This window comes from Rattus norvegicus, chromosome 5 (assembly GCF_021556685.1).
Source record: "Rattus norvegicus strain SHRSP/BbbUtx chromosome 5, alternate assembly SHRSP_T2T, whole genome shotgun sequence".
NCBI lineage: Eukaryota > Metazoa > Chordata > Mammalia > Rodentia > Muridae > Rattus > Rattus norvegicus.
Window position 1 is genome coordinate 138560256 of NC_141538.1, and position 72089 is coordinate 138632344.

At 44.3% G+C, this 72089-nt stretch overlaps 1 protein-coding gene, 1 non-coding gene and 1 pseudogene across 2 annotated transcripts; 2 read left to right on the plus strand and 1 right to left on the minus strand.

The window, feature by feature from the left end:
• Positions 15493 to 16430, minus strand: Or10ak7g-ps1 (olfactory receptor family 10 subfamily AK member 7G, pseudogene 1; annotated as a pseudogene).
• Positions 41317 to 51205, plus strand: Lao1 (L-amino acid oxidase 1). The gene is given in 7 exon segments (NM_001106682.1): positions 41317 to 41360; positions 42965 to 43179; positions 43526 to 43638; positions 47590 to 47791; positions 49415 to 49471; positions 49698 to 49834; positions 50089 to 51205. Coding segments are annotated over 7 exon segments (1560 nt in total). The 5' UTR covers positions 41317 to 41329; the 3' UTR covers positions 50894 to 51205.
• A 7857-nt stretch (positions 51206 to 59062) lies between these two features.
• LOC120103309 (small nucleolar RNA SNORA17) lies at positions 59063 to 59196 on the plus strand. The gene has a single exon (XR_015621595.1). It is a non-coding gene; the product is annotated as a small nucleolar RNA SNORA17 (small nucleolar RNA).

Sequence of the window (72089 nt, forward strand, 5' to 3'; positions counted from 1 at the left end):
TTCCAGGTGGAAACAAGCTACATGGTAAAAATCGTATTGAAAAAAAAGCACAACCAGGTGTCTTGGCTCCAACCCGTGATTCTAGAGCCTAGAAAGCTGAGGGTCAGGCAGGGTTTCACTAGGTAACTTGGGGTGTCCTGGAACTCACTATATAGACCAGGCTGACTTCTAATTTACAGAGATCCACGAGTGTCTGCATCCCAAACGCTGAGTTAAAGGTGTACAACCCGTCCCATGACAGAGGTTCAGGATTTTAAGAACAGACTCGGCTGCACACCTTGCTCTTAGAGAGATGAGTCCACAGCAGACTCTGTCTCACAAAACCAAAGAGTAAAGCTGCTATGACTCTGTCCCCTAAGAACCATGACAAGCTGCCTCTCTGTGATGGAGAAAAGTTCCCATCAACATTGGCCAGCACTGCTCTCTCGAGGATGCAGTCTTGCAGGTTGAGACTTTGAGCTCAGGGTGTTGTACTGTTCGTTCTCAATACCAATGAAGAATGTGGCTTGAAGCAGTAAGTTCTCCTAACAGAAGGAAGGCAAAGAGCCAGGAATAAAGGGAACACAACTGAGATAGGAAGCAGGTAATTTGGAGAAGCTTCACAAAGATCTGGAACACATACACGGAAGGGCTACATACAACTGGTCTGGCTTCTTCTGATTTCTAGCCCCACACATGCCTGGACCCCACACAAGCCCAGCACCATTGGACATCTTACCACCCATGGATCCAACCAGCTGTCAGTGAGTGGCTGTTTCTTGCTCTTGTGGGAAAGATATTAACCAGGAAGTTCCTAGGACAACACAGTGAGGGAACCCAGATTCTAGGCAGCCCAGTTTCCAGAAAATAATGAAGGTTTTTAGACCTTAATGGGAACTGAGTGTTTTGCCTTCTCCACACAGAGCAGAACAGCTCCTGACAATGTTGCCTATAAGATCCTGAGACACCAAGGGAGCTTCCCCATCTTACCCTCTTCCCAGTGGAATGAGCTGCTGGGTAAAACTGCTGCCTTCTCTCTTGGCCCCCAGGAGAGCTGGGAAAGGGCTATTTCTGTTCCCAGTGGGGATCCCCTAATGCTCTCAACAAGAGCATGCCAAGGAAGAGACTCTTGGGGAACACACTACAAGGATATGACTCCATGTGGAGAAGTAATGACCTCTTTGCTTTAACAGACTGAAGAATAGGAGCAGTCAGAACATTGACTGTGAATCGGTCAACACCTGAACATAGACCATGAGTCAGTCAAGACCTAAAATCCATTTACTGCCCAGACCCTGAGCCCTGAATTCCAATGAGACCACATTTGAGTCAGGTCTCTATCCCTTCCTGAACTATCTGAGATCTACTATCACAGGGGGATATAACACCCCACCATGACTTGTGGTCATTGGAGGTCAGCAGGGTCTACTGTGAGACCAAAGCAGAAACAACAGACCTAGAAGGTTCAGGGTTTTGTTTGAAGCTGGTTAAGAATAACTTCCTGTTTGTCCCATGCTCATTAAGGTTTCTGTTTGTAGTTAAGAAATAAGTTCAAAAAAAAGAAATAAGTTCTACTTTGATAGGTGTCAAGTCCTTGCAGGTTAAGGTATCCATTTGTAATTAAGAATAAGTTCTTGGGGCTGGAGAGATGGCTCAGTGATTAAAAGCACTGACTGCTCTTCCAGAGGTCCTGAGTTCAATTCCCAGCACCCACATGGTGGCTCACAACCATCTGTAATGAGATCTGATGCCCTTTTCTGGTGTGTCTGAAGACAACAACAGTGTCTTCACACTTCACACAGTGCCAACAGTAACCTCTTCTTGTCTAGGGTTGTGTGTGACTGTGAATTAAGTGTGATTATACTGAGCATCTGGTACAAGAACTGGCTAATGCTCCATGACCATGAATGGCCATCCCTGCCTTCTGCCTGTGCCTCGGCTTCCTAAATATTGCAGAGCTGAAGATTGGTCTGACATATCTAATTGTATTTTTTATTTACATTTTAAATGTTATCCCATTTCCCTGTTTCCCTTCCAGAAACCCACTATGCAACCACCACCACCCTTCTTCTATGAGGGTGCTCCCTCACCCACCCACCCACTTCCTACCCACCCTGGCATTCTCCTACACTCGGGCATTGAGCCTTCTCAGGACCAGGGCCTCCTCTTCCATTGATGCTTGACAAGGCCATCCTCTGTTACATATGTGGATGGAGCCATACTTCGATTCCTGTGTTCTCTTGGGATAGTGGTTTAGCCCCTGGGAGCTCTGGAGAAGGGGGGTCTGTTAGGTTGATAGTGTCTTCTTATGCAGTTGAAACACCCTTCAGCTCCTTCAGGCCTTTTTCTAATTCATCCCCGGAGGACCCTGTTCTCAATTCAGTGGTTGGCTGAAAGCATCTGCCTCTGTATTTGTCAGGCTCTGGTAGAGCATATTAGCAGACAGCTATATCAGGCTCCTGTCAGCATGTACTGCTTGGCATCTGCAATATTGTCTGGGTTTGGTGGTTTTACATGGAATATATCTCCATGGGGGCAGTCTCTGGATGACCTTTCAATCTCTGCTCCATGCTTTGTCTCCATATTTCCTCCTGTAAGTAATTTTGTTCCCCCTTCTAAGAAGATCTGAAGCATCCATACTTTGGTCATCCTTCTTCTTGAGCTTCACGTAGTCTGTGGATTGTATCTTGGGTAATTCGAGCTTTTGGGCTAATATCCGCTTACCAGTGAGTTCATACCATGTGAGTTCTTTTGTGATTGGGTTATGTCACTCAGGATGTTATTTTCAAGTTCATGAAGTCATTGTTTTTGATAGCTGAGTAGTATTCCATTGTGTATATGTACCATATTTTCTTTATCCATTCTCTGTCAAAGGGCATCTGGGTTCTTTCCAGCTTCTGGCTATTATTAATAAGGCTGCTATGAACATAGTGGAGCAAGTGTCCTTATTATATGTTGGCACATCTTTTGGGTGTATACCCAGGAGGGGTATAGCTGTGTCCTCAGTTAGTACTATGCCCAATTTTCTGAGGAACCAACAGACTGAAATTCCAGAGTAGTTGTAACCATTCTGACAGGGGTGAGGTGGAATCTCAGGGGGTTTTTTGATTTGCATTTCCCTGATGACTAAGGATGTTGACCATTTCTTTAGGTGCTTCTCAACCATTCGATATTCCTCAGTTAAGAATTCTTGGTTTAGCTTTGTACCCCATTTTTAAAGGGTTCTTTGATTCTCTAGAGACTAACTTCTTGAATTCTTTGAATATATTGGATATGAGCCCTCTATTGGATGTAGGATTGGTAAAGATATTTTTCCAATTTGTTGGTTGTCGTCTTGTACTATTGACAGTGTCCTTTGTCTTACAGAAGCTTTGCAATTTTTTTTTCGGAGCTGGGGACCGAACCCACGGCCTTGCGCTTGCTAGGCAAGTGCTCTACCACTGAGCTAAATCCCCAACCCCGAAGCTTTGCAATTTTATGAGGTCCCATTTGTCAATTCTTTTTTTATTGGATACTTTTTATTTACATTTCAAGTATATCCCTTTTCCAGGTATCCCATACATAAACTCCCTATTGCATTCTCCATGCCCCTTCTTCTATGAGCGTGCTTCCCCACTCATCCACCCACCTTTTCCCACCTCCCCACCATGACATCCCCCTACATTAGGGGGTCTAGCCTTTGCAAGACCAAGGGCTTCTCCTTCCATTGGTGTCCAACAAGGCCATCCTCTGCTACATATGCAGCTGGACCCATGGGTCTGTTCATGTGTACACTTTGGATGGTATTTTAGTCCAATGGTAGCTCTGGTTGGTTGGTATTGTTGTTCTTCTGGGTTTGCAAAACCCTTTAGCTCCCTCAATCCTTTCTCCTCCAGTGGGGACCCCATTCTCAGTTCAATGATTGGCTTCCAGAATCCGCCTATATATTTGTCATGCTCTGGGAGAGACTCTCAGGAGACAGCTATATGAGGATCCTATCAGTATGCGTGTCTTGGCATCCCCAGTAGTGACTTGGTTTGGTAAATGTATGTATATGGGCTGGATCCCAAGGTGGGGCAGTCTCTGAATGGCCATTCCTTCAGACTCTACTCGAAACTTTGTCTCTATATCTCCTCCTATTAATATTTTTGTTCCCCCTTCTAAGAAGAGCCAAACAGTCCACATGTTGGTCATCCTTCTTCTTGAGGTTCATGGGGTCTGTGGATTGTATCTAGGGTAATCCGAGATTTTGGGAGAATATCCATTTATCAGTGAGTGCATACCATGTGTGGTTTTTTGTGATTGGGTTACCTCACTCAGGATGATATTTTCTAGTTCCATCCAATTGCCTATGAATTTCATGAGTCATTATTTTTAATAGCTGAGTAGTATTTCATTGTGTAAATGTACCATATTTTCTATATCCATTCCTCTGTTGAGGGACAACTGGGTTCTTTCCAGCTTCTGGCTATTTTAAGTAAGGCTGCTATGAACATAATGGAGCATGTGTCTTTGTTATTATGTTGAAGCACCTTTGGGTATATGCCCAGGAGTGGTATAGCTGGGTCCTCAGGTAGTGGAATGTCCAATTTTGTGAGGAACCACCAGACTGATTTCCAGAATGGTTGTGCCAGCTTGCAATCCTACCAACAATGGAGGAGTATTCCTCTTTCTCCACATCCTCACCAGCATCTGTTGTTACCTGAGTTTTTGATCTTAGCCATTCTCATGGTGTGAGGTGGAATCTCAGGGTTGTTTGATTTGTACTTCCCTGATGACTAAAGATGGTGATCATTTCTTTAGGTGTTTCTCAGCCATTCTATATCCCTCACATGAGAATTCTTTGTTTAGCTCTGTACTCCATTTTTTAAAGGGTTATTTGAGTCTCTGGAGTCTAACTTCTTGAGTTCTTTGTATATATTGGATATTAGCTCTCTATAGGATGTAGGATTGGTAAAGACATTTTCCCCAATCTGTGGGTTATAGTTTAATCCTAATGACAGTGTCTTTTGCCTTACAGAAGCTTTGCAATGTTATGGAGTCCCATTTTTCGAGAGCATAAGTCATTGGTATTTTGTTCAGGAAATTTTCCCTATGCCCATGTGTTGGAGCCTCTTGCCCACTTTCACTTCTATTAGTTTCAGTGGAGGCCCAAGATCCACTTGGACTTGATCTTTGTACAAGGAAATAAGAATGGATTGGTTTTTATTCTTCTAAATGTTTACCTCCAGTTGAACCAGTATTATTTGTTGAAAATGCTGTCTTTTTTTCCACTGGGTGGTTTCAGCTCCTTTGTCTAAGATCAAGTGGCAAAGGTGTGTGGGTTCATTTCTGGGTCTTCAGTTCTATTCTACTGATCTACCTGCCTGTCTCTGTACCAATACCATGCAGTTTTTATCACTATTGCTCTGTTATACAGCCTGAGGTCAGGGATGGTGATTCCTCCACAAGTTCTTTTACTGTTTAGGAAAGTTTTGACTATCCTGGATTTTTTTTTTTTCGGAGCTGGGGACTGAACCCAGGGCCTTGTGCTTTCTAGGCAAGTGCTCTACCACTGAGCTAAATCCCCAACCCCTTGGATTTTTGTTATTCCAAATGAATTTGTAAATTGCTCTCTCTAACTCTGTCAGTACTTCAGTATTGACTTGCGATTTCGATGGGGATTGCAGTGGTGGTCATTTTTACTCTATGAATCCTGCCAATCCAGGAGCATTGGAGATCTTTCCATCTTCTGAGGTCTTCGTCAATTTTTTCTTCAGTGACATGAAGACCTTGTCATACAGACACATGCTTGGTTAGAATCACCCTGAGTTCCTTATATTATTTGTGACTATTGTAAAAGGTGTTGTTTCTCTAATTTCTATCTCAGCCTGTTTATTCTTTGAGTACAGTCAGGCTACTGATTTGAGTAAATTTTATATCCAGCCACTTTGCCAAAGTTGTATATCAGTTGTAGAAGTTCTTTGGTGGAATTTTCAGGATTACTTAAATATACTACTATGGCATCTGCAAAAAGTGATATTTTTGACTTCCTCTTTTACAGTTTCTCTTCCCTTGACCTTTTTGTTGTCTAATTGCTCTGGCTAGGACTTCAAGTACTATATTGGATAGGTAGAAAAAGAGGGGCAGCCTTGTCTAGTCCCTGATTTTAGTGGGATTGCTTCAAGTTTCTCTCCATTTAGTTTGGTATTGGCTACTGGTTTGCTGTATATGCCTTTTACTATGTTTAGGTATGAGCCTTGAATTCCTAATCTTTTCTAGACTTTTATCATGAAGGGATGCTGAATTTTGTCAAATGCTTTTCTCAGCATCTAATGAGATGATCATGTGGGTTTTTTCTTTGAATTTGTTTATATGGTGGATTACATTGATAGATTTCTATATATTGAACCATCCTTGCATTCTTGGGATGAAGACTACTTGATCATGATGAATGATCATTTTGATGTGTTCTTGGATTCAGTTTGTGAGAATCTTATTGAATATTTTGGCATCCATATTCGTAAGGGAAATTGGTCTAAAGTTCTCTTTCTTGGTTGGGTATTTGTGTAGCTTATGTGTAAGTGTAATCATAGCTTCACAGAATCAATTGGGTAGTGTTCCTTCTATTTCTATTTTGTGGAATAATTTGGACAGTATTGGTACTAAGTCTTCTATGAATGTCTGATAGAATTCAGCACTAAATCCATCTAGTCCTAGATTTTTTTTGAAAGACATTTAATGACTGCTTCTTTTTTTTTTTTTTTGGAGTTATGGAACTGTTTAGATGGGTTCTCTGATCCTGATTTAACTGTGGTTCCTGATATCTGTCTAGAAAACTGTCCATTTCATCCAGATTTTCCAGTTTTGTTCAGTATAGGCTTTTATAGTATGATCTGATGATTTTTTTATTTCCTCCAATTCTGTTGTTATGTCTCCCTTTTCATTTCTGATTTTGTTAATTTAGATGCTCTCTTTGTGCCCTTTGGTTAGTCTGGCTAAGGGTTTATCTATCTTGTTGATTTTCTCAAACAACCAGCTCCTGGTTTTGTTGATTCTTTGTATAGTTCTTTTTGTTTCTACTTGGTTGATTTCAGTCCTGAATTTGACTATTTCCTGCCCTCTACTCCTCTTGTATATATTTGCTTCTTTTTGTTCTAGAGCTTGCAGGTGTGCTGTCAAGCTGCCAGTGTATACTCTCTCCTGTTTCTTTTTGGAGGCACTCAGAGCTATGAGTTTTCCTCTTAGCACTGCTTTCATTGTGTCCCATAAGTATGGATATGCTGTGCCTTCATTTACATTAAATTTTAAAATGTCTTTAAGTTCTTTCTTTATTTCTTCCTTGACCAAGTTATCATTGAGCAGAGCATTGTTCAGCTTCCATGTGTATGTGAGCTTCCTGTCATTTTGTTGTTACTGAAGACCAGTTTGTGGAGATCCGATAGGATGCATGGGAATATTTCAGCCTTCTTGGATCTGTTGAGTCCTGTTTTATGGCCAATTTTGGAGAAGGTACCATAAGGTGTTGAGAAGAAGTTATATTCTTCTGCTTTTGGATGAAATGGTCAATAAATAACTGTTAAATCCATTTGGTTCATAACTTCTGTTAATTTCATTGTGTCTCTGCTTAATTTCTGTTTCTGTCCATTGATGGGAGTGTGGTGTTGAAGTCTCCCACTGTTATTCTGTGTGGTGAAATGTATGCTTTGAGCTTTACTAAAATTTCTTTTTTGATTGTTGGTGCTCTTGCATTTGGAGCATAGATATTCATAATTGAGAGTTCTTCTTGGTGGATTTTTCCTTTGATGAATATCCTTCCTTATTCTTTTTTATAACTTTTGGTTTAAAGTCGATTTTATTTGATATTGCAATGGCTACTCCAGCTTGTTTCTTGGGAAGAGTTGCTTGGAGAAATTTTTCGCAGCCCTTTACTCTGAGTAAGTGTCTATCTTTGTCACTCAGGTGCATTTCCAATACGCAGCAAAATGCTGGGTCCTGTTTATGCATCTAGGTTGTTAGTCTATGTCTTTTTTGGGGGGAATTTACTCCACTAATGTTGAGAGATAGTAGAGACCAATGAGTGTTGTTTCCTATCATTTTTGCTGTTGGAGGTGGAATTATGTTTGTGTGGCTATCTTCTTTTGGGTTACTTGAAAGAAGATTGTTTGCTTGCTTTTTCTAGACTGTAACTTGCTTGTTTTGGAGTTTTTCATTTATTATCCTTTGGATTTGTGGAAAAATATTGTGTAAATTTTGTTTTGTCATGGAATATCTTGGTTTCTCCACATATGGTCATGGAGAGTTTTGCTGAATATAGTAGCCTGGGCAGGCATTTGTTTTCTCTTAGGGTCTGTATGTCATCTGCCCAGGATCTTCTAGCTTTCGTAGTCTTTATTGAAATTCTGGTGTCATTCTGATAGGTCTGTCCTTATATGTTACTTGACCTTTTTCTTCTACTGCTTTTAATGTTCTTTCTTTGTTTTGTCCATTTGTGGTTTTGACTATTATGTGACAGGATGAATTTCTTTTCTGCTCCAATCTATTTGGAGTTCTGTAGGCTTCTAGTATGCTTATAGGCATCTTTCTTTAGGTTAGGGAAGTTTTCTTCTATAATTTTGTTGAAGATATTTACTGGCCCTTTAAGTTAGGAATCTTCACTCTCTTCTATACCTATCATCCTTAGATTTGATCTCATTATGCCATGGACTCCTGGATGGTTTAGATTAAGAGCTTTTTGCATTTTGCATTTTCTTTGACTGCTTATCAATCTTTTCTATGGTATCTTCTGCCCCTGAGATTCTCTCTTTTATCTCTTGTATTCTGTTGGTGGTACTTGAGTCTGTGACTCCTGATCTCTTTCCTAGGTTTTCTATATCCAGGGTTGTCTCCCTTTATGATTTCTTTATTGTCTCTATTTCTATTTTTAGATCCTGGATGGTTTTGTTCAATTCCTTTACCTATTTGGTTGTGTTTTCCTGTAATTCTTTAAGGGATTTTTGTGTTTCTTCATTAAGGGCTTCTAACTGTTTACCTGTGTTGTCCTATATTTGTTTAAAGGAGTTATTTATGTTCTTCTCAAATTCATCTATCATCATTATGAGGTGAGATTTTAACTCAGAATCTTGCTTTTCTGATGTGTTGAGGTGTCCCGGCCAGTTGTCCCGTCCTGCAGGACAGTCAACAAGGGTGCAGAGGGTACCTAGAAGAGAATGGGGGACAAGAGACATGAAAAAGGATGCCAAGACAAAAGTCTGATCAAGACAATAATTTTATTTTTTTCCCAAGGCTGAATGTATACCATAATAGGGGTAACAGAGGCAGGGAGGAAGTGTCAAACATTTACGCAGGCCAAGGACACAACTCTCTTGTGGTCAGCTGATGTCAATAGGATGTTGGTTTCTCAAAAAGGTTACATGTTTGTCATATCATTAGTCAGCAGGATGTTGGTTTCTCAGAAAGGTTACAAGTCAAATCATTGGGCATCCTGACATCAGATGTATTTCTTAGCAAGGTCACAACTTTGTCATATCATTATTCATCCTGACCACCAGATTTGTATTAGTCTTCTGCAGCTGGCTGGGGATTTCCCATGAACATACACATTCCCAGAGGTGGCTGCCTAAATAAGCAGGGTAACATGTAAGACCACAGCATAAACTCACACTCATTCATTCTGTCATCCCTGAGGCCTGACCACCACTCACGTACCAGAATGATGACAATAGCCCCAGTGCTCTGCTTACTGAAGGCGTCAGTCTCAGGCACAGCTGTCTCCACTCCAAAATCTCCATGCAAATGGAGTATTCTACACATCTCTGTCCCTCTTCCTCCTTAAGGCACTTGCCGAGCGTCACACCATGGAGAGGTGGACCAACACCCACACAGCGATGCCCACCTCTCACCCTAACCCAGGCAGGAGACATCCTATCCTTGGCTGGATACAATCTGAAGAATCCTAGAAAATTCTTTCCTCCATTTTAACTGAATTCCCAGAGAACTGGGAAAGGATGCTGGACAATAAGAGTATGGCTGAGGGGGGATTTGCCCACTCTGCTCTCCAGCAACAATAGCGAGTGATATTTAAAGGGTGATTGGTACGGGCCAGTAACTTTACTAACCTCAGCTCAACCAAAATCAAGTCACTGAAGGAGAGATTTTTTTTCTTGTGCCTGTCAGATGAAAATCTAGGACATAAGAAAGCTAAGTATTATGTTCAAGAATACAGCGACAAGTTTGAGTTTGTGTGGCAGAGTCTCAGAGCCTGGCTCTCAGTCCCTGCCTTCTCTGCTCTGGCTCACAGACTCTGGAGTGGGAGGTGAAGAACACAGCCTTCAGTGTCCTCTGTTGAGCTCATTGAGAGTCTGCACAGAGCAGAGATCCTAGGACAGAGTGGGATGGCTACCCACAGACTAGCTCTCATGGTGAGAATTCCCTCTTGTCTGAGTTGGGGAGGCTCGAGGAATTTATTGAAAGGTAAACAGAAACAACTGGAGAGGGTTTGGTATTTTATAAGTATTCTGGAACTAAGTACTTTGAGTGAAAGTCTCCACCTACCGTGTGTGTGTGTGTGTGTGTGTGTGTGTGTATGAGAGAGAGAGAAAGAGACAGAAAGAGACACAAAGAAAGAGAAAGAAAAACAGAGACAGAGACAAAGACAGAGACAGACAGATAAGCAGTGAGAGACACAGAAAGAGACAGAGAGAGTGATTGACTGAAGGAATAATTGAATGACTGACTGAGTGACTGAGTGACTGACTGACTGACTGACTGACTGACTGACTGACTGACTGAATGACAGAGATACAGAGCAGAGAATGACAAAGACAGAGAGAGAGAGAGAGAGAGAGAGAGAGAGAGAGAGAGAGAGGACAATGAATTAGTCAAGCAAAACCTTTGTTGACTTGCCTGCCCAGCAGTCTCTGTCTTCATTTATAACATCCTACTACTAAGTCTGGTTATCCACATCACAGTCCCAGAACTATCCAGGGAAAAACAGCCATTTTATGAGTTCTGGGCAAAAATGGACTACCTGGCAATATTGAAGTCTCAGGAGAAAAACATTAAAACACATTTAAAAACTTCTAATTCCAAATTCCAGGACCTAGAGTGTTGTAAATCAGAATCTGTGGCCTCGCCTATATAGTAAGACATTCAGGCTAGGCTACATGAGATCCATCTGTCCATGTCCTAAGAGCACATCCAGCTGTCCCCCTGCCTGGTGGAAGGCTGTTTCTAACAGAACATTGCTGTCTGTACTCATGGCTATGGCTTTCAGCCTCACTTAAGATCCTTGAACTCAGAATAACACTGCATCCTGTGTCTAGTACTGACCTAGAGCATGGCAGGACACAAACTGTCAGGAAACATTCAATGCATAAAGGAGGGAGGAGGGTGAAGAGGAAGGAATGAAGGGCACAAGGGTGAGGTAAACCAGGGTGAAGGAAGAAGAGCAGGCAATGAGGGGCTGGGTCGCAGGTCTATGGTGATGTGTACACAGTCGAAAGGGGCGGTCCCGCTACTTCTGATCTTCACCCCCTTGTGATGCCTGCACCCCCCCACAAGCTGAGACAAGGGACCACCTTACCACTCCTGGGTCCAAGAAGGTGCCACTGAATAGCTGCTTCTTGCTCTTGTGGCAGAGTCTAACCAGAAAAAAATCACTAAATAAATGGATCCAGAGAGTTCCCATTATATGTAGCACAATATACAACATATCCAAGGTTTCTAACAGTTCAAATAACTGAGTTTCCAGCCTTTTTCCCCCTCAGAGCAGACTGGGCTTGGCTTCTGAGGGTGGAGAACCTGCATAGCAAATTGAGTCTCCAATTGTCAAACTTCTACCATGGTACAAGCTGCTGTGACTTTGGGACCCTGCCTTCCCTCACAGCCTTCCCAACAGAGTTGCAGAAGAGCCATTTCTGTTGTGGGGGGGGGGGTTCCCTGAATGTTGTAAACAAACACATTACCTGGAACAGACTCTTGGGGAACAGGGCAGGGGAAACAGCTAGCAAATGAAGGAATCATGACCTCCATTTAAGGACAACTTGGGCAATATGAGCAGCTCAGAACAGAGGAGGTGACACTGTCACCTGACATAAAAGTCAAGGCCTTAAATTCCTCATTTAATGCCCAAACCCTTCCCTCACTCCCAATGAGACAACACCTGAGTCTATTCCTGCTTCACCTCTATATCCACTACCTGAGCCATCACTGCCCCAGCAGGTACTTAACAGTCAACTCTGGTATATCATCATAGGCAGGCAGCAGTGTCTTCTCCCTCCCTTGGAGTGCGGGAACTCGCCCATGGTTTCCAGATATATCATGTTCTAGAACATTCTCTCTAAAACTCACTGCGGCCCTGCCTCAGCTGTCTCCTCTGTAAATTGCCAAGAATAACTTCTTCCCATCTGCGGTTGCTGAGAGAACTAAGTATGATTATGGTGAGCACCTGGTACCAGAAGTGGCCGACTTTGCATAATCATGAATGTCCATCCCTGACTTCTTCTTGTGCCTTGGAGTCCTAAAGATTCCAAAGGTGAGAGTGGGCTGAGAGGTCTTGCCTGTCCTACCACAGGCCACCATAGCATTGACATGATTTTTAAAGTACTGTGAGCTGGTCCTGAAACACGTTCAACATGAAAAGTTAACTAAAACTACAATTATAGCTGGTTTGTAGTGTGCATGTCTTTAATCCCAGCACTCAAGAGGAAGAAGCAGGCCAAGCTCTGTGGGTTCAAGTCCAATCTAAAATACAGAGCTTTTTCCAGCGCATAACCAGGGCTTCACAGAGAAACCTTGTCGAAAGAAAGAAAGAAAGAAAGAAAGAAAGAAAGAAAGAAAGAAAGAAAGAAAGAGAGAGAGAGAGAGAGAGAGGAAGGAAGGGAGGGAGGGAGGGAGGAAGGAAGGAAGGAAGGAAGGAAGGAAGGAAGGAAGGAAGGACAAAAGAAAGGTAGGAAGGAAATAAAGAAAAGAAAAGAAAAAATAAGAATAAAAGAAGAAAACCCCTACTATCTTGGGTCACCTCCTTGAGCAATCTCATGTTCACGTAAGAGTTAACTGTATTTGCACACTGTCATTCTGTGGTACACACCTTCTGTGATAAATAACACCTAGCTCATCATGGTCAACGAGGACCTCTGATTACATAATGCCTTCTGGTTCCTATATTAGAAGACATTCTGTTGTTAAGAGGCCAATGCTTCCTAAATTGCTCTACATATTCAATGTATCTCTCTCATAGTCCTCACTCCCACATTCTTTAGAATTGCGAAATGGGTCCTAAAAGTCAGTGGAAATTGCAAGGGATTCAGAAAAGGCAAAAAGAATCTTAAGGGGTTGGGGATTTAGCTCAGTGGGGTTGGGGATTTAGCTCAGTGGTAGAGCGCTTGCCTAGGAAGCACAAGGCCCTGGGTTTGGTCCCCAGCTCCGAAAAAAAGAACCAAAAAAAAAAAAGAATCTTGAAAAAAAGAAGGTTGGAGGGCTCCTGATTTCCAATCTCACATCCATAGCAACCAGAAAAGAAAGATGGTGGCAAAAGATTCACATGAGATTGACTATTATAAGACTGACAGTCCAAACTTTGACACAAACACGATAGTTCTTGACAACCATGTTGGTTACACCAATTAAGATTTTTCAGTCCTTTTTATTGGTAGCTTTTATTGGTAGCTAGAACAGAGTAGGGTCAATCCTCTGAAGAACCTCTTGCTGCCCAATTTCTGGGATACCGATTTAAGAGCAAAAACTAATAAATTATAACAGTTACATTATGGTCAGAGGAACCTTGAATTGTTCACTCCTGAGATGGCATAATAGTTATTTTACACAAAACTTGACAATTATTTTGGTTAATACATCTGGACCATAGTTAAGGCCATGAAAAATCTCAACTATGTTGACAAGGCAGATTTGGCCTTTCTGGGGAGGGAGGAAGAAGGCAGAGAATTGTTTAGGCAAAGGCAAAGGGGGATCGAAAAAGATGACATTATCTCAATTAACTCAACAGAAGCACTAAAATGTACATCAACCAATAATAGTCAAGGATGTAAAGATCACTCAATGAGACAAGCACTGCTTTCAACAGACAACGGTGAGACAACGGATATCCACACACAAAAAAATGAAACTGGACCATGGTCACATACTGTAAACAAAATTACCACAAAATGGATCGAAATGTAAATGAAATGTTTAAAATCTAGGAGGATTTCTCAGTACCTTGCATTACGAAATTATACTTTGGATATATTCTAGGAGACAGAGATAAAAGTAATTGAGGTGGATTTTACCAAAGTGAGGCCCTTATGATACAAAAGACATCATCCAAAAACTGAAATATCAGCAGGTCTTGTGTCATAGACCCATAATCACAGTAATGGGAGGTGGAGACAGGAAGATCTGAAATTCAACATTGTTTCTAGATACATTGAAAAGTCCGAGCTGGCGTGGGGTTTATAAGGCCTTCTCTTAACACGAACCCACAAATAAATAATATATCCTATCAATGGATTATATTCAGGGCACACCCCACAAACATGGTTAAAGAGGAAAATCAGAAGGCAGACATCATTAGTGAAAGAATAGTTCGAGCCCTGAAGCACAGAGGAATTTGCTGATTGGCCAGACAAGAGCTACTCTGGAGCTGATGGGTAAAGGATACCCACCTCCTCAGTGTAGAAAAGGACCAGCGACAGCTGTCACAGGGGAGACGTGTCCTCAGATGCTTCATGCCACTTGCAGCAAGAGCTGGGACTTCTGCAAGGAAATCCAGCTCCCTCAACTTCCACTTGACCACACAAGGCGGACTTCATTATGTTTAACCAGAGACTACATTGAATTTAGGCAGGAAGCTTGGTGTCAACCTGTACTTACGTTCCACACTGCTTTAATGTTAATTATAAATGACAACCTGTGCTGTATCACTTAGCCTGCGGCACATCAGCCTCTACTGTTTCTATTACAATATCACTAACAACATGTGTCCTGCTGACTTACATGTATGCAGTGGGCTTCCAGGAAAATACAGCCCGCTATATAACTCCTAGTAATTATTCATTTCTCTATACTGGAACTATAAACACCAGACCACTGTCACATGACTTACATGGCTTCTCTGTGGAAGTAAAATATTTCCCAACCTCTTGCTGTCAGGCCGGATTTTGATGCTTTCACTGGCCAAAGAATGTCTGTCAAGGGAGGCTGATCGCTATTGAGAAGCTGACATGTTCTAGGTCTTATCCACTATTCCATTCCTTCTGTTCTTGAATGTATTGTATACCGGATGGCTCTTTCAGGACAGAACTGAGACTGACTACAAGAATGAATTCCCAACAAATTTTGAGCAAATGTGAGGAACGAGTGAGTCTCTCCACTTAGAGCCCCTAAGATATGGTGGTGTTTTCTGTAAGACTATACTTCATCAAGACAGCCCTCTCAGTTTCATAAATGTCCCCAATTCAAGTCACATGCACAATGTTGCTCACATACAGCAAAGACACTATGCCTTAAACACTGAACATTTTATGCAATGTTTATCTAAGGCTTTACCGTCCTGCTTCACAAGTCCACCCTAACACGTCCTATCATCTTGAGAAATGCTCTCTTGATGTCCTTGTTTCTCAGACTGTAGACCACAGGGTTGAGCAAGGCTGTGAAGGTATTGTAAAAGAGAGAGATCTGCTTGTCTCTCTCAGGAGAGTAGCTGGAGTTGGGCCTCATGTAGACATAAGAGGCTGGAGCATAGAAGAATGTGACCACAGTCAGGTGGGAGGCACAGGTAGAGAAAGCCTTGCAGCGGCCCTGAGTGGACTTGATCTTCAGAATTGCCTTGGCAATGCGAATGTAAGAGGCCACAATGAGGGAGATTGGAGTGATAATCATAAAAACACTCAGGACCAGGTCCACCATCTCAATGAGGTGGGTGTCCATGCAAGCCAGGCTCCGCACTGAAGGACCTTCACACAAGTAGTGGTTGACTTGGGCCCACAATAGGGCATACTCATGGTGAAGAAAGTATGCAGCAAAGAGGAAGAGAAACCACAGATCCATGACCCTGCTGCCATCCGTATGCACAGGCCCCAGCTGAGGATGACAGTATAGCGCAGTGGATAGCAAATGGCCACATACCGGTCATAAGCCATGACAACAAAGAAGGTGCACTCAGTTATACCCAGGGCCCCAAACACATACATCTGCACCCAGCAGCCAGCAAAGGAGATGGTCTGAGAGTGAGCAAGAAGATGCACCAACATCTGGGGCACAGTGGTGGTGACATAGCTCATATCCAACAGGGAGAGGGTACAGAGGAAGAAGTACATGGGAGTGTGCAGCTGTGTGTCCAGGCAGACCAGCATGATGATGAGCCCGTTGCCCAGGACTGAGCTCAGGTAGATGAGAAGGAAGACAAAGAAGAGGATGTTGTTGGTCGTGGGGTAACTGGAGAAGCCAATCAGGATGAAGTCAGAAACCCAACTTTGGTTCTGCCCTGGAATCATGTAAATCACCAAGCCTGTAAAAGAATCCCATTCAGCTGTGTGCATTCCACTGGGACACCTGATGCATGGTGGCCCAGCAAGATGGCACCTACAGAGGGAGGAAGACTGGTGCGTGGATTCTGAACACACTGCTCACTTTCTCCACTCTTCCCAAGTTAATTGACTACCCAGGCCTCAGTCCCTTCATCTATAAAATGAAGCTGATGACACTCATTTCCCTGGATTATGTTGAATAGCTAATTGTTAATTATTAGTAACTATTAATCTATTCAACCTCATAGATAGGTATCTCACATAACCTCTGGAAAAACAACAGAGCACATGACAGGTCAAATGCTGTCTCACATCCTCAGTAGAGCTCTGGGAAGGCAGAGACAGAGGATGCCCACAGCAAGAGGGTGAGTGACTCTCGCTGAAATGATGAGCACTGGGTTCAAGTGAGAGACTCCGCCCAGTGAATAAGGTGAGAGCAATTGAGGAAGAATTTCATGTCACTCACAGAACACACACACACACACACACACACACACACACACACACACACACACACACACACACACCACAGACATATGCAAAAAAGAGCGTAAACAGACAGATGAAGATGTTAGAACAAGCCAGACACAAGCCCCACACACGCATACACTGCCTTATGATTCATGACATAATTTTACAGTACGGTGCTCTAGGGACCTGACAGTCCTTCCAGGAAATGCAGATGACTGCCTATTCGTGCAGTAACCTCACTTTTATTTATCCCTATCTCTCTGTGCCCACACACACAAAAGTCAATTCCCAGTGTGCCATAAAGTCCTGAGTATCAAGCGATCAAATTTTTAGAATCAAACCAGATAAATACCTTTGTTGTTTTGGCGGAGTTAAAAAATTACTTTAAAAAATATATGAAGAGGTAAGCTCAAAGGTTAAAAGAACTAGACTGCTGATCTAGAGGTCCTGAGTTCAATTCCCAGCAACCACATAGAGGCTCACGATCAATTATAATGGAATCTGATGCCTTCTTCTGGTGTGTCTGAAAACAGTAAAAGAGTGCTTACACACATAAAACTAAATAGGTCTTTAACAATTTGGCGGTGAATGGGTTGTAAATTGAATAAGTATAAACAAATTAATTAAATTATTAAAATTTAATAAAAAAGAAAATGGAAGAATCTTTACCATAGAGAAAAGAATGGCAGACCCAAATGAACTAAAAAGAAGTACTGAAAAGATTTATGAAGAGAACTACTTATAAAATTGTACATACACACAAAGGCAACCTCTCCAACAGAATAATGGAAAACAAAGAGGTCGTTCTCAGAGGCGAGCATCACTCGAGCATGAACATGTGCAGCACAGTTACAGCGTAAACCCTACCTCCACTTGCTCAGTCTCTTAGGCTCCCATCACCTCAGGACTACCAGGATGGTTACGGTGAAGTATGCACCCTGGTGAGGAGAGCACAGGAGCCAATGGGAGAAGACCCAACTCAACTGTCCCTTCCAATATGGAAGGGCGCATATCTCCCTCAACTGAGCACAGAGTGCATTACCCAGCAATGAACTGCATTCCCACACACATGCTTATGCACATCCATACAGATGGTCAAGAAAAGACACATGACAGGGACTTCCAAACACTACTCAAATGGACTGCAATAGAGCATCAGTCAAGTGCCAATAACCAACACCATAAATACAGCAGGGGTAACCTTGGACTGAAGAACAATGAGACATCAAGTCCTCCTCAGTGCTCACTTTCCCTCCCCACCCCCATGGCTGGGCTATCACCATCCTTCACTTTCACCCCGGGTCAGAAGCCAATCACATAAACCTGCATTCAGGTCGGCATCCTCCCCCTTGCCCCAACCATGCTCTCCCTGCCTCTTAGCACATTTTTTTAATCTTTATTAACTTGAGTATTTATTTACATTTCGCTTATTATTTCCCTTCCTGGTTTCTGGGCCAACATCGCCCTAACCCCTCCCCCTCCCCTTCTATATGAGCTTCCCCTCCCCATCCTCCCCCCATTACCACCCTCCCCCCAACAATCACGTTCACTGGGGGTTCAGTCTTGGCAGGACCCAGGGCTTCGCCTTCCACTGGTGCTCTTACTAGGCTATTCATTGCTACCCATGGGGTCAGAGTCCAGGGTCAGTCCATGTATAGTCTTTGGGTAGTGGCTTAGTCCCTGGAAGCTCTGGTTGGTTGACATTGTTGTTCATATGGGGTCTCGAGCCCCTTCAAGCTCCTCCAGCATTTTTAAAGGCATATGGTCTCTCTTTTCCTTGTGGATCACCAGCCACCAGACCACAAAGGTGAAGGGAGTAGAAGTGGCTAGCAGGGTTTAAATAGCCTTAGTGTGACTGAAAGAACTTCTGGGCGTCAGCTTCAGAGAGACAGCTCATTTTATTGTGCCAAGGGAACGGCGTATAATGGTTCTTAGGTTTGTTGGAGGTAAGGGCATAACACGGGGTACATAATCATCTTATCATATAGGCAGGAGGAAAGGGCAGTATTTGCAGGAAGCTTTGTATAGGGTCATCTTCCAAATAAGGCCAGACATCTGTGCTGAGAGACACTCTTCAATTATAATTAGGCAGAGAAGAGGAAGCTCTACTAAGAAAGGGCATCCTCCATTTTACACGGAGCTCGGAGAGCTATTCAGACAGGATGAACTGTGTGAACTTAACAGCAGGGCCCTCAAACAAGGCCTTGCCTAACTCTCCATAGGCCACCAGAGCCATTGAAATGAGCCCTGAAGGACAAAGGAACTCTACAGGAAGACCAACAGAGTCAACTAACCTGGACCCTTGGCGCTCTCAGAGACTGAACCACCAACCAAATACACAGGCCGGACCTAAGCTTCTCTATACACATGTAGCAGATGTGCTTCTTGGTCTTCATGTGGGTCTGGAACAACTGGAGCAGGGGCTATTCCAAAAGCTGTTGCCTGTATGTGGGACATGTTCTTCTAGCTGGGCTGCCTTGTCTGGCCTCAGTGAGAAAGGAAGCACCTAGCCTCACAGAGACTTGAAGTGCCAGGGTGGATATAACCAAGGGGCCCCCACTGCTCAGAAGAAAAGGGGAAAGGGGATAAAGAAAGGATTGTGGGAGGGGATGACTAGAAGGGGGCAGTGAGCAGGGTGTAAAGTGAATGAAATTAATTAATTAATTAATTAGAATTTAAAAAACGAAATACCATGAGCTGATCCTGAAACATGGTCAATATTAAAAGTTAATTAAATCTAAATTAAAGGTATTATACTGAGATCAAAGACAGTGTGGCTAAGAATACAGCTCAGATATATAACACCTGACTAGATAGTGTACTTAAAGCCTAGAATTTGATTCACAGCATTGGGAAAAATACTAAAAAAAAAAAAAAAAAAAAAATACTAAAAGCAACGAATGTTTAAGTCTCTTTAAATCCTGATGATGATCTGACCACATTTTACCATAGTCTGTGTTCTGAAGGCTACTATCTTAGTTTGGGTTTGATTGCTGTGAGCAGACATCATGACCAAGGCAACTCTTATAAAGAACATTTATGGTTTACAGGTTCAGAGGTTCAGTCCACTATCATCAAGGAGGGAACAGGGCAGCATCCAGGCAGACATGGGGCTGAAGGAAGTTAGAGTTCCATCTCTTATTCCAAAGGCAGATAGGAGAAGATTGGCTTCCAGACAGCTAAGACAAAGATCTCAAAGCCCTCGCCCACAGTGACACAGTTCCTCCAACAAGGTCACACCTACTCTAACAAAGTCACAACTCCAAATAGTGCCGCTCCCTGGGCCAAGCATAGTCAAACCACCACAGCTACCCCGTATACTGGATTCATTTAGTGAAATACTGTACAATGATGTGTAAGCTCAGCGTCTGGTGACATGTGTTGCTACCATGACATTGGCACTGATGAGTGTATTTATAGCACGAACAATCCAAATCAGAAGTGCCTCAGCCCCCACCATGGCCTCTGCAGTGTCATTGTTCGCCATCCGGTCCATAGCGCAGACCTAACTCTTCTCACTCGTGTTGTTGACTCACTTTTTAGCTCTGAAGAAACAGTCTAGTCCAGATAAACATCTGCCTCCCCTTTGATAGATAGGATAAAGGGAGTTCAGAGACACGCAGCAGCCTGTCTGAGGACAGACTCATACTGCAATGTAGGTCACCCTGTCTCTTTAGTGATAGAAACACTGATCATGACCCTTCCTGCCTGTTTCATAGATAAATGAACGCTGACTCTGGAGATGGGAGGGGTTTAGCAAAGGTCATGCAGCTAGTCAATGGGAGAGCCAACACAAGAACACAACCTGTCTCTTTGGTGGAGGTGAAATCTGCCATGCCTATCACATGCTGAATCATGTTTAATGTCAGGGCTGCACCTTAACTCTAGCCAAGATCTCTCCTGATGCTGACAGCTGTTCCTGCTCCCGGTGATCAAGGGACTATCCCAGAGGCCAGCAAGAGGGAGAAGGCAAACTCTGGAGTTTCATTTTGACCCAGGTGGGCTCATAGGACTCAAAGGAGAATATGGTGAGATCTGAAGAGGGGGGTAGCTAGCAGTCTTCCCAGTCCTAACAAGCCAGGGACTCCTTAATTGGCCCCCAGATGACAATGCCTCATTGAAGGACCATGTGGGAATTGACTTATTTGGTAAGACAGAGTACTTCAGAAAGTTTTCTAGGTGGCTGTCTGGAGAAGAAACCCTGGAGAAGAATAGCAGGAGGTTGTACTGTTCCTAAACACTGAAAGCATTAACATGGTCCCTTGGGACAGCACACTGAAAGTCACAGCTTACAAAGCATTTTCATCATGTTTGCTCACCAGGTCCTCATCACGGTAGGCCTGCGAAGGAAATGTTAGGGTCCCTATTTCATAGATGTGAAAGTTGATGACAGACAGTGAGCCTTTGTTGTGGCCAAGCCTGAGAGAGTCAGTGATGCTGGTGTGGGCATTTTGCTGTTCTCTGGCTCAGAATGGGCCTTTAAGATCAACATCTCCAACTCCCCCCTTCTTCATTCATAAAGAAAAAAATCTCATGAATCCCCCAAAAAGTAATTCTCAAGAAGGTGGGCACGTGTTCCACTATGTTAATAGTGACCTTATTTGTGATAGCCAGAAGTTGGAAACAATCCAGATGTCCCAGGACAGAAGAATGGATACAGAAAATGTGGTTCATTTACACAATGGAATACTACTCAGCTATTAAGAACGAGGACATCCTGAGTTTTGCAGGCAAATGGATGGAACTAGAAAATACCATCCTGAGTGAGGTAACTCAGACCCAAAAGGATATGCACAGTATGTACTTACTAATAAGTGGATATTAGCCAAAAAAAAGTACAGAATACCCAGGATACAGTCCACAGAACTCAAAAAGGTCAGCAAGCTGAAGGGCCTAAGTGAGGATGCCTCAGTTCTACCTGGGAGGGAGAAGAAAGCAATCACGATGAAGGAGGGAGGGGGGACAGGGGAAATAAAGAGGATGGGGTGGGAGGAGAGGGGAACATGATCTGGTATTGGGGGGGACTGAAGCCCTGAGGGCCAACAGAAATAATAGAAACAGGCAACTTTGGGAGGAAGGAGGTTGGGAAGACCCTCTAGAATGTACCAGAGACCTGGGAAGTGAGAGACTCTCAGGACTCAAAGGGGGGACCCTAGATGAAAGGCCCTATAGTGGGGAGAGGGAACTTTCTGAATCCACCTCTAGCAGAAAGACAGGCTATCAAGTGAGGGATGAGGTTGCTATCCCACAGCCAAAGCTCTAACCCATAATTCTTCCTGTCTGAAAGAAATGCAGGGATGGAAATGGAGAAGAGCCTGAGGAAAAGAAGGTCCAGTAACAGGCCCAAAGTGGGATCCAGTTCGAGAGGGCCCTAAGACCTGAAAACATTACTGAAGGTATGGGACATTCACAAAAAGGGACCTACCATGACTGCTCTCCAAAAGACACAACAAGCAGCCGAATGAGTCAGATGCAGATATGTTCACCCAACCAATGAACAGAAGCTGCTGACCCCTGTGGTTGAATTAGGGAAAATCTGGAGGAAGCTAAGGAGGAGGGCAACCCTGTAGAAGGACCAGCAGTCTCAATTAACCTGGACCCCTGAGATCTCTTAGACACTGGATCACCAACCAGCTGATATGAGGCCTCCAACACATACACAGCAAAGGACTCCCAGGTCTGGGTTCAATCAGAGAAGATGAACCTCATCCTCAAAAGACTGGAGGGCCCAGGAAGTTTAGAGGTCTGGTGGGGTGAGTGGAATGGGGACATCCTTGTCCAGATGGGACGGGGGTAGTTCGGGGAAAGTGGGGGTAAGAGATGTGGAACCCTTGGGGGATGGACCAGGAGAGAATATAATCTGGAATGAATGAATGAATGAATGAATGAATGAATGAATGAATGAATAAATGAATAAATAAATAAATAAATAATAGGAAGGTGGGTTAGTGTGGGAACCTGGAACCTTCATGTATGGTGTCCCAGGTGTGGGCACTGCCCATCACTCTAGGCTTCCTCTTCTGCTTTGTTCTCTGGGAATTTGAAGGAGTATCTATCCTTTCATCCAGTGATATTAGCCTATCCCAGACTAGCCTTGTATGTTACCACTTTCATAAGACCTGAGGTTTGGATCTCAAGACTACCATCTTCTATAAACCGAGAGATTGACACACAGCTCTGGCAGGCTAAGAGGATCCTGGTCAACATGCTAAAAGTAACAACAGTGTCAACAAACACAACACCAGGATGATGCTCCAGATCACGGGAAGAACGATCTCTAAGAATGTCTCTTACTTGTCCAGGTGTTAACTTGAAATAACTCACCTCACAGCCAGAGCATCCCTGTGAAATGTAGACTTACCCTGGACGGCAGAGTTAGTAACACACCAGTGTCTACACGTTCTTTGCATTCTGGGATGTTACAATGGGCATGGGAGGCTAAACGTTTAACAAAGCCATTCTCTGTAAGAACAGAAGTAGAGCGGACCTGACTCTAAGCAAGTTGGAAGCCCATGCTGCTGAGCCCATGCATAGCATCCATCCCTGACACCTGAGCTCTGGTACTCATCATTTCTCTGGGCACATTATTAGTTATGTTCCCCGTTGCTGTGACAAAATACCTGACAAAGGCCACTTGGGGAAGAGTTGGTTTAGACTGAGAGTCTGAGGGCATACTCAGTTGTGTCAGGGAAGTCACGGCAGGAGAAACAGGTTTCAGGCTCACACTGCATTCCCAGTCAGGAAGCATAGGTGGATACCCTTGCTTAGACCACTCTCTCCTTTCACACTTTCTAGGAGCCCTGTCCCTGGAAAGGTGACACCCACACTCAAGGTGGAACATCCCTTGTACTAGCTGGTTTTATGTGTCAACTTGACACGAGCTGAAGTTATCACAAAGAAAGGAGCCTCATTTGAAGAAATGCCTCCATGAGACCCAGCTGTAAGGCATTTTCTCAACTAGTGATAAAGAGGGAGGACCAGCCCATTGTGAGTGGTGCTGTCCCTGGGCTGGTAGTCCAGTTCTATAAGAGAGCAAGCTGAGCAGGCCAGGGGAAGCAAGCCAGTAAGAAACATCCCTCCATGGCCTCTGCATCAGCTCCTGCTTCCTGACCTGCTTGAGTTCTGGTTCTGACTTCCTTTGGTGGCAAACAGCAATGTGGAAGTGTGAGCTGAATAAACCCTTTCCTCCCCAACTTGCTCCTTGGTCATGATGTTTGTGCAGGAATAGAAACCCTGACTAAGACATCCCTCATTGGTTAAACCTTTCTGGAAACATACCCAGAGGTGTGGTCCGTGGTGATTCTAAGTCCTGTCAAGTTGACAGTGAAGATTAACCATTACAAACAGTGAGGGGATGGATGGCCAGGGAAAGGCTGACAGGGGTCTTCAGAGAATGCATCCCATCCACTTAGTTCTTCACACCCTTCCTGTTCAGGACACCTTTGATGCAGATGAGCATGAGACAGAGACGTCTTAACATGCTTTCCCATTTCTATGGGAAGGCTACCCATGGATCTCTCCACACTCACTCTCCCCAATCTTACAACTATAGTCCATGGATGTTCATTGACTATGTAACCAACCCATGGGCCACAATGACCTCCTCAATTATAGACACTTACCTGGAAGACACTTCTTCTGTTAAATCAAAGGAACAACGAAGTGTTCTGCACAGTGTTCTGTCCCCTGGAAGGATTCTCCTTACCACTGCCTTCAAGCACATCCCAGAAAGAGGACACAGTGGTCCACTGTCCAGGTTTAGGTAGGGCAGGCAGGTCACACAGAACCATGTTAACCAGCATGACTTTGCTCCTCCTGCTCCTCCTCGATCCAGCAGAGGGAACTGTCCATGGGGACTTGGGCTCAGGCTTTGGAAGGGCGGTATCAAGAGTGGACCACTTGGGGCCTTTCCTCATGTAACCCACTTGTGCCTTCATGGAGTGCTAGAGATATCAGTGTGTGTGTGCTAACATTTGATGGCGTTCTCCTGCTGGGCATGCCAGCTTTGTGACCCAGCACATCAGATAACACCTAGCTCGATCTGAACATTGAGATCACATAGTGATTTGGAGGCTTGCAGTCCCCGTATCAGAAGACATCTATTGTTAAAGATACCAACAAATTCTGAACTGATTTGATGTGCCTCTGTCACAGTCCCAGTTCCCCACCTTACTGAAATTGCCATATGGATCCAAAGTCCAAGGGAACGTGCAAGGGACTCAGAAGAGGCCAAACAGTCTTGAAGGAGAACAAAGTGGGAGGACCTCTGCCTCCCAATTTCAAACCTACCACCAAGCTTTAGAAGTACTGATTATAAAGATTAAGGTGTGAATTAGAAGGGGAGGATTAACAGCTCAGATACAAGCTAATCTGTTTCCATCATGGGCACACAGATCATTCGATAAGGAAAAGATAGTGTTTTCAAACGTGGTCTTGAGACAAATGGGTGTCCACAAAGAGAATGAAACTGGACACTGGTCTTCTACCATCGTTAGCAAGGCAGGCGCTTTTCTACGGCCTCACTACAGTCTTTCCTGTCAGGACCTCTGACTTGTTTCTACATTCTTAAAATATACTATAAGTTTTCTGTCTTTGTGGGATGAAGAGTTAATAGAGATGTTCTGTTGCTGTACTGGCTGGTTTTGTGTGTCAACTTGACACAAGCTGAAGTTATCACAGAGAAAGGAGACTTCCTTGAGGACGATCAAGAGTGGGAGGACCCAGCCCATTGTGAGTGATGCCATCCCTGGGCTGGTAGTCTTGGGTTCTATAAGTAAACAAGCTGATCAAACCAAAGGAAGCATGTTGGTAAGTCACGTCTCTCCATGGCCTCTGTATCACCTCCTGCTTCCTGACCTACTTGAGTTCTGGTCCTGACTTCCTTTGGTGGCAAAAAGCAATGTGAAAGTGTAAGCTGCATAAATCCTTTCCTCCCCAACTTGCTCCTTGGTCATGATGTTTGTGCAGGACTAGAAACCCTGACTGAGACAGTTGCAGTGTTTTGTTTTAAAAGAATAGAATGTGGCTTATATTATAAACTTGAAATGTAGCCCAACAATTCCAGGAGAATTCAAAGTTGTATCCAAAGGCCTTGTGTATCCTTTTTCCTGTTTGTGTTAATGAGAAAAGAGTCCCATATGTAATCCAGACCATCCTCAGTTCAGGATACTCCTACCTCAGACCCCCATCACAAGCACACACCACTAGCTTCTCTAGTCACTTCTAGCCTTTGCCACGTCACGTCTTCTATGTTCTTTTGTATACCTATACTCATGTGTTCCAAAATCATATGTTTTTAACTTATAGATATCATTTAATATTCATTTTTATGTCTTGCAATTAAAAATTATAAGTAATTCTTTGTGGCAATAAATGTTTTTTAATGTTTCTTTGAAATAGTCAACACATATCAGCAAAAAAAAGAAGTAAGCCAAACTTGCCAATATCAGAATGAAAAGTGGGACAATACCACAATCTTATAGTCCTTTAAAAGATGAATTAAATGCTACAAAGTGCTTTATGTAGTATGTCAGGATAGTTGATCACACTATGAACCCCGGGACTGTGTTACTTACTTGAAAAACCTGGCTCAGCCCTAGCACACACCTTTAATGCAAGAGCTTTCTGCTTGAGTACTGCAAACAGGATTAAACAAAGTCAACCATTAATCAAGAGGCAGAGCAAGCAACCACTTGACAGGAAATTAACATAAGATTATTTTTAAAAACAGAGAGAGAGAGAGAGTAAGAGGGAGTCAGGAGGATGGATAGACACACAGGAAGTAGAAGGAAGGGACATTCAGTTCGAAATTATTTTAGAGACAGATGAGAGAAGGACAGTCTTTCTGGCTGGGACATCAGCTGAGGAGGAAGGTCAGCTGGGTGCTTCATCGGCCTCTCTAAGCTAGCAAGCTATCACCCCGGCATCTGGCTCCTGAGTCTTCATTGGTAAAATTCAACAATTGAGATTTTTGTGGTTTTGTTTTCTTTTTCTTTTTTTTTTCTTTTTTTTATAGAGCCCGGAGAGATGGCTCAGTGGTTAAGAGCACTGGCTGTTCTTCCAAAGGACCCAGGTTCAATTCTCAGCACCCACACGACAGCTCACAACTATCTGTAACTACAGTTGCAGCGGATCCTACACGCTCACACAGACATACATGCAGGCAAATGACCAAATGCACATAAAATAAAAATGAATAAAGTTTTTTTTTCAAAAAGCTTTATGCTGGTAAGTTGGGCAGTGTAAATGAAAGAGACAGGTGTCCTCACAAAACACAAATTACCAAAACCAACTCAAGGAGAAGACAAGTCGAAAGGGCCCAGTGACATACTCAAAATAAGTCTATAAACTTAAGCTTTATTAAAGAGAAAACCCATTGGTAGCTTAATGAATATTTAAAGAAAAATGTTTAAAGTAAAAATGTTTAAAGAAAAATGCCTTCTAGTGTTTAAAGAAAAAAAACCTGGGGTTAGGGATTTAGCTCAGTGGTAGAGCACTTGCCTAGCAAGTACAAGGCCCTGGGTTTGGTCCTCAGCTCCTGAAGAAAAAAAAAAAAGAAAGAAAAGAAAAAGAAAAAAAACCTGTTCATAGGACCCCCGTTGAAGGAATCAGAGAAAGAACTGGAAGAGCTTGAAGGGGCTCAAGACCCCATATGAGCAACAATGCCAACCAACTAGAGCTTCCAGGGACTAAGCCACTACCTAAAGACTATACATGGACTGACCCTGGACTCTGGACTCTGACCTCATAGGTAGCAATGAATAGCCTAGTAAGATCACCAGTGGAAGGGGAAGCCCTTGGTCCTGCTAAGACTGAACCCCCAGTGAACGTGATTGTTGGGGGGAGGGGAACACCCATAAAGAAGGGGAGGGGGAGGGGTTAGGGGAATGTTGGCCCGGAAACCGGGAAAGGGAATAACACTCGAAATGTAAATAAGAAATACTCAAGTTAATAAAAAAAAAAAAAACTGTTCATTAAACTACACTTCCTAAAGAATAGGAAAAAAATTGAAACCATTCTATGTGACAAAATAAAATTGATATCAGAGAATGATAAAAATATTACAAAAAATAAAACATAACAATTGTGCATATAAGCATTGTTAGGAAACTACAAAACAATTTTTTTAGAAAATTAAATGTGGAGCTGCAGAGATAGTTCAGTGATAAAGAGCACTGGCTGCCATTCCAAAGGACGTGGGTTCAATTCCCAGCAACCACATGGCGGCTCCCAGCCTCCTGTAACTCCATTACAGGGCATCTGCTCCTCTCTTGATGTGGGAATGATTGTCTCTGATCAAAGAGAGATGATAGCAAATGTCAAAATGAACAACGGAACATTGGCAGCTAATTCTCTAACGCTGAAATTGAACATAAAAATCCCTTTCCACAGGAGTTCTCACTCAATAAAATAAAGTAATAGAAAGAAATGAAAAGCTAAATATTAGAAGACAAGGAATAAAACTATCATCTATAGATTTCATGATGGAATAGGTGAAGAAATAAAAACTGAAATGAATAGGCTAGTTTTCTTTTCTTTTTTAATTGGATTTTTTTATTTACATTTTGAATCTTATCTTCTTTCCTGATTTCCCATCCATAAACCGCCTATCCCATCCACCCTCCCCCTTCTTTTTTTTTCCATCTTTATTAACCTGAGTATTTCTTATTTACATTTCAATTGTTATTCCCTTTCCCGGTTTCCAGGCCAACATCCCCCCAACCCCCCCTCCCCTTCTATATGGGCTTCCCCTCCCCATCCTCCCCCCATTACCGCCCTCCCCCCAACAATCACGTTCACTGGAGGTTCAGTCTTGGCAGGACCAAGGGCTTCCCCTTCCGCTGGTGCCCTTACTAGGCTATTCATTGCTACCTATGAGGTCAGAGTTCAGGGTCAGTCCATGTATAGTCTTTGGGTAGTGGCTTAGTCCTGGAAGCTCTGGTTGGTTGGCATTGTTGTTTATATGGGGTCTCAAGCCCCTTCAAGCTCTTTCAGTCCTTTCTAAGATTCCTTCAACGGGGGTCCTGTTCTCAGTTCAGTGGTTTGCTGCTGGCATTCACCTATGTATTTGCTGTATTCTGGGTGTGTCTCTCAGGAGAGATCTACATCCGGTTCCTGTCAGCCTGCACTTCTTTGCTTCATCCATCTTATCTAGTTTGGTGGCTGTATATGTATGGGCCACATGTGGAGCAGGCTCTGAATGGGTGTTCCTTCAGTCTCTGTTCTAAACTTTGCCTCCCTATTCCCTCCCAAGGGTATTCTTGTTCCCCTTTTAAAGAAGGAGTGAAACATTCACATTTTGGTCATCATTCTTGAGTTTCATGTGTTCTGTGCATCTAGGGCAATTCGAGCATTTGGGCTAATAGTCACTTATCAATGAGTGCATACCATGTATGTTTTTCTGTGTTTGGGTTACCTCACTCAGGATGATATTTTCCAGTTCCCTCCATTTGCCTATGAATTTCATAAAGTCATTGTTTTTGATAGCTGAGTGATATTCCATTGTGTAGATGTAGCACATTTTCTGTATCCATTCCTCTGTTGAAGGGCATCTGGGTTCTTTCCAGCTTCTGGCTATTATAAATAAGGCTGCTATGAACATAGTGGAGCATGTATGTGTCTTTGTTATATGTTGGGGCATCTTTTGGGTATATACCCAAGACAGGTATAGCTGGGTCCTCAGGTAGTTCAATGTCCAATTTTCTGAGGAACCTCCAGACTGATTTCCAGAGTGGTTGTACCAGTCTGCGATCCCACCAACAATGGGCAGCCTTCCCCTTCTTGAATGAGGGTGTTCCCCTACCCAACCACCCACCCCTTCCCGCTTCCCCGCTGACACTGGAGATCGTTATAAGCTGTCACGTAGTTACTATGAGTTGAACTTGGAAAACCAGTCAGTGCTCTTAACTGCTAAGTCATCTCTCCAGCCCCAAGTGAAGTTTTTTTTTCCCTTTTTTCCTTTTTTTAAATTTTATTGATTCTTTGTGAATTTCACATCCTAATTTCACTCACCTCCCCATCCCTTCATATCTGTCCTCCACTCTTGCAACCTCTCCCATAAGAAAATATAAATAAATAAATATAAATAAATAAATAAAACAAAATTCCCTCCCCCACCAAAATCCCTCAGTGTGGAAGCTGTAGTGTGTCACAGGTGTCTGCCATTGTAGACAGTTTTGTCCACACATCTTTACTTGCAAATGTCCCCCATTGTAATAAGCCATTTGTCTGGTTCAAAGTCTCTGGCTTCTGCCGCACTGTCAGTGCTAGATCCTCACCAGAACTTCTCTTAGGTATCGTGTTGTTGCCTGGTGTCGTGAAGATTCTACAGCTTTGGATCTTTAGGACGGGCCCCCTTCACACAGTTCTGCAGCTCACATATGGGGTAGATGTTGGGGTAGGCCAACCCAAGGCTCTGGACCTGGATAGTAGCTGGGTTAGCCAACCACATCCACACCCACGTCATGAGGATGAGCTCCTCGGCCCTGCCCTGGCTGACCCAATGCCACAGCCAGCAAGGGGCAGAGGCAGCACTCCTGGTCTCATGCCCTCGAGGCTGGCTCACTTGCCCCTTCACCACCAAGGTCAGCGATACTGCGCTGCCCAGGTGAGATCCAGGGCCCTCAGGTGACGATTTTAAACCAGACACACACAAAAGCACTTACCACCGGGAGAAAAGTCACAAAGCAGAGCATATTAATGAGTGGCACTCAAAAGATTGATATTCACTTTAAAGATCTCCTATGGGTCAATAAGAAAGCAAACTCTATAATAGGATGATAAGGAGCAGGTAAAATCTTAATAATAGAGACTGAATAACTACTCACCAGAAAAAAAAAACAAAAAAAACGAAAAAGCAAACAAAAGACTCTTGATCCTTCCTCCTCAGCGTTTCACTTCCATAGACAGACAACTACAGTGAAAGACAGAAAGTGAAAGACAGAAAGACTACAGTGAAATACCCCCCATATGGAGAAAGGCAGCTGGAACCACTAAAAGAGTGAACTTTAAATGCCAGGAGGCATTTTACTGACCCTAGCTCAACTTCTCAAGAAGTCGCTGAGGAAAGTATGTTTGCCCACATCCAATAGGTGAAAAACTAAGACCTAAGGGAAAAGGTGGCGAGCACCTTAGTGGGGAAAGCATTTGCTGTGTGTGCCTGATAACCTGAGGTCAGTCCTCAGAATGCACAGCGGAAAGACAGAACCAAATCCCAAATGTTGTCCTCGGTCTTCTATGTATGTACAGTATCCAGATCCAAACTCATATAACACATACTTCACCCATGTGTGCATATGCAGAGAGAGAGAGAGAGACAGAGAGAGAGAGAGAGAGAGAGAGAGAGAGAATTAATAAATAAAATTGATTTTTTTATTTTTAAAAAAGTACATTTTTGTCCCAGATTGCACACTTTAATAGAACTGGGAGATGAATCGACATGGTCCAGCCTCAGAGCCTGGCTCTCAGTCACGACCTTCTCCCGTAAGAGGCGGGGAATGCACTGCATGTCTTGTTGAGCTCATTGACTGCGGTCTCTCATCGGGCATTGTGAAGCCACGGCCCGTGCAGAAGCAGAAGTAAGCACAAGACTGGGCCAAACCTTCCTAAGCGAGAGGTGTGGAATGGTAGGTACAAAGTACATCTCATCGTAATATGTCCTCCATCTAGTCTCTACCTGAATGTGCCAGGCCATGGAGCTGGGTTGAAAAGGCAGGAAAAGATCACTGGGAATTGAGTTGGGAAATTATGGCCAATCTGGTGACATACTGGAATTCTCAGTAAACAATTATGTGAGGAGGGAAGAAGGAAGGAAGGAGAGAGGACTGACTGACATTGTGTTTGGCTGGGAAGGAAGAGCAGGCAGTGAGGGAATGGGATATAGGGGGTTAGGATGTACACAGAGGAAAACTGATGGAATGGTCTGGTTACCTCTGAGCACCAGCCTCAGACACCTGGATCTTGCCAACAGCCTAACAATGAGAAGCTACCTCATACCTAGTGGGTCCACAGGACTATTACTGCTGGCTCTTAACTAGAAAGGATCTGGTCAGGAAGCCCCATAGGCAGCTGAATCCAGACAGTTGAGATTCCAAGAAGCTCCTTTTCCAGTACAGCCCCAAGGTTTCTGAGAGTTTGGGAACTGAGCCCTGATTTCCTCCATGGAGTAAGCCAGCATTGCCCCTGAAGGTGTTGCCCAAAGAACCCTGGGAAGCAGACAAGGGGGGACTCAGCCATCTCAGTCTTCTCCATCAGGACAAGCTGCTGAGGTTCTGCAACCCTGCCTCTGCCTGCCCCATGCTAAAATGGAGTTCTCCAAATCTGATCAACAAGAACGCTAAAAAAAAAAAAAAAAAAAAAAAAAAAAAAAAAAAAAAAAAGAGGTCTCTGGGAACAGAAAATAAGAAACCAAGCCACAGAAGGAGAGGCAGTGACCTGTTTCTTTTTCCAGGCTGCTTGAGGGACAAGAGCAGCCAAGGACAGAGAAGATGGGACCTGAACACTGGTAGACACTCTGATGACTTAAATCTTTATTCTGATCTCTCTTTCAGTGCCTAAACCTCTGAACCCTAAATCTGTCAGTTTGTCCATATTTGAGTCAAACTTTTAAGCAAACCAAAGTCCTCCATTCTCCACCTATAAAATCCCTATGCAAGCTACCCAGTCTCTCCGATGATAACTTCGAGTCTGCCATCTTTATGCCAAGTCTTGAATCAGGTTCTGGCAAGAAACATCTAGAGGTCATCAGTGCCACCCCAATGATGGGACCTCCCAGGAGCTCACATCTTATAGGTGCAGAGACAGAATCTGGATCCAGATCTGGAAAGTTCTGTTGCATGTTTTCACGGTTATTCCAACTCAGTTGTTCCCTTTTGAATGTGGGTGGTAACCTCCACCCTTCTGAGGTTGCTGGGAGAATTAAATGCGACAGAGTAAAGCCCTCTGGCGCAGGCGCATGCCAACATTCGACAGCTCTGGGTAACCATCCCGGAACTGTCTGATCTGTTTTCCAACCATCCCAGACCTCTCTGTTTAACTATTCCAACTACTTAAAAGGACATCAAACTATGAGGTCCTTTCTAGTCAGACCACCAGAGTAGCTGATAACAGTTTAAGAATTATAAAACAATATTTTAATAAACTGTACTAAAAACAAAGACCATACAGCCAGAAATGTGGTTCAGCGGCAAAGCACTCAGCTACTGTACTTGAACCCTAGCATCAATCCCTAGAACTCACAACAAACAAAAGGAAATAAAGAATGCAAAAATAAGACCTCAAAGACCCCAGCATTCAGGAAGCAGAGAGGCAGGAGGATCTTTATTAGTTCAAAGTCAGCCTGGTCTATAAAGTGAGTTCCAGGCCAGTCAAGGATACATAGTGAGACCCTGCTACTCCTCCCCAAAGAAGAGTTAATTAATTAGTTAATTAATTAAAAACTCAGTGACACTAAACATTGAAAACTCTTTCTATGCCAATGATTTGAATACATTTTACTCAATTTGTATCTGTGAGCTGACAGTTACAAATTGTTAGCTGGCCAATTGTTAGTGCCAATGACCAGCTTTAGCATTCACATGGTGGGTAAACTGAGGCAGGCAGCCTTTGGTACCTAGAGCCACTGACAGGGATGGATCCAGACACCTACAGGGACTGCTGCCAATGACAACTGGCGATTAGAAGTTACTCAGCAGATTTTTCTCTGAGAGAACAAAGCTTAATTTCCCGAGGCTGGCACTCCCTGTGGCCAGCAGAAAACCTATGAACTCTTTTAACTCTTTGGGGCTGGCGAGAAAGAGAAGAGAGAAAATACACACATACACACACACACACACACACACACACACACACACACACACACACACACTGAATGGATGAAACAAAAGGCAGAGTTCAATAACTTCATACATACAAATACATACATACATGCACACATACATACAGACAGACCTACAGACGTATACACATTCACATAAATTCACACATACATACATATATACATACATATACATACACGCACACACATTCTCTGAGTGGATGAAACAAAAAGCAGAGTCCAATAACTACATACATGCAAATACATACATACATGCATACAGACCTATAGACAGACATAGACACATTCACACATAGAATGGTTAGAGCAAAGCTCCAGCAAGCAGACTCCAAGCATTTCATACATACACATACATACATGCACATATACACACAATTGGTGGATGGAGCAAGCTCCAACATGTACCCAGACGAGCTTTACATTCACACATACATACACACATACATACATACATACACACACACATAGTTGTTGGATGGAAGGAACAATGTTCCCACTTCATTCTTTCTTCCATAGCTTATATATCCCAACAATATCTTTCAAGCAGTATAAAATTACAATTTAATTACATTTTAGTTTTCTTTTACTAAATGATTATTAAAAGAAAAACTGGGTTGGGGATTTGGCTCAGTGGTAGAGCGCTTGCCTAGGAAGCGCAAGGCCCTGGGTTCGGTCCCCAGCTCCGAAAAACAGAACCAAAAAAAAAAAAAAGAAAAAAGAAAAACTGTATTCCCCAACACCTTTACAAGAAATAACATTATGTAGTACAGGTAAAGAAAACAAATTATTCCCCAAAAACCCAGAAACAGTCATAACTAAGCAACTTGTGACAGATTAACAAAGTATAAGCAGTCAAGGTCGCTTTCTCAGCCAGTTTCTCTTATTACCAGGCAGCAGTTTGGGTTAAAAGAAAGCAGTAATTATTTTATTATTTATCTTTAAAGGTAAACTTGCAAGAATGTTAAGAGAATCATAAATCTAAATGTTTACATAGAAATCAGTCATATCTATCTTAAATCCTCAGCCTGCATATCTACTCAGCAGCAATTCTTATTAAATCCTATCAGATGCTGAGGCCAAAATGGGTCTAAGAAATCCTCACCAGTCCAGCCTCAGGCAGAGTCCCATCAGCCAGTGCTGCCATTGTTCTTGTTCCCTGACCATAAAAGGTTCCTAGCTTAACTCATAAGAGCGTGCCTTTCTGAACTTCAAATTGTTTCCTAAGATTTTCTACATCAGAGCCAGTAATAACATCTCAACCTGGCTCCATTAACAATTTTATTTTTCCAAATGTTTTCTAAGGGTGGTGGTCATTGTTGACGATCTAAGTCTCTAAGTTCTTCTCTAGGGTGGTGATTGAATCGTTAATGTGCTCCAGCCATTAAGCATTAGTACTGTGAAGCCAGAGATACTGCCAGTGAGAGACTGGAAGCCCCTTGGAGTTTTCATATGATTTTTTAGATTAAGAGGGTTGTGAGGGCAGGAAGCAAAGCAGAACTTCATAATAGTATTAAGTCCTGAGGACATGTGGTCCCCGGGCCATGACGAACCGAGGCCATGCCACACTGAGGTTCACCCGTGAGACTCTAGTAACCAGTGGACCACATTCCATGAGTTCTAACGTTATTTGTTAGACTACTGGATTTGATGGGTAATGAGTCAAAACAGAAACACATTCAGTGATAGAAAATTACTACCTTGACATTGCCCATGAGAAATGTATTTGTACTACAGAATTTGGAAACAACTTAAGTTCAAAGAAAGAAAGGAAAGGAGGGAGAGGGAGGAAGGGGGAAGGAGGAATGGAGGTAGAGGGAGGAAAAGAAAGTGAGAGGGAGGGAGCCCAGATTCCTTTCCAGAACCAAGCTAACTCTTCTTATGTCTCTGCCTCTCGCTTCCGCATTTTGTGTTGGGACAGTCTCACTAAGTATCACACAACTCACTATATAGAGCAGACTAGGCTCGAACTCACAGAGATCGGCCTATCTCTGCTTCACTTCAGCTCTTAAAAGACAGTCCGATCCAGAATGGGATTCCTCTCTCCTTAGAGGAGAGAACTGAGACTCAGAGAGATGGCATCACTTGTCTAAGGCCAGAGAAAAAATGGAGTGGCAGCCTCCTTGACTTTTAAATATCAGAAATACTTAAAGGTCAAGAGTCGTCTTGCCTGTCTTTTTTTCAGACAGATGAATCCAGAAGATAGGAGGGATCTGACAAAGATCATGTAACTTCACAATAGAAAAGTCAACACCTAAAAACACCACTTGCCTCCTGCGTAAAGAGTGAGTCACCAAGTACATAGTGTGCTTCATTATTTAAGTCCATGGTAATGGCTGTGCATGAACTCTGATCAAAACATCTCTGGCTGCCGAGAACTGGCCCCACTCCACCATGGACATGGAGCTGCCAGCCCAGAGGTCAGCAAGAGGAATCAGGAAAAGTCTAGAGTTTTTTTCCTCAATAAGATGAGCCCACAGACTTCAGGGAGGTGTTGAGCTTCGAGAAAGGCAAAGCTTGTTACAATCATAACAACCAAGGACTCCCTGGTTGGCCCAAGCTGATGGGGCATCATTGGGGACCACTGGGTCAGCAAATGACTTCAAGGTCAGTGCATGCCTACTCCTGAAAACTGAAGGTCCCCTGAAGGGGAGAAAGGAAGGAAAGAAGGGAGGGAGGGAGGGAGGGAGGGAGGGAGGGAGGGAGGGAGGGAAGGAGGGAGGGAGGGAGGGGGGAGGGAGGGAGGGAAGAAAACATCATAACCAGGTGAGTCCAGGTGATGTCCATGGACACCTTGCCTCTCATCTCCCGCATCCTTACCCCTAGGTATTCTTGACAGTTTGCTCTCTAAGAGGCTGTCTATCTGCCCAGCAACAATTATCCAGTTATGAGGATCTCAGCCTGTATGCCCTCAACATCTTGAGTTCTGGATTTCTACAGACCCAAGGCTATGTGTCTTGTATAAACCAACAAATGACATAGAGTTCTACTAAGCTGATAGAAGCACAATCTCAATGACATTAATGACAGAAATATCAACCAGAGTTTATACCATAATAATGGCGGTGATGATGGCAGAACTCTCATAGCATGTTTCCTCCTGGGGGCCTGGTGTTCTGTTAAGTACCTACTTGTTATAACTCATTTAATATCTGGAGCATAGCTATGAAATACAGTGCAGGTAAACTGACTTACAGTAATTATCAAGCACGTGGCAATGTTGTGTTAAATGATTACCTCTTTCTGTAAAGAGTAAAGATTTAAAAAGCTAAAACCAGGCTATCGTCTGTACTGCTAAGCCTCATCAAAGCTCCGTCTCTGGCATCTCAGCAGCTTGGTTTGTGACCCCATTGAGTGATGTCAAGGGAAAGAGGATGATCAACATCCACAAAGAATACCATCCTGTCCACTTAGTTGACCAACATTTTTTTTCCTATTTAGACCCTTTTGTGAGCATTCATATAAGACACTTTTTTTTTACATTTTCCAGAACAAGGATAGTTATCTATTCTCACAAATTATGTAAGAGTTTCATCCAAGTCCCAGCCAACCCATGGCCACAGTACACCAGTCAATATAGATGTTTACATTTAAGCCATTTATTCTTCCTAAACCAAAGGAACAAACAAATGCCCTGCTCCATCTCCTGTCCCCTGGAGAGTTTCTCTTCACCATTTTCCTGGGGCGTGTTCCAGAAAGAGACACGGTGTTCTAGCTATCAGCTTGTAAGTAGGGCAGGCACATCGCAGAGCCGTCTGTAACCAGCATGCATTTGTTCCCATTCTGGTCAATCATAGAGCGCTCACCAGGGACACCAGGATTCAGGCTATGGAGGGGAAAGCAGCAGATTGCTTAGTCCCCTTTCTCGTACAATCTGCTCTTGATTTCAGAGACTCCCAGTGTCCATCCTGAATGCGCACTGACATTTAATGGTGTGTGTCTGCTGTATGGGCCAGCTTTGTGACCCGAAAAGCCAAATCCTACCGAGTCATTCATGAAGCACATTCGGATCATGCAGTTAACTCGTGAGTTTTAAAGTTCACATGTCAGAAGACTTTAAATTGTTCTTAAAGGTTTATTTTTTTAATGATGTGCATACAGGGGACAGTATGTGCATTTGATTGCTGGAGTTACAAGCAGTTGAGAGCCGCCCAGCATGGGTGGTTCAAACTGAACTTGGCAAGTGGTACATTCTCTTCTTGATGGTTAACCATCTCTCCATATTGATTTCATATTGTTAAAATGTCAAATATATCAGCAGATTCAATGCACTTCTGTTAGAACCCTAGCTACTGCTTTCTTAAAAATAGTCAAGGAGGGGTTGGGGATTTAGCTCAGTGGTAGAGCGCTTGCCTAGCAAGCACAAGGCCCTGGGTTTGGTCCCCAGCTCTGAAAAAAAAATGGGGGGGGGGGGCTGGAGCGATGGCTCAGAGGTTAAGAGCACCCGACTACTCTTCCAGAGGTCATGAGTTCAATTTCCAGCAACCACATGGTGGCTCACAACCATCTGTAAAGAGATCCAATGCCCTCTTCTGGTATATCTGAAGACAGTTACAGTGTACTTATATATAATAAATGAATAAATCTTTAAAAAAAATAGTCAAGAACTCAGAATGAGTCCAACAAACTTGAAGATAAGAATACAGTTAGATGACTTTTGTCTCCCAACTTCAAAACATACTACTAGACTGTAGTGGTTTGGCCTGGCATAAGGACTAACATATAATTAATAGATTAGAACTGACAGTCCAGGCATAGCCTTAAATTTTATGGTCAGGATCTGGAGAGATGGAGAGGTTAAGAGCACTGGTTGCTCTTCAGAAGACCCAGGTTCAATTCCCAACACCCACATGGCAGCTCACAATTATTTGCGATTCCAGCTCCAGGGGATCTGGCACCCTCACACTCAGACAAAACACCAATGCCCATAAAATAAAAATAAAGAAATCTTTTAAAAATTTTTATTGACAACTAGTTTTCAACCGGGACACAAAGACTCTTCAATGAATAAAAAAAGTGTTTTTCAAAGATAGTGCTGTGACAAATGAATGCCCTTGTGCAAAAGAACAAAAGTGGGCCCTTCCACGTACCATACAGAAAATTACTTCAAAATGAATCAAAGGCCTAAATAACACTTTGAAGACAAAACATAGGAATACATTTTCAGTTTCTTGGATCAGGCAATTGTTTCTTAAATCCACTCCAAAAGTAACATGAGAAAAAAATCAGTCGAATTTTTATCAAAGTAGAAACATTAGTAGTACAAAGAATACCATGAAGAAAATCCAATGAGGTATGGCATCACAAACCGGTGATTCTAGCACCTGGGAGATGTAGGCAAGAACACCAAGACCTGAATAAACATTTCTCTTAAGGGTATATGTGAGCAACAAGTATGACAAAGATATTTCCCAGCAGTAGCCAATGCAAATCAAAGCCACGGAAAGATACCATTGTGCACACACACACGCGCGCTCAATGCTATGCCGATTCTTCACAAAGATTACACCACCAAAATAATGAGATACTGGTTTACTTACAGGAGCATGGGTGGGTGGTTCCACCATCAAAGCCCCACCCCAACTCAACCCTCTACCTCTTAGATATCCTACCCCCCCCAAGGTCCTATGCAGCTGTTTTCTTGTTGTTGTTGCCGGTTTCTTTTTTTTTTTTAAGATGTATTTATTTCATGTATGAGTGCTCTATCTGCACATGGTGGTAGGGGGAGGGGGGTGGAGATCAGATCCCATTACAGATGGTTGTGAGACGCCGTGTAATTGCTAAGATTGAATACAGGTCCTCTAGAAGAACAACCAGAGCTCTTAACCACTGAGCCATCTCTCCTGCCCCGTCTTGTTATTTTCTTACTGTGCCTAATTTATAAATTAGATTTCGTGAAAGAAAAACATTTTAGATAGGATGTGGTACTCTCTGCTTTTTAGACAACTAACAGGGATCCTGGGATGTGTACTCATGTGGGGAGGGGCGTGATGCTGATTCTATTCTCATTTCTTCTTTTTAATAAAGAATAGAAAACGTTATCATCCAAAAAGAAAAAGAAAGGAAAAAAGGAAGAAAACCCAAGTTCAAAAAGGGATCGATTCTGTATCCCAAGACACACAAGTCTTCCAGGACAAATCAGGACTCTAACCCAGTCCTGTCAATCCTATTGCTATTACCCTTCCCCCACACCACCTGATGCCAGACTCCCAGTCCTGGGCCCCACCTTCCCCCATCCCTTTTCTTCCTGCCAGACCCCACACTGCTGGTTGGGTAAAGACTTTCTGTTCATTTCTCTTGCCAACCAGCCTGTGAACAAAAGCTAGTCTTGGCAGAACAGTTACTGGCTGCTTTCCTTATGGGAAGGAAGTACATTGCCAGAGAAGTACACTGTGTCTAAGGAACCCCTGGAGGTCCCAGAGGAAGCAGCTTTTTTTTTCTCCACTGGAAACGGCCAGGCTAGAGACTTCTGCCTACCTGCCTGCCTACCTGGGATCATCGTACAAGAGCTCCTGGCCAGATCCCTATCCCAAACAGACATGGAAATAAAGTGTCATAGTGTACCAGCAGTGGGAAAGCAGGCATTCTGGATTGTGGGTGGTTGGGAGCTCTGGTTTTTGCTGGAAGTTCAGAGACCAGATGTCCCACCCAGCCAGCCCTCATCCCTTCCCAGGATGATCACGGCAAGTTCATGGTGGCCCACCTGCTCCCATTCCCCACTTTTTTTCTTACATTTTTATTAAATTGGGTATTTCTTTTTTTAGGATTTATTATATATAACATATATAAGAAATTATATATATATATATTGTAGCTGTCTTCAGACACACCAGAAGAGGGCATCAGATCTCATTACAGATGGTTGTGAGCCACCATGTGGTTACTGGGATTTGAACTCAGGACCTTTGGAAGAGCAGTCAGTGCTCTTAACCACTGAGCTATCTCTCCAGCCCAAATTGGGTATTTCTTATTTATATTTCTTTTTTTTTTTCTTTTTTTTTTTTCCCAGAGCTGGGGACCGAACCCAGGGCCTTGCGCTCGCTAGGCAAGCGCTCTACCGCTGAGCTAAATCCCCAATCCCCATTTATATTTCAAATGTTATCCCTTTCCCGGTTTCCTGTCCATCAGCCCCCTAACCCCTCTCTCTCCCCTTCTATATGTTTGTTCCCCTCCCCATCCTCCCCCCATTACTGCCTGCCCAACAATCCCCTACACTGGGGATCCAACCTTGGGAGGACCAAGGGCTTCCCTTCCACTGGTGCCCCAACAAGGATATTCACTGCTACCTATGCAGTTGGAGCTCAGGGTCAGTCCATGTATAGTCTTTGGGTAGTGGTTTGCCCCTTAGCAAAGGAGGCCAGAAGGGGCTTTTCCAGGAAAAGGTGTCAGGGGGAAAAGTGAAATCAGTTATCACTGTCATCTCACCTAACAGGTCAGGCCTTGGTGCAGAGCCACCCTGCTTGGCTGAGTCAATAGGGCCAGAGATGGACTGATGGGATAAGAGCCAAATATTGCCAGAGAGGTGCTGCTTCTTTATAAAGAGAAGAGCTGCTCAGAGCTCTGCATGAGTTTCAGGACCATGGCCAAGAAGAGTGGTAAGTGGGGTCCTGCTCCAGGTCAGGAAGAGACTGAACAAGGAAGCGTTAGATACTGAAATAGGCATAGGTGTTGGATTGCAAAGGGACACGGGTCAGTGGATTGGACATAGGTCTAAGAATGTCTCAGCTGAGAACTGACCGTATGAGAGTAAAGAGAGTTAGAACCAAGATAGGAATCCAGCTTTACCTGGAGATGGCTCTGGACGTTAAGAATGAGTTCAGTGGAAATGGATCTGGAGTAGGGGTCAGGGGTTGGATTCTTTCAAAGGCAAGAACAGAGGAGCCAAGAAACAAATGCTGATTTGCTCAGGGGAAACTGTAAGGGCTGAAGAGTGGATAAGAAGGTTGAGGCAGAGCAGGGAGGAAGGGGAGAAACTGAGACTTTAGCAATCCTCTCCCTTGGGCTTGGTAATATCTCTCCTCTTTTCTAATGAGTTGTCCCAGTGGAAAGCTGTCTTGGCACTGGGAAAGGACTAATGTGCCCTCGGCTAGTGGAAGTCCTATTCCTTCAAGGAGTTTCAGTGGCCTCTAAATTACAAAGGCCAAACTAAGGGGTTCTCACCAGCCAAAAGCTCAGCTTCTGGATATACTTGGGATGTACAGTCCTGGTCCACTTAAGAACAGGTGACACTGAGGGAACCAAATAGCCCTTTGTGTCAGATAAGACCAGCTGTCAACAAGAAAATCAAGCCACTCAAGACTTGTTATATGGTAGTCACTAACTGTCTGAGTGATGAATTCTAATCTTGATATCACACTCGATATTTAGGAAGCTTTGAGAAACCGTAGATGAGGCTGGATGGGAAAAAAAGGACTGCCTGTTTCGCACAGGTCACTCCTCACTCCTCCTAGGAGAAAGGAACCTTCCTTCTACACATGCTCACCTTTTCACCAGTAGGCACACGCTCCCTCTCCCTTGCCTTCGCTCCCTGACTCTCTTCCCCACATAGCTTTGCTTTCCACACACAAGCACCCACATTCTCCCTCAGACTCGAGCAAAGGAACACATCCCATTCTCCTCACATCAAATCCATCCTGACTCACGCTCCAGGTTTCAGTCCACCTCACCTTCCCGTACAGGCTCAGACACAACCAGACATCCACTCCACTCCACAAACGCATCCCTCACACACACTCAAACTCTGTGGTCATATGACATAAACACAAACCACGGTCACACTCCCACCCACAAACTGACAGATCTACACAGCAGTCAGTCCTTAACAGTCACAGGTGAGCAACACACACACACACACACACACACACACACACACACACACTCTCCCCGTAAGGAATAGACATGTATAGTCACCTACCAACCTCCCATACCCACGAGCTTCCAGGGTACAAGCCGGGTTCACAAACCACACATCAATCACACAAATAACACTGCAGTTCACCGTACACCCATACCCTGCACAACACAATCGCCTTCATATCGACGTAATACCAAATATTCCCATCTGCAACCACACACTTGCCAGACAAGGCCTTCATCTGACTGCCCTGCACTGGCTCCCACAGCCAAGCTCAACCTTGGTAGACCAAGTGCCAGAGCCTTGGCTCCAGGAAGGCCACCCCTTTGTTTTCTCTGCCCCCAGGAATCCTTATTTGGGGGATCCTGCTGTCTATCTCCAGCTGCCTTGCCTCCTTTGAGGACATTTTCAAGTGTTTCCAGGATCCTGATTATGAGGCCTTGCTTCTCATAGCCCAGAATGGGCTCCATACCTCCCCATCGTCCAAGCGTATAGTGGTAGTGGGAGCTGGCATGGCGGGACTAGTGGCAGCTAAGCTCCTACAGGATGCTGGTCATGAGGTAAGGAAGTCTTGAGAAGTCTTCATCATCAGCCTCCCATTTGCCTCCTTGGGTGGAAAACGGGTGAACAGCCTGACAGTGCACAATTAATGAAGTCTCCAAGCCCCCTGGGCTCTAACTATTGCTAACCACCATGCATGTTCTTACGGAGATAAAAGAGAAGACCTATGCTACCGGGTGAGAGCCTCAAATCACTCAGGACCCTCTGGAGCAAACAGCCCCAGGGAGGTTACCCTGTATGTTCAGGGCTTCCAGGCCAAAGCCTAAGGCTATTTGGAGGTGAGAAGTGGGGTGAGGAAAAAAGGCAGCCCTCCCTAAGAGTGACAGCAGCTCCTCTGATCTCCAGGTAACAATCTTGGAGGCCAGCAACCACATTGGAGGTCGGGTGGTCACACTCAGAAACAAGGAGGAAGGCTGGCACTTTGAACTTGGGCCAATGCGAATCCCAGAAAGCCACAGGTAAGTCCTGTACAAGAGAGGAGCAAAAGAATATGGCGGTTTTGCCGGAAGTCCCACACCCGCGGATCCCGGCCCGCAGCAGCTCTCTGCTCCCAAACCCCGTGGGAGAGAGACCTCACCGCCTGATCAGGTGGGCACTCCTGAGGCTGCAGAGCGGAGGAGACCACCAACACTGCCCACCCCTGCCCACATCCCTGGCCCAAGAGGCAACTGTATAAGGCCTCTGGGTTCCCGTAGGGGAGGGCCCAGGAGCGGCAGGACCCCTGCGCCTGAGACACCACCGGAACCTGAAGGAAACAGACCAGATAAACAGTTCTCTGCACCCAAATCCCGTGGGAGGGAGAGCTAAACCTTCAGAGAGGCAGACACGCCTGGGAAACCAGAAGAGACTGCACTCTGTGCACATCCAGACGCCAGAGGAAAACACCAAACGTCATCTGGAACCCTGGTGCACAGAGGCTCCCGGAAAGAGCGGCGCAGATCTTCCCGGTTGCTGCCGCCGCGGAGAGGACTTAGGCAGTACCCCACGAGCAAACTTGAGCCTTGGAACCACAGGTAGGACCAACTTTTCCCCTGCAAGAAACCTGCCTGGTGAACTCAAGACACAGGCCCACAGGAACAGCTGAAGACCTGTAGAGAGGAAAAACTACAGGCCCGAAAGCAGAACACTCGGTCCCCATAACTGGCTGAAAGAAAACAGGAAAACAGGTCTACAGCACTCCTGACACACAGGCTTATAGGGCAGTCTAGCCACGGTCAGAAATAGCAGAACAAAGTAACACTAGAGATAATCTGATGGCGAGAGGCAAGCGCAGGAACCCAAGCAACAGAAACCAAGACTACATGGCATCATCGGAGCCCAATTCTCCCACCAAAGCAAACACGGAATATCCAAACACACCAGAAAAGCAAGATCTAGTTTCAAAATCATATTTGATCATGATGCTGGAGGACTTCAAGAAAGACATAAAGAACTCCCTTAGAGAACAAGTAGAAGCCTACAGAGAGGAATCGCAAAAATCCCTGAAAGAATTCCAGGAAAACACAATCAAACAGTTGAAGGAATTAAAAATGGAAATAGAAGCAATCAAGAAAGAACACATGGAAACAACCCTGGACATAGAAAATCAAAAGAAAAGACAAGGAGCTGTAGATACAAGCTTCACCAACAGAATACAAGAGATGGAAGAGAGAATCTCGGGAGCAGAAGATTCCATAGAAATCATTGACTCAACTGTCAAAGATAATGTAAAGCAGAAAAAGCTACTGGTCCAAAACATACAGGAAATCCAGGACTCAATGAGAAGATCAAACCTAAGGATAATAGGTATAGAAGAGAGTGAAGACTCCCAGCTCAAAGGACCAGTAAATATCTTCAACAAAATCATAGAAGAAAACTTCCTTAACCTAAAAAAAGAGATACCCATAGGCATACAAGAAGCCTACAGAACTCCAAATAGATTGGACCAGAAAAGAAACACCTCCCGTCACATAATTGTCAAAACACCAAACGCACAAAATAAAGAAAGAATATTAAAAGCAGTAAGGGAAAAAGGTCAAGTAACATATAAAGGCAGACCTATCAGAATCACACCAGACTTTTCGCCAGAAACTATGAAGGCCAGAAGATCCTGGACAGATGTCATACAGACCCTAAGAGAACACAAATGCCAGCCCAGGTTACTGTATCCTGCAAAACTCTCAATTAACATAGATGGAGAAACCAAGATATTCCATGACAAAACCAAATTTACACAATATCTTTCTACAAATCCAGCACTACAAAGGATAATAAAGGGTAAAGCCCAACATAAGGAGGCAAGCTATACCCTAGAAGAAGCAAGAAACTAATCGTCTTGGCAACAAAACAAAGAGAATGAAAGCACACAAACATAACCTCACATCCAAATATGAATATAACGGGAAGCAATAATCACTATTCCTTAATATCTCTCAACATCAATGGCCTCAACTCCCCAATAAAAAGACATAGATTAACAAACTGGATACGCAATGAGGACCCTGCATTCTGCTGCCTACAGGAAACACACCTCAGAGACAAAGACAGACACTACCTCACAGTGAAAGGCTGGAAAACAACTTTCCAAGCAAATGGTCGGAAGAAGCAAGCTGGAGTAGCCATTCTAATATCAAATAAAATCAATTTTCAATTAAAAGTCATCAAAAAAGATAAGGAAGGACACTTCATATTCATCAAAGGAAAAATCCACCAAGATGAACCCTCAATCCTCATCTTCGGTTGGTTTATATACAAGTGTGCAATTTCTAGGCTTGAAAGTAAAATGATGCTATCTGGTGCTGGATAGAGGAGCCTTATTTTTTATTATGGCAGCTTGCTATTTTTGTAACATGGTGATTTGGTTGAACACAATAAAGTACAGTAGTAACTGATCTCCCCTTCTTCCTGGATGAGTGAGGAGATGATTAAATATTGATGTCAGCATCCTTGAGCATATTCAGATGAGCTACTGCTTCTGTTGAAAAGGATGCTGTGTTTGATTGTGGTCCGAAGCTTTGAAGCACTACTTGGCATCTCCTTCCTTGGAGGTCTCACTGTTTAAACATAACAGATTTGATAGCTTGTTGGTAAGGTGAGGTCCAGCTTGTCTCCACTAGGTCATCTTCATGTGAATCCGGAGGTTATACGGTTTTGTTATAGGGATATTTCACTTTTTTAATAACGGTTTTAGCTGACATTCATGGATAGAATGAATCCTTAGAACTGTGCCACTAGTGAAAGGAAATCCTGTCTAGAGTATGTTTCTTTACAAAGCTGTGTCACACCATCCTTTGGGCCCTCTGCTGGAAAAGTAGAATCAAGTCTCAAATAATGCCTTTTAAATTGTATCCTCTAGTATTATAGATGTAGGACAGTACTGTATCATACCTCTGTGGATGTAAAATAGCTTGTACCTGCTTTATGATACGTAGTAGTGACCGTGCTTTATCAGAGCTGTTTTTAATGATGTTGCTCAGAATGTTTTCTTTCCAGATGATGATTGAGAAGCTAATTTAAAAAAAAAATGGTGCCAGGTACCACAAGAGTAACAGAACTGTGCTGTTTTCTCGGGTTTTGTTTTTTTACTTTTTTTTTTTAATGGAGTGTGCTGGATGTCTCTACAGTTTTGTTCAGATGACTGCAGAACCTGGAAAAGCTGTTGCTGCTGTTGATGCATAACACACTGCTATTATTGGTCTTTTTATATAAATATAAATATATATATATACAGATATATAATTTGAATTTTTTGAAACTTTAGCTGTGCTGTCAACTTTGGAAAAAAGTATCCCCGTTTACTGTGTTGAGTTGGCACTGTACAGAAATTAACAGCCATATTGGTCTAGAAATGTTGAACTTAAGTTTTTTCCATTTGTACAGGGGTAACACACTGTATTAAATATGTAAGGTCTTATCTACGTGGGTTTGATTACAAAAACTAATAAAGTATTCTCTAAATTTAAAAAAAAAGAATATGGCAGGGGAGGAGGGGAGGTGTGGAAAAGGTGGGAGAGACCCCGATGCTATCTTTCAGTACCCAACACTCTTACGATTGTTCCCCCTACCTTCTAACTTCTGTTAAGGTCATCACCACCCTCAACTCCACCCTCAACCCTTCTCTTCTGTCTCTGAGCAACTCAGGGGCCATGACTTGGTCAGCAACTGTGTAAAGAAAGGGGCAAGTAGATTAGGCATCCCTGTGTTGTGTGACCCAACCTGATTAGTCAGGACTGATCTCATCCCCCACTTCAAAAGCTGAGGTCACAGGAAACCGAGGGTCACCCAAGAAACGATAGTTTCCAACCTGGCAGTCATCCCTGCCAGCAATTCGTTTGAGTTCCTCAGCACAAGGTGACACTGTTTTTTTTCCAGAAGTAGTTTCTAATGTGGGACCAGAAGAAAAGGGGATGTTACTTCTGTCTCTGCTGCAGGATAATCCACACCTATATCCAGAAGTTTGGCCTGAAGCTGAATAATTTCACCCAGCATGACAACAACACCTGGTACCTACTCAGAGGACACCGTTACCGTGCCTCGGAAGTCAAGGCTAACCCAGAGATCCTGGGCTACCCACTGAGGCCCTCAGAGAAGAACAAAACTGCTGAAGACCTGTTCTACCAAGCCATCACTAAGGTACCTGCTTCCTTTCCCTGCTGGGACCAAGAAGGAAAGGGGTGGCATCTAAGGTTACACAGCAAATCAGCACATGGATTCAGGTCACCTGACTCAGACCCAACACTCTTACGATTGTTCCCCCTACCTTCTAACATCTGTTAAGGTCGTCACCACCCTCAACTCCACCCTCAACCCTTCTCTTCTGTCTCTAAGCAACTCAGGGGCCACGACTTGGTCAGCAACCGTGTAAAGAAAGGGGCAAGTCAATTAGGCAGCCCTTGGTAGTGAATCAGTCATCCTAGGTGACAGTGAAGATCTTTACCTTAAAGTAAGTATGTGCATATGTGTGTGTGCATGTGCATGTGTGTATGTGTGTGTCTGCTTCCGTGTGTCTGTGTCTGTGTGTCCATGTGTATGTCTGTGTGTGTCTGTGTCTGCGAGCATGTGCCTACGTGCCCAAGCGCTCGTGTGTATGTGGTGTGTTTGGTGTGCATGTGTGCAGATGTACATGTGTGTGTGCATGCATGCATGTGTGTGCATGTGTGCATGTGTGTATGCATATTAGGTGAATATGAATGCATGTACACATTTTTGAGGAGCCAGTGATCAGCATTGGTGTCTTCCTTGTTTGCTTTCTACCTTATTTTATTTTATTTTACTTTATTTTATTTTTGGCAGTTTCTCACTGAAGCTTGCTAATTCTGCTAGACTGCTGGCCAGCAACCCCAGGGATCCTACAGTGTCTATCTTCCCAGTGCTGATATTACAGTCATGCATGCATTACATCCTGCTTTTTCTGTGTGTCTGGTTTTTTTGTTTGTTTGTCTGTTTGTTTGTTTGTTTGTTTGTTTGTTTGTTTTTGAAACAAGTTTTCTCTGTAGCCTGTGCTGTCCTGGGTCTTTCTTTATAGACCAGGTTGGTCTTGAACTCACAGAAATCTACCTGCCTCTGCCTCCTAAGTACTGGGATTAAAAATGTGTGCCAACACCCTTTTTAATATGTGAATTGGTGTTTTGCCTGCATGTATGTCTGTGTGAAGGTGTCAGATCCCCTGGAACTGGAGTTACAGACAGTTGTGAGCTGCCAAGTGGGTGCTGGGAATTAAACTCAAGTCCTCTGGAAGAGTAGCCAGTGCTCTTAAACACTGAGACATCTCTCCAGCCTCAACACACACTACTTCTATATGGGTGCTGGGTATAGCACTCCAGTCCTCGGTCTTGTACAGCAAGTGTATTATCAACTGCATAATCACCTTACGCTTCTGTCTTGAACAGCTCTTCCATTTCAAGTCAGGTGTGATAGTACCTGATTTTAATCCCAGTATTTGGGAGATAGAGGCAGGGGGATCCAGACTGAAGAGCAGTCTCAGCTATCCAGTGACTTTGAAGCCAACCTGGGCTATGTGAGACTTTGTCTCAACAACAGGTTACCTATATAGCGTCTTCAAATGAAAGAAACATACTCAGGGAAGAAGGCACACCCAGGAGCTCTAGGAACTGCCCTTTCCTGGCCTTTCCTAGCTTCTCCAGGGGCCATCCAAAGATCTTCACTCTACTCTGAAGGCATATGAGGTATCTGTTGCACTATGACCTTGTCTACAACCGCCTAGGTGTCCTGACTACGTCTGTTCCCCTTCTGCAGGTCAAAGCATCCAACTGCAGCCAGTTGCTGTCCCTTTATGACTCTTACTCCACCAAAGTAAGTAAAAGAGGCCCCAGGATATGGGCAAAGTGGTGAGCTCTGTGCTCAGCCAAGGCCCTGGGGCAGAGTCCTGCCTACAGGATACCCCCATTCCTACTGTCAAAGCTGTTGTGTTCCCTCGAGCCCAGATCTACTATTTCTGAGCCCAGGCCACACTGCTCAAGCCTCCCTATAGAGCAGACCCTCTAGCCTATATTTGCATCTCTGGTGCCCCCTCCCATAGGCTTACCTCCTGAAGGAAGGGATGCTGAGCAGAGGGGCCGTCGAGATGATCGGGGATATGATGAATGAGAATGCTGGGTTCTATAGGTCCCTCCTGGAGTCCCTGAGGATTGCAAACATCTTCACCAAAAATGACCAGTAAGGCTGACCTGGGGCCAGGGAGGATCCAGTCCCCAGCACCGGTTTATTTACTCTGTGGGGGGAGGGAGAAGCACTCAAATAACAGTCTCTGCCTGACACGGGGCTGTGTATTCATGAAGGTGGAGGTTATAACGCGTCCCACACAAGAGGGGAGATAGGTTCTTCCTTTTCAAACCGGAAGTATGCCCAGGACCATGGGACACACAATCTGGTAGTGTCTCTGGCTCATCTTTCCCTCTCCATCCCTACAGATTTACAGAGATCACCGGTGGCTTTGACCAACTCCCGAATAGCCTCAATGATAGCCTGAAGCCTGGTACAATCCATCTGGGGTCCAAAGTAGAAAGAGTGGTGGGAAATGAGTCTAAGGTTGAGGTTTTGTACCGCACAGATGGGCCCACCTCTGCACTGTACAATCTCACTGCGGACTATGTCATCATCTCTGCCTCAGCCAAGGCCACACGCCTCATCGCCTTCCAGCCACCCCTATCCCCAGAAAAAATACGTGCCCTGCGCTCTGTTCATTACAACAGTGCCACCAAGGTGATTTTCGTGTGCAACGAACGCTTCTGGGAAAAGGATGGCATCCACGGTGGCTACTCCATCACAGACCGACCCTCTCGCTTCATTTACTATCCCAGCTACAGCCGGCCAAGCAGCAAGGGAATCCTGCTGGCCTCCTTCACTATGGATGATGATTCTTTCTTCTTTACCGCCCTGAAGCCCAACCAGGTGGTGGATATTATCCTGGATGATCTTGCCGCAGTGCACCTCATACCCAAGGAGGAGCTAAAGCGCATGTGCCCAAAGTCAGAGGTCAAGCACTGGTCTCTAGACCCCTTCACCATTGGCTCCTATGCTGAATTCACACCCTACCAATTTTTGGACGATTTAAAGCAGCTCTCCCAGACAGAGGGCCGCATCTACTTTGCTGGGGAGCATACCAGCCTGCCACATGCCTGGATAGAAACCGCCATCAAATCTGGCATCCGGGCTGCCAAAAACATCCAGGACACGGTGGACAAGGAGGCCACTCAGGGACAGGTGGCTCTTTAGAGGTCCTTTGCCAACAATCAGGATGCCCCCCCCAAAAAAACCCAATCTGTGGGAGAGTCTAAGAGAATTAGCTAGAAGTAAAAGGAGGTAGAGACCCAGGAGAGAGGTCCCCACTGGTCCCTTGGTCTGCAAGCAGGAGCCGTGCTGGGAAAGTGACAAGAGATATCACCCCCTATTTTGTCTTAACTCCCTGCTTAATTCTCCATGGGAAAAGGCAGGGGGTACCTGTCTAGGCTGGAGAGTTCTAGAATCAGCCTTTAGCTTAAAGGAAATTGCCTCTTGCTGCAAAACAATATCAAGCAAATAAATTTTAAAAAAAAAGTGTCTACACCTAATTTGTGTTACAACTAGAAATCTCTAGAAGCACAAGTCCCAGATTGAATAGCAGACTGACACACACACTCACACACATACATAATACATACAAACTCCATTTCTGTGTGCCTAACCACTAGCCTGTCATCTTAGCCCAACTGTAAGGAGGAAAGGAGAGCTTCTTCCCCACCCCCACCTCCCACTATGCATGAATGGCTTCTCAGCCACCCTGACTAACTTTCCCCCACCTCACCAACCAGACCCCCTACCCCTACCTGCCGTAGTCTACACTCTGCCCTGAGAGAACACCATGCTCATTTTACAGCTCCTTCTCCACTCGTCCCCTCAGTAAAACCCAACTGCCTTTACAAAACTGACCTAAATTATTCCTCCTCAAATCCTCCTTTAACCACTCTCCAACTCCAAGTTGCTTTCCCCTCTGAGCCGCAACTCCCCACCCTCATCTAGAGTACTAAATGGACTGAAGACCCTACTGAGATCATGTCGCCAACCAAACCAGAGGGCTGAAATCACTTATTTTATGGTGTGTGTGGGTGTGTATGTGTGTGTGTGTGTGTGTGTGATTGTGTGTATGTGTGTGTGATTATGTGTATGTATGTATGTGTATGTGTGTGAGTATGTGTGAGAGAGAGTATGTGTGTGTGAGTGTATATGTGTGTGATTATGTGTGTGTATGTATGAGCGTGTATGTGTGTGAGTGTGTATGAGTGTGTGCACACTTGTGCTATTTTCTTCAGCCTGCCAATGCTCACTAAACATGCCTTGTGCCTGGCACCATATGGCATCTGGCTAAGAAGCAGACACACAGAGTACAAAACAGTGAAAATCAACCCTCGTCCACCTGCCTCCCCATGCGTCCAAGGTTCGGAGCCCAGGTCTGTCTCAATTTTTATTCCAAGTTCACAGAAACGAAGATTTATTCCTGGGTGTTGGGAACCAAATAAGTGAAAAGGGAAGATAAGTTCCCTCCTCATCTGACGAACTCTGGAGACCCAGGAGGCAAGCATGACAAAGCGCTGCTCGGAGTTTTGTGGAAGACCGGCATAAGATACGGGAAGGAGGAAGAGGGAAAGAAAATTCCCATTTTCTACTGCAACGTGGCCCATGGTTAAATCTAGGCAGCTCTTTTCCGATACCCACCTGTCACTCATGGTCAGAACAACTTCGGTTCTAAGTGACAGAATTCAAACTGGGGCTTTCAGCAGGGGATTGTGGGGTGGCAAGAAGTCTGAGATGAACCTGCTTTTATCAGACTGACTAGGGTCCAGACTGGGGAAGAACCAAAAACAAAAACAAAAACAAAAAAAAACAGTGTTAAGGGCCCAGAGTCTAGATTTAAACGGACCCTGCCCTCTTCTCCATTATAAATGAACGCCTGTGGTGTGGAGGTGCAGGAGGACACAAAAGAGTGGGCTCTCCTCCAGTGCATACACTCAGAAGATGCTCTACATGGTCTGGAGCCTCAAGCACCATTCCTGGGGTTGAGCTTCTGTATCTGACTACAGGATCTCCTTGGCGGAACCATCTCAGGAGCATATGCCCTTCCCCTGGAGGTCCCCACAGTGAGCTTAGGTTGGTCCCTCTACAGCTGATAAGGTTGGAATGGAGCTTGCTGTTTAATCAGTTTCAACCCCAACATAATATGTGTGTTGGGGACTTAGGCATAGACAGCAGTCTCTCTCTACATCTGGGTGAGCACTCCTAACACCAGGGGGCTGGCTTCGGCTGCCTCTTTAACTTTTATTCCCAAGGTTACTGAGGAAGTTCCTGGACAAACTGGACGTTTGAGGCTCACACTAACCACCCTGGTGTGGGGAAGGGAGTGGTTGTATCCTGGGTGCCACGATGGGCTGATTCAAGCTGATGGCCCCATTCAGCACAATGGACTGGATGGCCCTAGGAACAGGGTTGTTTTTTTTTTTTTTTTTAATAGTATATTTGCTGCCTGGGTCTGGACCATTCAAATATAACCTAACTCCCCAGGCCCTACCGGTTTCCCAAAATTGACTTTCAGCTGCCTGTAAAGCTGTACTCTTTGTAGTGACAGGATTTCATTGCCTGCAGCCACAGGCAGACAATGATAGTTTTCTCTCTAGGACTCTGAAGCAATCAGTGTTTCCCAAGAAGGATTCAGTTTCACAACCCCACTGGGCACAGTCATCCCCTGGCTTCCAGCTGCTGAGAGCAGAGAACATTATCTCGGCAGGCCTAGTGCTGAATGGATCAGAGCTCCTCTCCTCACCAGTGAACCCACAGCCCCAGGTGTGAATGAACCGTCCCCAGATGCCGCTGGTTGTAACAGTTTACAGAAATCTACCTGGAAGGTGGGTTGAGTCTCGGTAGGTAGATTGGCTATGAGCTCCCAGGACCTGGTCTTTCTTAATTCCCATACCCAAGGTCTTGGTTTATGGGAGTTTTGGGCCTTTTCCACAGGGATCAAAGAAGACAAAATAGGACAACCATAATTACGGAATCCATGTCAGTCTTATGTTTAGGGGGTCAGAGAAGGTGCCGTTATCTTCTGTAACTTCCTCCAGCTAGGTGTGGTGGATCTGTGGTATATGTTGCAGAGATATTTAATCCTGACATGAGCCTTGTACATCACCTTTGACCATTCAATTCCTTGATAAAAGACACACGACCTTTAATTTACATAAGCCTTCATCAGCACTAGAGCTGAGCAGATATCGGCCCTCTATGCTATTGTGTGTATTTCTGTGCCAATAACCCCACAGTATGACTTGCCATGTTCCGTCAGGACTGCTCTTAATGCCAATGCCCTCATGGCCATGATTTTAAGATTCTTAAACCCATGGCCTCTTCTCCCTCCCATCTTCCTCTCTCTCTCTCCTTGTGGGTCTCCTCCGACTCCAAGCCAGGAACTCTAAACCCCCCCCCGGGGGGGGGGTGGCAAAGTCAAGTCAGATAGGGTCACCTGGGACTATGTCTGGTCTCTGGGCGCAACCAATATTTAGCATAGCAATAGGTGACTCAGTAGGTGACTAGTGGCCTTCCCTGCAGAGGAGATGGCGAGGACCACAGGGCATAGGCCTCGCTGCATCGCCTCTGCATTGGCTCTGGTTTGGGATTCTCTTTACTCACACAAGGTCACCAGGCTGAAATCTGTGGGCAAGCATAAACTTGGGCAAAGGTCCAGCCCCCTGAACTGCCTGGTGAATAGTCCTCCGGGTCTGATGCAGGGCCTGTAAGAACCTGAGGAAGGGATGGTTAGTAATTTCTGCCTATGAATAGCTTGAGGAGGAAATGGGGGCGGCCTCCCAAATGATTTCAAATAGGACGATGAGGCCTATTTGTGGTGGTTTGAATAGGTATCCCCCATAAACTCTTGTGTTTGAATGCTTGGACCGTAGAAAGTAGCACTATTAGGAGATATAGCCTTGTTGGAGTGGGTGTGACCTTGTTGGAGTGGGTGTGGCCTTGTTGGAGTGGGTGTGCCCTTGTTGGAGTGGGTGTGTCACTGTAAGGGGAGACTTTTAGGTCTCCTATGCTCACGCTCCACCCACTGTGGAACACAGACTCCTGCTGCCTTCAGACCAAGATGCAGAACTCGCAGTTCCTTTTAACAGCACCATGTCTGCATGCAAGCTGCCAAGCTTCCTGCCATGATGATAATGGACTGAACCTCAGAACCAGTAGGCCAGCCCCAATTAAATGATTTTCTTTATAAGAGTTCCCATGGCCATATTGACTCTTCACAGCAATAAAATCCTAAGATATGCCTAAAAGGTCTTGTGGTAGGAGGTTGGCCCAACTTTCACTGGTCTCAAGGACTTATTTAGTTAAAGTCCCTTTTAAGGCCCTAGTCATCCTTTCTATCTACCCTGAGCTTAGTTTCCAATCAATGTTTAGAAACTTTGGCCAGATTTGGGAAAGCTTGAATCATGAAGGCTAGGCCATTGCTTGAATCCCAGAGAGAGGACGCAACCCAAATCTAGGACTTAACTCTTAGAGGAGTTTCTTGGTGACTACTGAGGCTGTTTCCATCCAGGTGGGATAGGCGTCTGCCCATCCAGAGAAGGTATCTATGAAGATAATGAAATACTGATACCTAAGAACCATGGGTAAAGTCCACTTCCCAGTGTTCTCCAGGAGTGCTTTCTTGGGCATGGATTCCTTTGGGGGCTTTCCTTCCTCTTTTGGGGTTTCCTTGTACACAAATGATGCATCAGGACACCTTGACAAGACTGTCTAGTTGAGGGATATAATATGTGGGCCTGAGTGACTTAGCAGCTTCCAATGTCCCCAAGTGGGTGGCCTGATGGAGCCTCATATGCATTTATCTTCGGAGAACAGCAGGGAGTACAGGTCTCTTCTCCTGTAAGAACCACCACACATTTGCATCCTGCATGACATCTTCCCTTCTGCCCATTTGGTCTCTTCCTGTGTACAGTTTGGACACTGGAGCAATTTGGGTTCAGACAGGATGACCAAGATCTAGAGAGATCTCACTGGTTCTAACGCTGCATTCTGGGTAGCTAAGTCTGCAACCCTGTTTCCTTGGGCCTCTGGGGATTCCCCTTTTTGATACCCTTTGCAATGGACAGTGGCTACCTCTTTTGGTGGCCATAGGACCTCCAGTGGGACCAGGATTTCCTCTTTGTTTTTAATTTCCTTTCTGGTTAGGTGAGGAGTGCCCTCTCCCTATAAAGGATGCTATGGACATGGACTATGGCAAATGCATGGAACTGTCTGTGTATCTAGTGATGACTTTTCCTTGTGCCTGGGTTAATGCCAAGTCCAGACTTCTGTGTTGATGTCCCTTGGCTAAAAGAAAGGGCCCATGCTGTCCTGTCCAAGGTAACAGCTGTGGCCCAGCGAACCTGACTCCATCTTGAGCAAAACTGCCCCCATCATTATACAGTACTTCTTTGGCTTTTTGCATCAAGACATCTGCTAGGTCAGGTCTGGTGGACTGGAGCACATCAGTCACTTTCTTGAAATAGTGGAAGGCCTCTGCTGTAGGATGGCTGGGTTGATGGCTGAAGTTTTAAAGAATTGGGTATCAGGCTGGTCTCCGAGAAGTGCTTGATAATGCATTATTGAAGCATTGGGCGTCCACCTCTCTGGGGTCCCCCTCGAGAGGGACTCTGCAGAGTGTGAGGTAGTCAGGGACAGTTCCTGACTCAAAGTCAGTTTGTCAGCTTCTTTTACGAGCATGGCTGTAGCAGCAACTGGCAGAAATGGGATCAATTCACCTCATGTTCAGAGGAAGATCATACCTTCCCCTTTCCAAGGAGCTGAGGCAGAAGCATGTTTGCTCTATGCCCATTCTGAAGTCAGGGAGTCTGAGAACACTTGGCAGAGTGGTCCAAGTGTGCAGAAACAAATATGTCTTCTACATTGAATGAATGCAGCAAGGAAAGACTAATGGCGCATCCATGTGGGCATCCATCGCGGCATGTGGTTATTGCTAGGCTAAAGGTGGACAGAGACTGCAAAAAGATCCTGGGAAGGGAAGCCAAGTAAGTCTGGAGAAGTAGGAAAGGAGAAGGATAAATACAAAGAAGAGACAATTTAGAAGACGCAGACGTAGAAGTGTCTCAGACACAACTTTCATTCAGACTGCCTAAGTTTTAGAAAGGTGAATATTGAAAAGTTAATTAACTCGATTTGTTATGCACAAAATGAAACATCTAGCTAGGCTTTTAAAACAAAATTAGCAATATACCATAATGGCCAGTGTACGGCAATTCTGCCTGTGATTTTAAATAACAATATGCAAATGTCTAACCCTTTTGGAATATAGTTGTCCAATGTGGAAGCTGGTAAAGTTGAGTGGTGTGAATTCACAACTGGAATTGTGGCATTTGGAGGATGGGAGGAGGAGGATCAGGATTCAAGGCTGCCTGGGCCCTGTGAAGGCACATCTAAATAAAAGTTCGCTGTTGTTATTATATGATACAATACGATCGCTATGCCTTTTTTTTTTTAAAAAAAGAACAAATTCCAGATTTTTGAGATAGGGTCTCACTGTATATCCCTAACTGGAATGGAACTCACAAAGATCCACCTGACTGTGGCCCCAAGTGTTGAGGTCAAAAGTGTGCTATGCCACACCTTTATAGTCCAGAAAAATTTAAAGTTAATTGGACACACAGAAAAGATGAAGACCGGCTTCCCAAAACTAGGCCAACTCTCCTCGGTGCTCCCAGGCCCTGGCTTCTAGATTTAATCCCAGAGTCTGGTTCATCTTTTGACAAAACTCTCAGGCGCCGAGTACAGAAAGCCCACCCAGGTTCTAGGAAATGCTACACAAAACAATTAACTTTGCCCCCCCCCTAGGAAACACATGAATGGGGAAAACTCTGGATGTTTCTATAAACAAGTTAATGATTAGGTCAATTGAAAAAAAGAAAAGTCATGAGAAATATTCTGTATTCAAACAGGCACCATGGTACAAATAAGGAAATGGGAGAGAGAGGAAATTCACAGTTCTGGAACACAGTGAAGTCCACTGTCCAAACTCAGCCTGCTTTCTTAGTTCTGCAGCCAACTCTCTGAATTCTCCAATTAGGCTAAGCAGCAAAGTTAAGCCATTCTCCGTCTGTATCAGCCCAATCCCCTCTAAGCCTCCAGGATACAAATGGGTCACTACATCAAAAAGGTATAAAAGTATCTACAGCAAGTACGTTTGCCAGCAGCACACACAACCTTCCAGCCATTTCTTTCTCCATCCTTTCCATCCATATGAGTGACCCTCACATGGCTCTCGGGAGGGTACTAGCTTTGTCCTTCCTTTGGGTGATGAAGAAAACTGAGGCACAGAGAAAAATTAGTAATTCTCACTGTCTTAGTCACTGTTCCACTGCTATGAAGAGACACCATGACCAAGGCAACTCGTACAAAAGAAAACATTTAATTGGGTGTCCCGCGCTATCGTCTCGCCAGCAAGAACGCACGCGCGGACACACGAATCCTTCTGCAGCAAAGCATTTATTGTATCTTAAAGAGGGGGACGTGGGGCGCCAGCATGGCGCGGCTTATATACACCCTAGCGTGGCACATCCACACCTGATTGGTCGCTTACCCATGATCTCATAGGCACGCCCCGGAGTGGGCAAAGACCTGGCACGAAGACACTCTTGCACATGCGCACACAGTTAACTTCCTGAAAGGAAGTCGGGCTGGCGCGGCGGAAGCCAGCGCCATCTTGTAATGGCAAATGCTATCCCGGCTTTCCACATGGGGCGCAGTGGAAGCCAGCGCCATCTTGTGGTGGCGAATGTTATTGTGGCTCTCCACATCTGGGGCCTGGCTTACAGTTTCAGAAGTTAAGTCCATTGACAACATGGTAACACTATCTGAAAGCTGTATTAGAGTCTGCTGGCTGAGAGAGAGAGGTGGGGGCAGGGGAGTGGACCTAGCGTGAGCTTTTGGCATCTGGAAGCCCATCCCTGGTGACTGAGCATACAAACACATGAGCCTACGATGGCCACCCTCATTGAAACCACTACATTCACCAAGCTACATGGTAAGAATATAGTAGCATTATAGTTCAAGCCAGATACTTATCTATAGAAACTAATCCTAGTCGTAATTGTGATATATACATATATATAATACATATATATACACATATATAATACATATATACATATATACACATATATAAATAAATAAATATATATATAAAGCTTATAGTCACAAAAATAATAACAAGCTGAGCGTGGTGACACACACCCTTAATCCCAGCACTCGGGCAGCAGAGGTAGATGGATCTCTGAATTCTTGGCCAGCCTGGTCTACAGAGCAAGTTTCAGGACTGCCAGGGCTACACAGAGAAACCCTATATCAAACAAACAAACAAAGAACCCTGTTCTTAGAGCCACTGCAGATGTGGCAGCTGTGTCACATGTGTGTCAGCAGATGGCAGAGAGGAGAGAAGTTGTGTCTGCCCTCAGCGCTCTAACCTGTGAACATCTGAATGATTAGTAGTTGTGAACATCTGAATGATTAGAAACCTAATACTCCCTGAGGAAAAGAGAGAGAGAGAGAGAGAGAGAGAGAGAGAGAGAGAGAGCCTGGCCTGGACAGGGAGCTAGCCTGAGGTGATGACCAGTGCAGCATCTCTTGCCCAAAGGTCATGCCCACGGTGACATCTGCCTGGTGCTGTAATGTGTGAACAAGGCATGGCACTCATGAGACCACTCCCAAGACATCCCCAGACTCTCAGAGACCCCGGGCACCACTAGGAGGAGTCAGTAAGTGGTGGTGTGTGGGGCAGCGGACCATGCCAGGAAACTTGATATGGTCAAGTGAGCTCTGAAACCCAGGTAACCTCTACCCAAGGACAGTAGATGTTTCATCTACTCCCGACCAGGTCCCTGTCCTGGAACACATGACCACAGCACCCCATGGCGAGGACTGTGACAATCAGTCATGTAGAGGCAACACCCAAAATCCCTCCACATGCAGATGAGACATCCCTAATGTCTCAGACCAAGCCAATAGAAAGCACCTGCCATTAGACCCCAAGCCAACCCCAATATATATAGATATATATATAGATATATATAGATATATAGATATATATATGACCTATCCACAGGAATAAAGTGCACAAGTTACTTCACCAAAGGTCGTCTGAAAGCATCTGTCAGATAAGAGCTGTAACACTTTCGGGAAAGAGATTTCTCTCCTGAATGAAAGCTGCTCTAGTCTACCGAGGTCACTCTCTACCATCAAAGATCAACTCCCGCTTCCCCTCCTCCCTTCAGAGAGCACAACTTCTTTGGCTGCCCCACAGATAGTGTCTGGTACACAGACCAACAGTGGAGAAATGGAAGAGAATGAGAAACAGAAGGAGGTGGGCACATGAAGAGAGACAGAACTGGAGACTGGAGGAACAGCCTGATGTGAGTAGGCAATGATGCCACCAGTGACCATGGTGGGGTCCTGGCTTGTGCTGCCACCAGGGGCCATGTCTGGGTTTGTAGTCCTGCAGCAGCTGGTGTCTGTTATCACCAGAGGCCAGGCAGCTGTCCAAGGTCTGGGTTGCCTCCTGGATGTCTAAGGGCTGTACCACTTCCACCCTTCACCTGAACATCATGGAAGAGTCAGCCCTGGGGCGTGCGAGAAGGAGGGTTGCTTCTGTCCCTAGCGAGCTGCAGCATTCTGGAGAGTGGGCCCCACACATCACCCAGGAAGCACAGTAGGGCTGGCTCTGGTTGTGAGAGTTGCAGGTGAACAGGCCACAAGGGTATGAGCATGGGAGAGAAAGGGCCCTGCTGCTCATCACTGTGAGTGGCATGTCACCCCTCATGCACCCCTCCCCCTGCCATGCCACTCTAGGCAGACAGAAGACCTGGCCCTGGGTCATGACAGCAAAAGAGCTATCCCTGCCCCTCAGAAGAGCAGGCCCTATACCTCCTCCCCAGAGCAGCATTGTAGAGCTGGCCCTGGATGTGGTGGTTACAGGTGAACCAACCTGAGGGTGTGAGCTTGGGAGAACCAGCCCTGTCTCTTGTCTTCTGTGCAGTGCAGTCTCAGGAGGGAGATCCCTTTCCCTCCCTTTTGTCCTCACAACCTGCAGGAGGGGAGAGAACTGGCTCTGCTGGGGTCAGAAAAGCTGTCCCTGCCCCTCCCCTGTTACAGTACTTGAGAGAGGAGATCCTGCACCTCACCTGGAAAGCACAATAGAGCTGGCCCTGGTGGTAGGGATACAAGTGAGCTGGCCCAAGGGTGTGAGCATGGGAGAGCTGGGCCCACAACTTGTCTGTTGTTCATAGGCAAGAACAAGAGAAAGATGTTCTCCCCTCTTCTCTCCCCTTGCCACCTATGGCAGGCGGGAGAACTGGCCCTGGGGTCATGAGAGCAGGAGAATTGGCCCTGAACCTCACCTGGGCAGCACAGGAAAACTGGCCCTGGAGGTGGGGGATGTGGGCGAGCCAGCCCAAGGCTCTGAGTGTGCAGAGCCAGCCCTGCCTTTTGTCTGCTGTGCAGTGTCAGAGACAAGGGGGAGATACCCTCCTCCATTCCATCTTCCCTCACCACCTATGGCAATGGGAGAGCTGGTCCATCCCCTTGCCTGCTGCGGCACTTGTGGGCAGCACAGTAGAGCTGGCCCAGATGGTATGACGGGTGCAGATGAGCCAGTCCTGAGGACATGGGAGCAGGAGACATGGCTCTACTCTTTGTTGGCTACAGCTTTGGATGGGGCAGCGAAGGCAGGACAGGAGCACTCACTCCAGTGGTGTGGATGCAGGAAAGCTAGTGGACTGAACCAGCTCAGATACCTCTCAGGCCCAGATCCAGAGCTTTGAATTGACCCACCCCAACATCTACCCCATTGATGAACTGCGGGAGCACGTGAAGGGGCTGGTTCTGCAGATCTAAAACTACAGGATTCCCATGACACAAGGCAACAACAGGATACCCGAGAGGAGTCCCAGTAAGGTTCAGTATTGATAGTGTAGCAGAAACCAGAGGCCTCAAACCAGAACCATGACTTGTTGCAATGAACATTTGCAAGCAAAGAAGTGTGGGCAAAGGGGTACACTGTGAATATGCTGTGACATACATCTGCCACAATGAGATTTCTCTCTCTCTCTCTCTCTCTCTCTCTCTCTCTGTTGGGGAGGAGGTTGCAAGATACAGGTGAAGTGAGGGTACAAGGAGATGAGTGGGATTGGGATGTATGATGAGAAATTCACACACAAAATAAAATAAAAAGTTAAAAATAGGGGCTGGAAAGATGGCTCAGCGGTTAAGAGCACTGACTTCTCTTCCAGAGGTCCTGAGTTCAATTCCCAGCAACCACATGGTGGCTCACAACCATCTGTAACAGATTCAGGTGTATCTGAAGACAGCTACAATGTACTCATATATACTAAACAAATATTTTGATAAGAAAAATCAAAACTAATAATAACAATAATTATAATAACAAAAACTTACAGAATTCTGACAGTGACATCAACAAGATTAGACAAAAATACCAGGTACTTATTCCCCTAGAAATGCAAACAACAGATTGACTAGAAATAGCATCGTGGAGATGCTAGAAGCCAGCAGGGACTAAAAAAAAAAAAAACAGCTAATGCTCAATCAAAAAAAGGTAATGGCTTTTTACTCTTCTATTTTATTTTTTTTTATATTTGTTATTGGTTGAAAAAAATGATCTCTCTACAAATCTCTGATTGTCCTGTGTGTAGACGTGACTGCCCACAGAGATCAGTCCACCTCTGACTCCCAGAGTGCTGGGATAAAAGGCACACACCACCGCACCCAGATATATTTGTTTATTTTTACTTTATGTATATGAATAAGTTGCCTACATGCCTGTATGCGTACCACATGCATGCCTATTAGATCCTTTGAGTTATAAATGATTGTGAACCACCATGTGTGTGCTGGGGATTAAACTAAACCCAGTCCTCTGCAAGAGCACCAAGTGCTCTCAGTCTCTGAGCCAGCTTTCCAGCCCCAAGGAAACAGCTCTTTTAGTGGGAGGAGATTTCGTGACATTTTTTTTATACATCTTTGTCTAACACCTTTCTGGCATAGAATAATTTGGGATCAGCCAAATCCTCCATTTCCCACCAGAGAGAAGAGGGAGGGAATACTATTTTCAGTATTCTAGTTTGTCTGAATCTCACAGAAGGAACTGATTTTGCCCTGTGTGACCCAAGGGTCAGACAGCAGCAGCAGTGTCATTTGGATGTCAGACGGGAGCTGCTGAGCAATGACAAACATGTCCATGGCTGGTGGCAGCCCGAGGCTAAGACAGCAATGCACCCACAGCTCTGAAACCAAACAAACAAGCAGACAGACAAACAGGGTGAGTGAGGCCCTTCGGGAAAGCAAGACAGTCCAAACGGTCTGTTGGGACCGGGTGTGAGAGCTCTACAGTTCAAAGCATGCGTGCAGCCATGGCGAGCAGGGGTTCCAATCACACCGCTCGGCTAAGAAGCCAGGTACTCTGCACACACCTGTAACAGCAGCGGCAAGCGGAGTGGAGACAGGAGGACTCATGGAGGTTGACAGCTCCCTCCCTAAAAATGATCCCCAAGGGTAGGGAGAGACCCTGCCTCAAAAGGAATAATCAGATAGTAACAGACACATACCCACTGCCCTCTTCTGTCCTACACACACACACACACACACACACACACGCGCACGCACGCACACACACACACAAATAAATAAATAAATCAGCTATACTAATATATCAAAGACCCACAAATAACACCACGTTCCATGGTAAAAGACTATTTCTTTAAGATTTAGAACACTTCTGGTTGCTGCCCTCACGGAAAGCTGACACCCGGCTCTGAGGAGCGACTCCAAGCCTGAGACCAGAGGTAAGTCCAACTTTTCTACTCCAAGTGACCTGCCTGGTGGACTCAGGACACACCGAGGCAAAATGCCTCTGGGACTGGGCACTTCTGGTTTCTAGCTAGGGCCGGAACCTCGCTGATCCCGGCCTACAGCTCCCTGCTCTCAAACCCCGTGGGAGAAAGAGCTCAGCGCCCAGACAGGTGGGCACTCCAGAGACTGCAGGGCAAGAGAGACCGCCAGTACTGCCAACCCCTGCCCACATCCCTGGCACAAGAGGAAACTGTATAGGGCCTCTGGGAACAGGAAGATAGGGGCACTCAAGCTGCCCTGTAGTCCAGACTGTGCCCGGATCTGAAGGGACCCGGTCAAACAGATCCCTGCACCCAAATCCCGTGGGAGGGAGAGCTAGACCTTCAGAGGGGCGGACACGCCTGGGGAGCCAGAGGAGATTACTCCCTGCCCACATTTCTAACTCTAGAAGAAAACACCTAGCATCATCTGGGCCCCCTGTGAACATGGTCCCGAACGAAGGTGGGGCAGGCCCTTTTGGTTGCTGCCCTCATTGAGAGCTGACACCCAAATCTGAGAAGTGACTCCAGGCCCGAGACCAGAGGTAAGACCAGCTTTACTGCTCCAAGTGACCTGCCTGGTGGACTCAGGACACACAACCACAGGAACACCTGAAGACCAGTAGACAGGATCGACTACACGACCGAAAGCAGAACACTCTGTTCCCATAACTGGCTGAAAGAAAACAGGAAAACAGGTCTACACACTCCTGACACACAAGCCTATAGGACAGTCTAAGCACTGTCAGAAATAACAGAACAAGATAACACCAGAGACAACCTGATGGCAAGAGGCAAGCATAGGAACCCAAGCAACAGAAACCAAGACTTCATGGCATCATTGGAGCCCAATTCTCCCACCAAAGCAAACACTGAATATCCAAACACACCAGAAAAACAAGATCTACATTTAAAATCACATTTGATCATGATGATGGAGGACTTCAAGAAAGACATAAAGAACTCCCTTAGAGAAATGCAAGAAAACACAAATAAATAAGCAGAAGCCTATAGAGAGGAAATGCAAAAATCCCTGAAAGAATTAGAGGAAAACACAATCAAACAGGTGAAGGAATTAAAAATGGAAATAGTAGCAATAAAGAAATCACAAAGGGAGACAACCCTGGATATAGAAAACCAAAGGAAGAGACAAGGAGCCATAGATACAAGCATCACCAACAGAATACAAGAGATAGAAGAGAGAATCTCAGGAGCAGAAGATTCCATAGAAATCATCAACACAACTGTCAAAGATAATGTAAAACAGAAAAAGGCACTAGCCCAAAACATACAGGAAATCCAGGACACAATGGGAAGATCAAACCTAAGGGTAATAGGTAAAGAAGAGAGTGAAGACTCCCAACTCAAAAGGCCAGTAAATATCTTCAACAAAATCATAGAAGAAAACTTCCCTAACCTAAAGAAAGAGATGCCCATAAACATACAAGAAGCCTACAGAACTCCAAATAGATTGGACCAGAAAAGAAACTCCTCCCTTCACATAATAGTCAAAACACCAAATGCACAAAACAAAGAAGGAATATTAAAAGCAGTAAGGTAAAAAGGTCAAGAAACGTGTAAAGGCAGACATCAGAATTATACCAGACTTCTCACTAGAGACTATGAAAGCCAGTAGATCCTGGACAGATGTCATACAGACCCTAAGAGAACACAAATGCCAGCCCAGTTTACTGCATCCAGCAAAATAATTAACATAGATGGAGAAACCAAGATATTCCATGACAAAACCAAATTTACACAATATCTTTCTACAAATCCAGCCCTATAAAGGATAATAAATGGTAAACCCAACACAAGGAGGCAAGCTACACCCTCCTTGAAACTAATTGTTTTGCAACCAAAGAGAAGACAAGCACACAAACATAATCTCACATCCAAACACGAATATAACAGGAAGCAACAATCACTATTCCTTAATATCTCTCAACATCAATGGACTCAATTCCCCAATGAAAGGAGGACCCAACATTTTGCTGCCTACAGAAAACACACCTCAGAGACAAAGACAGACACTACCTCAGAGTAAAAGGCTGGAAAACAACTTTCCAAGCAAATGGCCTGAAGAAGCAAGCTGGAGTAGACAGTCTAATATCGAATAAAATTGATTTTCAAACAAAAGTCATCAAAAACGATAAGGAAGGACACTTCATATTCATCAAAGGAAAAATCCACCAAGATGAACACTCAATCCTAACTATCTATGCTCCAAATACAAGGGAACCTACATACATAAAAGAAACCTTACTAAAGCTCAAAGCACACATTGCACCTCTCACAATAATAGTAGGAGATTTCAACACCCCACTCTCATCAATGGACAGATCATGGAAACAGAAATTAAACAGACACATAGACAGACTAAGAGAAGTCATGAACCAAATGGACTTAACAGATATTTATAGAACATTCTATCCTAAAACAAAAGGATATACCTTCTTCTCACCACCTCATGATACTTTCTCCAAAATTGACCATATAATCAGCCATAAAACAGGCCTCAACAAATACAGAAAGATAGAAATAATCCCATGCGTCCTATCAGACCACCACGGGCTAAAGCTGGTCTTCAATACCAATAAGGAAAGAATGCCCACATATACACGGAAGTTGAACAGTGCTCTACTCAATGATAACCTGATCAAGGAAGAAATAAAGAAAGAAATTAAAGACTTTTTAGAATTGAATGAAAATGAAGGTACAACATACCCAAACTTATGGGACACAATGAAAGCTGTGCTAAGAGGAAAGCTCATAGCTCTGAGTGCCTGCAGAAAGAAACAGGAAAGAGCATATATCAGCAGCTTGACAGCACACCTAAAAGCTCTAGAACAAAAAGAAGCAAACACACCCAGGAGGAGTAGAAGGCAGGAAATAATCAAACTCACAGGTGAAATCAACCAAATAGAAACAAAGGGGACTATACAAAGAATCAACAGAACCAAAAGCTGGTTCTTTGAGAAAATCAACAAGATAGATAAACCCTTAGCCAGACTAACAAGAGGACACAGAGAGTGTGTACGAATTAACAAAATCAGCAATGAAACGGGAGACATAACTACAGAATCAGAGGAAATTCAAAAAATCATCAGATCCTACTACAAAAAACTATATTCAACAAAACTTGAAAATTTGGAGGAAATGGACAATTTCCTAGACAGACACCAGGTACAGAAGTTAAATCAGGAACAGATAAACCATTTAAACAACCCCATAACTCCTAAAGAAACAGAAGCAGTCATTAAAGGTCTCCCAACCAAAAAGAGCCCAGGTCCAGATGGATTCAGTACAGAATTCTATCATACCTTCATAGATAACCTTATACCAATACTATCCAAACTATTCCACAAAATTGAAACAGATGGAGCGCTACCGAATTCCTTCTATGAAGTCGCAATTAGTCTTATACCTAAACCACACAAAGACCCAACAAAGAAAGAGAACTTCAGACCAGTTTCCCTTATGAATATCAATGCAAAGATACTCAATAAAATTCTTGCAAACCGAATCTAAGAGCACATCAAAACAATCATCCATTGTGATCAAGTAGGTTTCATCCCAGGCATGCAGGGATGGTTTAATATACGGAAAACCATCAACATAATCCACTATATAAACAAACTGAAAGATAAAACCCACATGATCATTTCATTAGATGCTGAGAAAGCATTTGACAAAATTCAACACCCCTTCATGATAAAAGTCCTGGAAAGAACAGGAATTCAAGGCCCATACCTACACATAGTAAAAGCCATATACAGCAAACCAGTCGCTAACATTAAACTAAGTGGAGAGAAACTTGAAGCAATCCCACTAAAATCAGGAACTATACAAGGCTACCCACTATCACCCTACTTATTCAATATAGTTCTCGAAGTCCTCGCCAGAGCAATCAGACAACAAAAGGAGATCAAAGGGATACGGATGGGAAAGGAAGAAGTCAAAATATCACTATTTGCAAATGATGTGATTGTATATTTAAGTGACCCCCATAAGTTCCACCAGAGAACTACTAAACCTTATAAACACCTTCAGCAAAGTGGCTGGGTAAAAAAATTAACTCAAATAAATCAGTAGCCTTCCTCTACACAAAAGAGAAACAAGCTGAGAAAGAAATTAGGGAAATGACACCCTTCATAATAGTCCCAAATAATATAAAGTACCTCGGTGTGACTTTAACCAAGCAAGTGAAAGATTTGTATGATAAGAACTTCAGGCCTCTAAAGAAAGAAATTGAAGAAGATCTCAGAAGATGGAAAGATCTCCCATGTTCATGGATTGGCAGGATTAATATAGTAAAAATAGCCATTTTACCAAAAGCAATCTACAGATTCAATGCAATCCCCATCAAAATTCCAACCCAATTCTTCATGGAGTTAGACAGAAAATTTGCAAATTCATTTGGAATAACAAAAAACCCAAGATAGCTAAATCTATCCTCAACAATAAAAAGACTCCCGGGGGGAATCACTATCTCTGAGCTCAAGCAGTATTACAGAGCAATAGTGATAAAAACTGCATGGTATTGGTACAGAGACAGACAGATAGACCAGTGGAATAGAATTGAAAACCCAGAAATGAACCCACACACCTATGGTCACTTGATTTTTGACAAAGGAGTCAAAACCATCCAATGGAAAAAGATAACATTTTCAGCAAATGGTGCTGGTTCAACTGGAGGTCAACATGTAGAAGAATGCAGATCGATCCATGCTTATCACCCTATACAAAGCTTAAGTCCAAGTGGATCAAGGATCTCCACATCAAACCAAATACACTCAAACTAGTAGAAGAAAAAGTGGGGAAGCAACTCAAACACATGGGCACTGGAGAAAAGTTCCTGAACAAAACACCAATGGCTTATGCTCTAAGATCAAGAATCGACAAATGGGATCTCATAAAACTGCAAACCTGGGGGTTGGGGATTTAGCTCAGTGGTAGAGCGCTTGCCTAGGAAGCACAAGGCCCTGGGTTCGGTCCCCAGCTCTGAAAAAAAAAAAAAAAGAACCAAAAAAAAATTGCAAAACTTCTGTAAGGCAAAGGACACTGTTGTTAGGACAAAATGGCAACCAACAGATTGGGAAAAGATCTTTACCAATCCTACAACTGATAGAGGGCTTATATCCAAAGTATACAAAGAACTCATGAACTTAGACTGCAGGGAGACAAATAACCCTATTAAAAATGGGGTTCAGAGCTAAACAAAGAATTCACAGTTGAGGAATGCTCAATGGCTGAGAAGCACCTAAAGAAATGTTCAACATCTTTAGTCATAAGGGAAATGCAAATCAAAACAACCCTGAGATTTCACCTCACACCAGTCAGAATGGCTAAGATCAAAACCTCAGGTGACAGCAGATGCTGATGAGGATGTGGAGAAAGAGGAACACTCCTCCATTGTTGGTGGGATTGCAGACTGGGACAACCAGTCTGGAAATCAGTCTGTAGGTTCCTCAGGAAATTAGACATTGAACTACCTGAGGACTCAGCTATACCTCTCTTGGGCATATACCCAAAAGATTCCCCAACATACAACAAAGAGACATGCTCCACTATGTTCATAGCAGCCTTATTTATAATAGCCAGAAAATGGAAAGAACCCAGATGCCCTTCAACAGAGGAATGGATACAGAAAATGTGGTACATCTGCACAATGGAATACTACTCAGCTATCAAAAACAATGACTTTATGAAATTCATAGGCAAATGGTTGGAACTGGAAAATATCATCCTGAGTGAGGTAACCCAATCACAGAAAAACACACATAGTATGCACTCATTGATAAGTAGGTATTAGCCTAAATGCTTGAATTACCCTAAATGCACAGAACACATGAAACTCAAGACAGATGACCAAAATATGAAGGCTTCACTCCTTCTTTAAAAGGGGAACAATAATACCCTTGGCAGGGAATAGGGAAGCAAAGTTTAGAACAGAGGCTGAAGGAACACCCATTCAGAGCCTGCCCCACATGTGGCCCATACATATATAGCCACCAAACTAGATAAGACGGATGAAGCAAAGAAGTGCAGGCTGACAGGAACCAGTTGTAGATCTCTCCTGAGAGACACACCCAGAATACAGCAAATACATAGGAGAATGCCAGCAGCAAACCACTGAACTGAGAACAGAACCCCCGTTGAAGGATTCAGAGAAAGGACCAAAAGACCTTAAAGGAGCTTGAGACCCCATATGAACAACAATGCCAACCAACCAGAGCCTCCAGGGACTAAGCCACTACCCAAAGATTATACATGGACTGACCCTGGGCTCCAACCTCATAGGTAGCAATGAATAGCCTAGTAAGAGCACCAGTGGAAGGGGAAGCCCTTGGTCCTGCCAAGACTGAACCCCCAGTGAACGTGATTGTTGGGGGGAGGGCAGTAGTGGGGGGAGGATGGAGAGGGGAACACCATAGAGAAGAGGAGGGGGAGAGGTTAGGGGCATGTTGGCCTGGAAACCGGGAAAGGGAATAACAATTGAAATGTAAATAAGAAATACCCAATTTAATAAAGATGGAGAAAATTACAGAATAAAACAAAAAGATTAAGAACAAAAAGATGCCAGCTATCAGCTCTTTAACATAGTACTAGAGATCCTAACCAGAGCAATCAGGCAAGAAAATCAAGGAACACTCACTGTCTTAATCGATGTTCTACTGCTTTGAAGAAACACCATGACCATGGCAAGGCATTCAATGGGGCTTGCTTACAGTTTCAGAGGTTTAGTCTATTATCCACCATGGCAGGAAGCATGGCAGTACACAGACAGACATGTGCCAGAGAAGTAGCTGAGAGGCCTATATCTGGATAGTCATGCATCAGGAAGAGAGACACTGGGCCTGACTTAAGCTTTCAAAGCCTCAAATCCTACCCTGGTGACACACTTCCTCCAATGAAGCTACACCTACTTCAACTGGTCACACCTCCTAATCCTTCTCAAGTAGTGCCACTCCCTGATGACTAAGCATTCAAATAGATGAGTCTATGGGGGCCATTCTCATTCAAACCACCACAGTATCCATATTGGCAAGAAAGAGGCAATATTGTCTCTATCAATATGCAAAATGAGGGCTCAGCAGGTAAAAGCACATCCTGCTTGTAGGGATGCTCACAAACTCCTCTAACTCCAGCATCATGAAATCTAATGCCCTCTTCAGACCCCTGAGTACACATATGCTCACGTACACATTCCCGCACATAGACACAGTGCACACACACATACTTAAAAATAATAAAAAATGGGCTGGAGAGATGGCTCAGTGGTTAAGAGCACCGACTACTCTTCCAGAGGTCCTGAGTTCAAATCCCAGCAACCACATGGTGGCTCACAACCATCTGTAATGAGATCTGATGCCCTCTTCTCATGTGTCTGAAGACAGCTACAGTGTACTCATATATAATAAATAAATATAATATTAAAATAATAATAATAATAATAAATATAAATAAATCATTTTAAAGGTAAGCCACATAATGTTATACAGAAAACTCTAAATATCCCAGACCCAAAAATATTTGCTAAGAATAATAAATGAAGTCAACAAAGTTACAGAATCCAAAACCCATACACACCAATCAGTTGTGTTCCCGTGTGCTAACAATGAACAAACCAAAAGGGAAGTTTGGGGGGAAAACGGTCATCAAAGACAGAATCACAAAGAAGGAAATACTTGGGAATCAAGCTAACCATCCATGCAATAAATGACCATTGCATACGGAGACCACAGAGCTACAGCACTCAGCAGCATCCGTCTGCAGAAACACACTGAGCTCATTGAAAGACAGAATAATGTTCAGATGTCAATAGTAAATCTTAAAGACAAAAGGCAGTGGGGCTGGAACCACGGCTCCGTGGTTAAGAGCCCTGAGTTCAATTCCCAGCCCCACAAGATGGCTCACACCATCCACTTCTGACTAGAGCAGACACTGCACACACATGATAACATACACACACAGCCAAAAGACTCGTGTGCATATAAAAACACATGGGGGTTTTTTGCAATGGCAACAAGTTTCTATATCATTTTTATCCAAAACCCAGTAGTTTTACAGAAATAGAAACATAAACCTCAAATACAGAGGAATTCTCAAGGGACTCCAAAGAGCCACAATACTGAAAGTCAAAATCCAGGATACCACACTTTATGATTTCAGAACTCATACAGAGCTACAGTGATCAAAATGGCTGGGCTGGTGTGAAGACAGACCTGTGAAACACAGAGCAGACCAGAAATAGCAAAAAAAAAAAAAAAAAATCCCTGAAGATATGATTAAATGATTACATGAATTTCAACAAGAAGGCTGAGACGTTTCATCACCGGTGAGGAGAGAGCTGGTTATCTGTGTGCGAAAGCATGAAATTAAGCCTTATGTCACAAGAACTGGTTCAAAACGGATTAGAGACCCAAACATAAGACCTGAAACTGTGCGACCCTCAGGGGAAACACGGGAACTGGGGAGCATCGTGGCAC